Source organism: Rana temporaria, chromosome 1 (genome assembly GCF_905171775.1).
Source record: "Rana temporaria chromosome 1, aRanTem1.1, whole genome shotgun sequence".
Taxonomy (NCBI): domain Eukaryota; kingdom Metazoa; phylum Chordata; class Amphibia; order Anura; family Ranidae; genus Rana; species Rana temporaria.
This window is the reverse complement of record NC_053489.1, coordinates 338,325,359-338,397,447: the sequence shown is the minus strand read 5'-3', so window position 1 is coordinate 338,397,447 and position 72,089 is coordinate 338,325,359. Positions and strand designations below refer to the sequence as shown.

At 44.1% G+C, this 72,089-nt stretch overlaps 1 protein-coding gene across 1 annotated transcript; it reads right to left on the bottom strand.

The window, feature by feature from the left end:
• Positions 1–13,630: 13,630 nt before the first annotated feature.
• On the bottom strand, positions 13,631–68,732 carry LOC120946725 (protein shortage in chiasmata 1 ortholog-like). Its single transcript, XM_040361367.1, has 8 exons — positions 68,660–68,732; positions 59,667–59,796; positions 54,968–55,049; positions 35,939–36,087; positions 34,187–34,346; positions 29,422–29,500; positions 19,046–19,169; positions 13,631–13,940 (listed from the first exon to the last, which is right to left on the bottom strand). Exons 1-8 carry the CDS (start codon positions 68,714–68,716, stop codon positions 13,750–13,752), a joined length of 972 nt encoding a protein of 323 aa, XP_040217301.1. The 5' UTR covers positions 68,717–68,732; the 3' UTR covers positions 13,631–13,749.
• Positions 68,733–72,089: the final 3,357 nt, after the last annotated feature.

The window sequence follows — 72,089 nt, the reverse complement described above, 5'->3', positions numbered from 1 at the left end:
CAGGCGCCTCAGCCAATCAGTGGATAAAGTGACAAGTGCTTTTGCGCTAAAATGGATCCTAAATGAGTGAATCCACCAAAAATATATAGTGCAGCAAAACCTAATTATGTTTACATGACATAAAACAGGAATATAAATAAATGGTGATTCTGCGCAACATATCACACTAATGGAACAGTGATATCACATAAGCAAGATAAATGTAAGAGCTGACAAATAATCAGCATATAGTATTAAATGCAAAGAGAATAGTGAGTCCAAATATAAATATATATATACTCAAATAATGAATAGTGAGTCCAAAATATATAATACTCATAAGGCGAATGTGCAAAAATATATAAAGAATATTGTGCAAAAAAAAAAAAAAAAAAAAAAAAAAAAACGGAATGGAAGTTCAATCCCAATAGTAAACACAAATCAGCTGTCAGGGCAGATATTCTGAATGCACTGGATGAAGGTGAGCACCAGCTCTATGGTGTGAGTGCACGGCCGTGCGATAGAAGATAAACCAGATCCCTGGCTGAGCTCCCGGGACTCTTACCTCTCAGCCCTCCTAAATGGGCATTGATGTACAGGTCACTCGCAGCCTTCTATGGATGGTCCCTGATGTTTCCTCTCTTGATCTGATGGATCCTTCCTTAGTTGGGACAGATGCTCCTCGAAACCAGATGGATGATGTGGGTTATAAGAGAGAGAGAGACCATATTTTTTATTAAATTGCCTATTATCTGTGTGTATGTATATATATTCTGTGGTTGTAATGCGACAAACCGAGTGTACGACCACCATATATATGTATTATTTATATACACCCTCTACTTTTAATTTTAAATTTTTTAACATATTTAAATATCAGTATTATATTTATTCCATATTAATAATTTATATGGGAGCCCCCTGTGGCTATAGATATAGATACTACTAGGTTTTTTACACATGTTAAAAATTCTTTAAAGCATAATAAAACTTAATATATATCATTTTACATATATTAATTTTATCATTGTAAAACCCAGTTATTACCATGTAAAGGTTACAATACAAGCCATAGACTTTAGCTCATGAGCGACACCTAGTGGATTGTCATTGATGATGTCCATGCTCTGGTGCTAGTCTCAATTACATTATGCTGGTCATATGACTTTACGGTTCACTATTATTATTTTATAAACGTCTCCATTAATAGTTTTTACTATGTATAATTTAGCTGGCCTTTATACCAGGAACCGTACGTTTGCCCGTTTTAAATATAGTGCTCGGTATCCTCTACACACGTTTTCTATTGCCGAGCTCTAGAGTGGTTTATGCCCCCTCTAGTATGTCTGATGTCCATTAGATCACGGTCTACAAGAAAATGGCCGCGATGAGACTTCCTGTTTTTCGGTTATATAAACAATAGCCACATTACCAATCAGATTCCCCAGACGAAGACACGTGGTGTCGTAACGCGTAGGAATTGGAGGACGTACACCCGGAGTGACGTAAGCTGGCGATTCAAACGCCGCTTGTTTGTTTCCTCGTTGCACTTTTATTTTTCTTTTAATGTAAGTGCAGGTTTTTCCTCAATAAACATATTTTACCTGCACCAAACGTTACCTCACTATGGGAGTCCCCTCTCTCTCTCTCTTATAACCCACATCATCCATCTGGTTTCGAGGAGCATCTGTCCCAACTAAGGAAGGATCCATCAGATCAAGAGAGGAAACATCAGGGACCATCCATAGAAGGCTGCGAGTGACCTGTACATCAATGCCCATTTAGGAGGGCTGAGAGGTAAGAGTCCCGGGAGCTCAGCCAGGGATCTGGTTTATCTTCTATCGCACGTCCGTGCACTCACACCATAGAGCTGGTGCTCACCTTCATCCAGTGCATTCAGAATATCTGCCCTGACAGCTGATTTGTGTTTACTATTGGGATTGAACTTCCATTCCGTTTTTTTTTTTTTTTTTTTGCACAATATTCTTTATATATTTTTGCACATTCGCCTTATGAGTATTATATATTTTGGACTCACTATTCATTATTTGAGTATATATATATTTATATTTGGACTCACTATTCTCTTTGCATTTAATACTATATGCTGATTATTTGTCAGCTCTTACATTTATCTTGCTTATGTGATATCACTGTTCCATTAGTGTGATATGTTGCGCAGAATCACCATTTATTTATATTCCTGTTTTATGTCATGTAAACATAATTAGGTTTTGCTGCACTATATATTTTTGGTGGATTCACTCATTTAGGATCCATTTTAGCGCAAAAGCACTTGTCACTTTATCCACTGTTTATTTACATATTTACTTTTGCTGCCATTATGGATGTTTTTTCATTTATGGAAAATAGAAATGTGAACCTTGATGATGTCTTTAACCCACTCAATAAAACACGTAATACGGACCTTGAGAGCTTAGTCAGAAAGCTAGGTCACCACATGGAGAAAAAAGTGAGTCTCTGGTGGGATATTAACACCTTTGACAGATACATTAGGGAAAATATTGCCCCCCGTAGATTACGGTGGGAACTTCCCCCTAATGACGGCTTGACCGACAAAGAGTCTATGGATGAATGGTTCGAATTTTTTAACACCAAAAGCGTTGAGGGCCTCAAATTTCTGCTGAAACGGAAACAACGTAAGGCACGCACCATAGAGAAACAGATAGAAGAATTGAAATTGAAACTAGATCCACACAAAGAATCTGAGGACTTTAAGAAACTCACAACACAATTAAACAAAGATCTTAACAGTAAAGATCTGGAAGTGCAACAACGAAAAATGAAAAAGTATCAACGCGATGTTGGCGATTATAAGTCAGACCTAGTCTTTAAATGGCAACAAAAGGTCGAAGCAACACAACCTACTTCGACCTATTCAACATCGGAGAGAGAGGTCAGAATTTTAGACCCCACACCTATGATTAACCGTGTTGAATCGAGACTAGATGAGAGAACATATTATCCTGAAACCAGTAGACCATATCAGGAACCAACACAATATGCTAGACCGTACTATGAACAACCACAGAACACTAATCAGGGACAGCGTACCCCCAAGAAAACGGGGAAAAAACCTTTTAAAAAACCTTTTAAAAAACCCTCCAATAATGGATCAAATGGACAAAACTATCAAGTCCACCAGAGGGAGTATAGAGGGCCGCCACCACAACAATATGAATATCGCGGGGGGGCTGATAGAGCCCCTATATACACACAAAATAGATTTGAGCCCCTACGAAATTATCAGGATCCCTACTATGATCAGCGCCAACCTTTGAGTTATTACGATCATAGTACACAAAGGGCTTTTTTAGACAGGGAGAGGAGAGACCCCTCCCCACGACGGCAATTAGAACACTACCGTTCGCCACTAAGGAAAACTCAGGAAGACAGGCTAAATCCCGAACAAAGAGAGGCCATCGAGCGGGAAAGGGATTCCAAGCGAAAAAGAGAAAGATCGGTGGAAACGTGGTAAATTTGAGTGGGAAATCTGTGACGGCAGAAGAATTGGCGGTCTTAGATAAAGGATTGAAACATGCACCCACCAAGAACCTCAATAAATTCGACACATACATTGGAATACGGAAATATGTGAGGAAACTCACTATTAAAAAGGCCATCTTAAATAACCCTTTCACATCCCGCCCAATTACAGCAAGTAATGGGAATATACCAGTACACAGTACCCTGAGAAATAACTCGGTTTACAACCCCCAAATCTCTAAGAACCAACATATTGACGTTTTTAGCAAAATGGTTTTACAAGACCTGGAGTCTCTGAAACTAAAAAATAGGAGCGACCCCATCCATATAAAGAAAGGTATTTAAACTACTTAAAGAAAGAACTGACATCGTTATCCGCCCTGCAGATAAGGGAGGAGCAGTTGTGATACAATCGAAAGAACAGTACCAAAACGAACTGAGTAGACAATTACAAGATGGCACCACTTATACTAAACTTCTGGGAAATCCGATCAGAAAGTATAAGAAAGAACTGGCATTACTTATCGATTTAGGAAAGAAAAAAGATATCCTGAATAAAAAAGAATCTAAATATTTAATGCCAGAAACCTGTAGAACACCTGTTATATATACTGTCCCCAAGATCCATAAATCCCGAGAAAACCCACCAGGAAGGCCTATTGTAAACGGGATAGATTCCCTGACTGCGAGGATGGGACAGTATATAGATTATTTTATCCAGCCTGCAGTCCAAGCTACACCAGCTCACCTCAAGGACACGAAACATATACTACAGTTATTAGATACAGTACCCGTGAGCGAAGGAAGAACGTTGATCGCCACGGCAGATGTTACATCACTGTACACTATTGTACAACACCATGACGCCTGCTTCGCCGTTAAATGGCTTTTACGTAAATTTAGTAACCTCATATGTCCACAAAGGAAGTTTCTCATTAAATGCCTTGATTTGTGCCTTAAGTGTAATTACTTCTGGTATGACCAGAACTTTTACCATCAGGCAATTGGTATTGCCATGGGAGCGAAATTCGCACCTAGTGTGGCAAATGCCTTCATGGCATTATGGGAAGAGTCAGCTATATACGAGAATACTCCTACTGAGTTATCCCTCTACAAAAGATATATAGATGACATCATTATCTTGTGGATTGGGAATAGAGAGAGCTTGGACAACTTCCTTGAAACACTCAATAGAAATGATAAAAATATTTCCCTGGTGTGGAAAATCAATGATAAATCTGTAGACTTCCTAGACCTGAATATTAGTATTGAGAAAGACAAGATTGTTACTAAAACACATTTTAAAAACGTAGATATGAATAGTTCTCTCAACTGACAGTTGTCATTTTAAACCTTGGCTTTTTAACATCCCTAAGGGGCAACTAGTTAGATTAAGAAGAAATTGTACATATGAGAGTGACTACTCATTACAAGCAGACATGATTGGTTTGAGGTTCAAAGAAAAAGGATATGAAGAGTCATGGATTAAAGGCCAAATAGACACGGTCAAAAAACTGGATAGAAAAGAGATGCTACAGGACAAACCAAAAAAGTGCCAACAACAAACAGCACCAGTACTTATCCTTGATTACAACTCCCAATATAAAGATGTGGCCAAATTAATTGGAAGACACTGGCACATTTTAAAAGGAGATAAAGATTTAGGGAAATTACTTCCTGAAAAACCAAGGATAGTATATAAACGAGCACCTACTCTAAGGAACTTGATTGTAAAATCAGTAGTAGAACCACCATCAAAGCCGGGATACTCATTCTTTTCGGGAAAAGGCTTCTATCCATGCAAAAATTGCAATGCATGTCGAAAATCGCAAAAGTTTCAAAAGAAACGTACCGAGTTTGTGGCAACAAACACAGGAGAAACCCATGTGATTAGAGACTTTATTGGATGTCACACCGAAGCAGTGGTATATGTGCTACAATGTAGCTGTAATTTACAATATGTTGGGAGAACAAAAAGGGCCTTGAAGGTTCGAATTAGTGAGCATGTGGAGAACATAATAAATGGCTTCCCGAAACATAGTGTCTCTAGACACTTTGATCAGATACACAATCGGGATCCCTCACAATTGCAATTCTGGGGCATTGACAAATTTAACCCCTCTTGGAGAGGAAGCCACAAGGTGCGCACGATAAGTCAAAAAGAATCCCAGTGGATTCATAAGATGCGCACCCTGACACCAGGAGGAATGAACGTTGAGTTTGACCTCAACTGCTTCCTCAGCAATTTTTAGTTCTCCACATTTTTAGACTAGTTATATATAGGTCCACCAACACCCATTGACCATATTTTTTATTAAATTGCCTATTATCTGTGTGTATGTATATATATTCTGTGGTTGTAATGCGACAAACCGAGTGTACGACCACCATATATATGTATTATTTATATACACCCTCTACTTTTAATTTTAAATTTTTTAACATATTTAAATATCAGTATTATATTTATTCCATATTAATAATTTATATGGGAGCCCCCTGTGGCTATAGATATAGATACTACTAGGTTTTTTACACATGTTAAGTTTTATTATGCTTTAAAGAATTTTTAATATATATCATTTTACATATATTAATTTTATCATTGTAAAACCCAGTTATTACCATGTAAAGGTTACAATACAAGCCATAGACTTTAGCTCATGAGCGACACCTAGTGGATTGTCATTGATGATGTCCATGCTCTGGTGCTAGTCTCAATTACATTATGCTGGTCATATGACTTTACGGTTCACTATTATTATTTTATAAACGTCTCCATTAATAGTTTTTACTATGTATAATTTAGCTGGCCTTTATACCAGGAACCGTACGTTTGCCCGTTTTAAATATAGTGCTCGGTATCCTCTACACACGTTTTCTATTGCCGAGCTCTAGAGTGGTTTATGCCCCCTCTAGTATGTCTGATGTCCATTAGATCACGGTCTACAAGAAAATGGCCGCGATGAGACTTCCTGTTTTTCGGTTATATAAACAATAGCCACATTACCAATCAGATTCCCCAGACGAAGACACGTGGTGTCGTAACGCGTAGGAATTGGAGGACGTACACCCGGAGTGACGTAAGCTGGCGATTCAAACGCCGCTTGTTTGTTTCCTCGTTGCACTTTTATTTTTCTTTTAATGTAAGTGCAGGTTTTTCCTCAATAAACATATTTTACCTGCACCAAACGTTACCTCACTATGGGAGTCCCCCCTCTCTCTCTCTTATAACCCACATCATCCATCTGGTTTCGAGGAGCATCTGTCCCAACTAAGGAAGGATCCATCAGATCAAGAGAGGAAACATCAGGGACCATCCATAGAAGGCTGCGAGTGACCTGTACATCAATGCCCATTTAGGAGGGCTGAGAGGTAAGAGTCCCGGGAGCTCAGCCAGGGATCTGGTTTATCTTCTATCGCACGGCCGTGCACTCACACCATAGAGCTGGTGCTCACCTTCATCCAGTGCATTCAGAATATCTGCCCTGACAGCTGATTTGTGTTTACTATTGGGATTGAACTTCCATTCCGTTTTTTTTTTTTTTTTTTTTGCACAATATTCTTTATATATTTTTGCACATTCGCCTTATGAGTATTATATATTTTGGACTCACTATTCATTATTTGAGTATATATATATTTATATTTGGACTCACTATTCTCTTTGCATTTAATACTATATGCTGATTATTTGTCAGCTCTTACATTTATCTTGCTTATGTGATATCACTGTTCCATTAGTGTGATATGTTGCGCAGAATCACCATTTATTTATATGCCTCAGCCAATCAGGTTGGCCGGTTCTGGCTACCAGTAACCTGATTGGCTGAGACGCCTGTCAGTCATCGAGGGCGGGAGAAGACATCGTGGGACGTGGATGCCTAAAACCAGTAAAAGGTAAGTGCCGGGCGGAGGGGGAAGAAACCAATTTACAGGGCACAGTGGGGACAATTGGCACAGCGGCGACCATTAAAGGGCACAGTGGTGACAATGTATGGCACAGTGGTGACAATGTATGGCACAGTGGCTGCGTTTAATGGCATGGCACAGTGGTGACAATGTATGGCACAGTGGTGACAAAGGATGGCACAGTGGCTGCGTTTAATGGCATGGCACAGTGGTGACAATGTATGGCACAGTGGCTGCGTTTGATGGCATGGCACAGTGGTGACAATGTATGGCACAGTGGTGACAAAGGATGGCACAGTGGCTGCGTTTAATGGCATGGCACAGTGGTGACAATGGATGGCACAGTGACTGCGTTTAATGGCATGGCACAGTGGTGCAAATTGATGGCACAGTGACTGCATTTGATGGCATGGCACAGTGACTGCGTTTAATGGCATGGCACAGTGGTGCAAATTGATGGCACAGTGACTGCATTTGATGGCATGGCACAGTGACTGCGTTTAATGGCATGGCACAGTGGTGCGAATTGATGGCACAGTGGCTGCATTTGATGGCATGGCACAGTGGTGCAAATTGATGGCACAGTGGCTGCGTTTGATGGCATGTAACAGTGGCTGCGTTTGATGGCATGTAACAGTGGCTGCGTTTGGGCACAGTGAGACTGCAATTTTTTTTCCTTTGCGCCCCCCCAAAAATTTTGAGCACCAGCCGCCACTGCTCCTCTCACATGACCAGTTTACTAGCAGACATACAGTTGTGCTCATAAGTTTACACACCCTGGCAGAATTTATGATTTCTTGCCCATTTTTCTGAGAATATGAAGGATAACACAAAAAAACATTTCTTTCATTCATGGTTAGTGTTTGGCTGAATCCATTTATTATCAACCAACAGTGTTTACTCTTTTTAAATCATAATCATGGCAACAGAAACTACCCAAATGACCCTGATAAAAAGTTTACATACCCCAGTTTGTAATACTGTGTATTGCCCCCTTTAACATCAATGACAGCTTGAAGTATTTTGTGGTATTTGTGGATGATGCTCTTTATCTTCTCAGATGGTAAAGCTGCCCATTCTTCTTGGCAAAAAGCCTCCAGTTTCTGTAAATTCTTGGGCTGTCTTGCATGAACTGCATGTTTGAGATCTCCCCAGAGTGGCTCAATGATATTGAGGTCAGGAGACTGGCCACTCCAGAACCTTCACTTTATTCTGCTCTAGCCAATGACAGGTTGACTTAGCTTTGTGTTTTGGATCATTACCATGTTGGAATGTCTAAGTACGTCCCATGTGCAGCATCCTGGCTGATGAAAGCAAATGTTCGTCCAGTATTTTTTGATAACATACTGCATTCATCTTGCCAACAATTTTGACCAAATTTCCTGTACCTTTGTAGCTCACACATCCCCAAAACATTAGCGATCCACCTCCGTGCCTTTCATCATTGGCCTTGTTGACTCCTCTCCAAATGTAGCGTGTATGGTTGTGGCCAAAAAGCAAAATTTTGGTCTCATCACTCCAAATGACTTTGTGCCAGAAGGTTTGAGGCTTGTCTCTGTGCTGTTTGGCGTATTGTAAGCAGGATACTTTGTGGCATTTGCGTAGTAATGGCTTTCTTCTGGTGAGTTGACCATGCAGCCCATCTTTCTTCAAGTGCCTCCTTATTGTGCATCTTGAAACAGCCACACCACATGTTTTCAGAGAGTCCTGTATTTCACCTGAAGTTATTTGTGGGTTTTTCTTTTCATCCCGAACAATTTTCCTGGCAGTTGTGGCTGACATTTTAGGTTCCAGTCAGAAAAAGCCTTGCCATGGTTGACCAAAGAAGTTCAGCGCACATGCTCAGCGTCATATCCAGGTCATGGATTACTGGAACCATGTCCTGTGGTTTGATGAGACCAAGATAAACTTATTTGGTTCAAATGGTGTAAAGCGTGTTTGGTGGCAACCAAGTGAGGAGTACAAGAACAAGTGTGTCTTGCCTACAGTCAAGCATGGTGGTGGGACTGTCATGGTCTGGGGCTGCATGAGTGCTACCGGCACTGGGGAGCTACAGTTCATTGAGGGAACCATGAATGCCAACATGTACTGTGACATACTGAAGCAAAACATGACCCCCTCCCTTCAGAGACTGGGCAGCAGGGCAGTATTCCAACAAAATAACGACCCCAAACACACCTCCAAGACGACCACTGCCTTGCTAAAAAAGCTGAAGGTAAAGGTAATGGACTGGCCAAGCATGTCTCCAGACCTAAACCCTATTGAGCATCTGTGGGGCATCCTCAAATGGAAGGTGGAGGAGAGCAAAGTCTCTAACATCCACCAGCTCCATGATGTCCTCGTGGAGAAGTGGAAGAAGAGTCCAGCGGCAACCTGTGAAGCTCTGGTGAACTCCATGCCCAAGAGGCTTAAGGCAGTGCTGGAAGATAAGGGTGGCCACACAAAATATTGACACTTTTTGGGCCAATTTGGATATTTTTACTTAGGGGTGTAGCCAGCAGTTTAGACATTAATGGCTGTGTGTTGTTATTTTGAGGGGACAGCAAATTTACACTGTTACACAAGCTGTACACTCACTACGTTACATTGTAGCAAAGTGTAATTTCTTCAGTGTTGTCACAAGAAAAGATATAATAAAATATTTACAAAAATGTGAGGTGTACTAACTTTTGTGAGATACTGTGTATATATATATATATATATATATATATATATATATATATATATATATATATATATATATATATATATATACATACACACACACACATATATACACATACACACACACACACAGCTCTCAAAAAATCCACTCGCATTTTGCGAGTGGATTTTGAGGGCTGGCGAGAAGGGCTGCCTGGGAGCGCAGGCGGGGGGCACCGCCGATCAGAGGGGAAGAGAGTAAAGCCGTTGGCTGGATGATAAGAGCAGGGAACATCACAGCTTTCATTTCAATAGATGTGTGTTCCCTACGCTTTTGCCCTCTCGGCAACGCCGTTCCCATTACTGGGCGGCGTTACTGAAATTACTTAGAGCGCGCGGGGGGGGGCAGTCCGGGCAGACTCTGCCTCCTCCCGTGACGCTGCTTGTGAGTGACTCACCGTCCGACCAGCTGACGCGGCCGCGTTGAAACGTCACTCCGTACACTCCCAGCCGCCCGGACTGCCCGGCGATACTTGACGGTGAGAAGGGAGTGGGACCTGAATGACCTGATATGCCTAAAACGGATGGAACCGGCGGAACAGCGGCGTTGGAGCCCGCCGAGATCATCATGACAGTCAGCGATGGAGAGGCACAGGTACGCCCGCACAGGGCCGACTTAAAAGCATCATGGGCCCCTGGGCAAAGAAATGCTCTGGGGCCCCTACCAGCTTGCCCCAATTTACGCACCTACTTTCAAGAAATAAAGTATTAATAGTTGGTAGAATTAAACCTTTATTCATTAGTACTTTTAATAAAATTGATTTTACCAAATCAAAACATTCCATAAATCAAAGATTAGTTAACACAAAGGGCACAGGTCAGGAGGGCACAATACTGGGCCAGTTTAATGTAATGCATGATTATTGTGGGCCCCCCCATGTACCTGGGGCCCCTGGGCAGTGCCCAGGAGTGCCCTTGCATTAAGATGGCCCAGCGCCCGCACAGTACACGGGACACACAGACCCAGGAGGTGGGGAATGGATATAGAGTCAGAGCCAGATCATATCAGGCAGCTTAGCGGGCTTATCCAGGCTCTCCCCACAAAGGATGACATGCCTGGGCAGTGGGCAGTTGGGCACTGTGGGCAGGTGGAGTTGATAATTAATTATTCACAGTATTGCATTTGCTGGGCCTGCCTGGGCATGTGGAGCGGTCCGGTGGAGTGTCAGTGACACTCCACCGGACCGCTCCACATGCCCAGGCAGGCCCAGCAAATGCAATACTGTGTACAATTATTAATATTATCATCACACTCCACCTGCCCAGCAATACTGTACAATATAGATTCAGTGTGCAGTGTGAGTGACACTGCTGCAGTGCACACTGAATCTAAATTGTACAGTATTGCTGCCTGGGCAGGTGGAGTGTGATGATGATATTAATAATTGTACACAGTATTGCATTTGCTGGGCCTGCCATATACTGTACTGTACTATACTGTATAACTGCACTACAAAATCCTTTACAAATAATGCATATTTTAAAATGTTATTACTAATTTGTAAATGAATTTTGTAGTGCAGTTATACACAGTACGAAATGTTCTAAAATACTGTATATAGTGTTTTTATTCTTCAATCAGTTAATATAAACATCTTTGATATTAAAGATGTTATAGAACGTAATTGCATTGTAGAATATAAAAAAAAAAAGTCAGTTACTTTGCTGAGTAACTAATTACTTTGCCAATGAAGTAATTGAGTCACTAACTCAATTACTTTTTCGGACAAGTAATTTGTAACTGTAACTAATTACTTTTTTAAAGGAAGATGAGCAACACTGCACATAAGTCCCTCCTCTTTTTCCGGGACTTTGATAGACAGATCACCGTCCAATCCTAGGACAGGTGACATCTATCAAAGTTCCCCGGACAAGAGGAGGGGCTTATGTGACGGCGTGCCGCAGGGGAACACACAGCTATTGAAATGAAAGCTGTTATGTTCCTGCTCTGATCATCCAGCCGACGGCTCTCTTCTCTTCCCATCCACAGGTAGGCTGCATGTGACACAGGCTGCATTATAGGACATGGGCTGCATTATAGGAAACGGGCTGCATGGTGGGCACAGGCTGCATGGTGGGCACAGGCTGCATTGGTGGACACGGGCAGGCGGTACTGGTGGGCACGGATAAAGTTGTTTATTTTTATAACTTAATTCTGCATAAAACAGAAGTTATTCAAAACAAAACATAAAAGTAGTGTCATTTCATGAGATAATTTATGAGGGCAGGTTTAGGGATGGGATTAGGAGCGGGGCTTGGTAGGGGTTAGGCAGGGCAACTGGTGGCGAGTAACCGTTGAGGCCTGGCTAGTAGCTCAGGACTTGAAATTTTGAGCCCTGTGTATATATCTATATACAGATTTTTTTTCTGTCTTTTTTTAAATTAGCGCACCATTGTTTTACATTATGATTTTTAGTGTTGAGGTCACCATCAAATAGTTGCAGCAGTTCATCTGACCTATAGGTGGTAGTGATTTAAATTGTTTGGTATCTGTATATTCATCATTTAAAATCCACAACAGCGCACAAATATTTTGTACACGGAAGTGAACATAAGCTTACTTCATCTCCCTTTACACTTCTTTCTAGTGTCTAGACCAGGGGTGTCAAACTCAATTTCATTGTGGGCCGCATCAGCATTATGATTGCCATCAAAAGGGCCGGTTGTATCTGTAAGATTAGATGTCCAGCACATCCCCTCCCCATATATTAGATATCAAGAGCCACCCCACCATCAGAAGTTGAGTCCCCCACTCTCCCTTACATCACAGTACACCCCCCTTTCCTTATGTTGCTGCTGGGAAGAAGCTGTATTGCTTGCAAGTAAGGGTCTGGAGGAGGACCAGAGGAGGGCTGGAGCTCTCCTGCAGCTGCAGGAGAGGTGCAAGGGCCACATGAAATGGCCTGGAGAGCCGGATTCAGCCTGCGGACCTTTTGTTTGACACCTGTGGTCTAGACTATACTCAAAACAACAGCTTTACATTGTAAAAAAAAAGAGCATATTAGCCAAGTGCAGCAAGGCAAATATATTTTTTCCATATTACAAATTTCAAGGAGTAATTACTTTCTTGAGATTATCGTAGCTCCTAACTGTCCCTTATTTGAAGAGACAGTAACTCTTAGTACAAGTTTCTCAAGTTTGTCTTAGTTGCCCAACTTTTGGTCCAATTTCTACTGAATGCGTTATACTACACTAAACATTTTATGCAACCTCAAAATTATTGCATTTGTTATCTTGAAAAGCCAGTTAACATCAGATGCATTGGGGCCATGCTGGCCACTATATCCAGTTTAGCCCCAATGCATAATGGAGTCAATTCAAGCCAGAGCAATGCTGTGGTGTGTGCTAAAAAAGTATTCCATATAGAACTTTTTGTCAGTGTGATGGATGGTGATGCAGTAAATAGAACTGTATTGAAGTTGTCACTCATAATATGAGGTTATGTGAAACAAATTAAACATTGCAATGACTTGTGATCCACGTGTCACCGCACACACCAGTGGATGCACATTTAGCTGCTCACTGCTGTGAATGAACCCCAAAAGGAAAAGTGCTGAAAAAGGCACTTGTAGTTTAAAACAAACATTTTTGAATGGCTTATGATCTACTGTATGTAACTAGGGACATGGCAGGGGGTGTGTCCTTTTTCTACATGCCTTTGTGCTGAAAGGTGCCCAAGTTTCTTATCTTAATTCCATAGTATAGATTATTTGAACATAATTGACAACAATAAACTTTACCTTTGTTGACAATATCTTCACATTTAGTTAGATCAAAGTTTTTGTTAATTGAATTCTGCTCAATAAATTCATGTTTTTCCGATTTCTCTGCTAGCAAACCTGGAAACAAATAAGATATTCCAGAAATCAAATGTAAAAACAAAGGCTTAATCAGGTAAAAAAAAAAAGAACACATTTTAACAGGTTGGCTATTTTAAAAGTAACCTATATAATCCTTGTTTGTTATTCTCCTTTCAAATTCACATTGGTTTGAAAGGACATTTTGGTACAGACATCTCTCTCCATCAAAATCAAGCGTCATGGACATCCTGAATGGTAACACATTCCTTCTGTACAAGTGAGATAACAGATGTGAAGGTCTCACTTAAGCAGTTGCATTGTATTGCACATTGACAAATGCATATGGACACTGTTTAGACAAGAACATTTATGAGACATGATAAACAATGACAGTGAAGACAATGAAACAGCCAGAAAACACACTGCCTAGCGTAACAGTTTTATATATAACTGCAGTTCTTTGCAAGAACAAACATGAAATGCTGCATGCAATAAATAAATGCCTTGGGCCAGATTCACAAAGAGATACACCATCGTATCTCTGACTTACACTGGTCCTATCTATGCGCCCGATTCATAGAATCAGATACGCATAGATAGGACTAAGATCTGACAGTGTTACACTGTGTTACACTGTCGGATCTTTTTTTCAATTTAAAAATGGCGCCGGGGGCGTTCCCGCTGATTTACGATAAATAATATGTAAATCAGCGAGATACGCAAATTCACGAACGTACGCGGACCCGTCGCAGTGTTCTTACGTCGTTTCCGTAGCGGTTTTCCCGTCGTATACTTACCCCTGCTTTCATCAGGCGCAGCCAATGTTAAGTATAGCTGGCGTTCCCGCGTCGAATTTGAATTTTCCAACGTCGTTTGCGTACGCCGATTCACAAACACGCGCGTCGCAAGTCCCGCTCACGTCGAAACCACTGACGTCCTAGTGACGTCAGTGGGAGCAATGCACGCCGGGAAATTCCCCGGACGGCGCATGTGCATTTAAATCGGCGCGGGAACGCGCCTGATTTAAATAGTACACTCCCCTAGCCGCGGAATTTGAATTCCGCCGGGGGATTTAGGATCCGCTGTCGCAAGTTTGGAGGTAAGTGGTTTGTGAATTAGACACTTGCCTCCTAAACTTGCGGGAGCGGATCTTAATTCACGTAGATCGAGCGGATCTATAGATCCGCTGAGCTACGTGAATCTGGCCCCTTGAGTATTTAGTGGCATAACAAACCATACAATAAAAAGGTAAACTTTAGTGAGAAGTAATCCTATTCTATGTTTATTGTAAACGTAGAATACAGAGAGTAAAATAACATTTTCGTTTTCCCCTTCATTTTTAGGCTGATATGGAAATTGTTCAAAAGAATAGGGTGGAATGATAAGTAGCGACGTTGTAGTTAAAAAACAAACATTCAACTTTAAATGGGTTGTAAAGGAAAATATGTTTTTCCCTAAATAGCTTCCTTTACCTCAGTGCAGTCCTCCTTCACTTACCTCAGCCTTCCCCCTCAAGAGGCTTTCTCCACACCAGGAAGAAATTCTTGCATTACTGTGTGTAGTTACTGACAGAAGAACAGATGGTTCCACCATTCCTGTATCTTGACAAATTAAACAGTTTATCCTTCTGGCTTTCACACACTTGCCATCCAGCTGTTTCAGGCCTTTAGCTTAGGCCTAGTTCTGTTCCTCAGAACACACAGTTTCCTAACGTTAAGCTCAAACCTCGTTTTTTTCTGTCAGCGTCCTGCTGCTCAATCTCTGTTCGTCAGAACAAACAGTCTCCTGGAGTTAAGCTCAAACCTTGCGTTCTCCTAATGACATCTGCATCTTGCAGACATCCACACAGCCCCTGACTCCACTCAGAGGGATTTGGAATCCACCTGATTCCTGGGACAGACCTCCTGTCTGTAGGGTGGGGCCCTGAACTATAGTCAGGTCAGAACTAAATAGCTGAACACACAGCTGTGTAATTAGTGTCTTTCTCTCCAACATATGGCGTAACCCAGCAATTTTTCCCATAGCACAGGGTCCTGACCTCACAACACACACACACAGCGAGTAAAATCAGTATTGAACACGTCAGCATTTTTCTAGGTAAATATATCTCTAAAAGGTGCAATTGACATGCAATCCATACATACAAAGAAACCAAAAAAACATAACAAAACAAAATACATACGAAGAAACCAAAACAAATCAGTTCAGAAATTAAGTTATGTGTATAACAAATGGAATGACATAGGGAAAAGCTAACTGAAATGTACTTAATATTTCGTACAAGATCCTTTGATTGTAATGAGAGCTTCAAGAGACCTCCTGTATGGAGAAACTAGTCGCATGCATTGCTGAGGTGTGATTTTGGCCCATTCTTTCACACAGTCTTCAAATTATGAAGGTTCCGTGGGCCTCTTCAAAGAACTCTTTTTTTTATTTTTTATTTAGTTCCTTCCATAGATTTTCTATTGGATTCAAGTCAGGTGATTGGATGGGTCATTTTAGCAGCTTTATTTTCTTCCTTCGAAAACAATTGAGAGTTTCCTTGGCTTTGTGTTTGGGATCATGGCTGAAATGTCCACCCTTGTTTCATATTCATCATCCTGGTAGATGGCAGCAGATTTTTATCAAGAATGTCCTGGTACATTTTCCTATTCATCCTTACTTCAATGACAAAGTTTGTCAGTACCGTATGCTAAAATACAGCCCCATACCATGATGTTCCCACCTCCAAACTTCACTGTTGGTATGATGTGTTTGGGGTGATGTGCAGTGCAATTTGACCTCCAAACATGGAGTGTATTATGGCATCCAAAGGGTTCTGCTGCTGATTACCTCTAACTTCCAGCAATCAGTTCCCTGCACAGAAACCCCCCTGTCACTTATAACTTATTTGCATCTCCCTTCAGTTGATCAGTAGGAGCAACAATTAAGTTATTTGTGACAGAAGACTTCCTTTGCTGGGAGCTGACTACTGTTATTTGCAAAGAACGCTGCAGGTTAGAGGAGATTAGCAGTACTGCCTCTAAACACCAGGTCCACTTGGGGGTAGTTTATAGTCTTTGGGATAACCAAAAATGGCGCTAGCAACCGACACATGCTCAATAGTCATAGGATGGTAAGAATATGGTGTTGCTACACTGCAGGTATGGCAGCATCGTCATGTAACCCTTTACCCGCAGTTGACATACTAATACAGCTATATTAGTAGAAGTTATCATTTCTACATGGGAATGAATGGGGTTCCCCATCTGACCCCTCCCTACCTTGTGTCCCCGGGCTTACCCGTCCCTCCTCAGTGCCAAGGATGGAGAGTGATAGAGATCAGCAAAAAAAAAAGAAAATCAATGATCCCAGCACAAGACATATCCTGTCACTAATACAGAATTAGTGGCTCCTACAGGTCACATGATCTACTAAACAGAGCCACAAATAAAGTTATTTGGGATGGGAAACTCTCTCAGCTGATTGCTGGGTATGTGTGGGGGTCACTGGAAATTAGAGGAGTTTAGCAGCACTGTGATTAAATGCTTGGTCTCGGTCCTGCATTCTATACATGTGCAGTAGAACGACATACATTTCTTTGAGGTCAGGAGACAGATCACTCACCTAAAGAAGTCTATGGGGGTTCTACTGCACATGCAGCGCCTATTTCCTCATCACCTCCTCCCATGCTTGCCTACAGGACATTTCCTTAGCCTCTCCTATCCCATCCCATGGAACTCCCTACACCAATCTGTTCAACTTTCTCCTACTCTGTTTGCTTTTAGATGATCCCTGAAAACTATTCTCTTCAGAAAAGCCTATCTTGCATCCACCTAACAACTGTACTTTTATTTTCTCCATCAGCTTATCCCACACAGCTATCACCTTTTGTAGCACTAGACTTTCCCTCTTAGATTATAAGCTCTAACGAGCAGGGTCCTCCGATTCCTCCTGTATAGAATTGTGTTGTAATTGTACTGTCTGCCCTCATGTTTTAAAGTGCTGTGGAAACTGTTGGCGCTATATACATCCTGTATTATATGTAGCGCTATCCCCTCAGGAGCCGCTGATTGATTTGAGATCGGCGTATTAAGTTACCTCTATGTGATGTCTAGGGGTGAAGTTAGTGAGTAGAGCAGTAATTGAATGTCCAGTCTGCAGGTGAAGTTTTCCGAATGCTTTATTTCTTGGTCCAACAGATCAACTTGAGGTAGACAGGAAAGGTTGATGAAATAAAGGAACTCTGCAGTATCAGGCTTTGGATAGAGAAGAGCAATCCTGCTATTCTGTAGTTGTATCAATGCGTCGCCACTCCAGCCAGAGTGGGTGAAGTGCCTCCGGACAGACCCCTGCCACAGGCCTGACAGCAGGAGTGTCAATTTAGGTTGCTGGGAGGAACAAGTCTCTGCCACAGACTTGGCTCTGATTGGATATTGAGACCTCTACCACAGGCCTAGTGCAAGATTTAAGTTGAACAGCAGAGCGAATCCTCCCAGTAAATTACGTTAGGGTCACCGGTGCAAGTGTACCTGTCAATGTTCCGGTCACCAGATCCCCGATGGTTCGTTCAAGCCCTTTTGGATCACCTGCCTCCGGGTTCTCCTCAAGCCGTTCCCCCACCGAACGGCATACAGCCTGGGATCTCCTCAGTAGAAGTGGGGACCCAGTAAGTCACTGGGACCCCTTGGCAGCATCAGTTGCTCCAGGCCAGGAGGGCCCAGAGTCTGGAACTCCGCGTAGTGCGTGACCCCAGACCAGGTGGGACATAGTGGTGGGGCCCGCGATGTGCGCACACCCTAAAGGTGGGTGCCGCACCAGGAACCCGCAAAGAACCCCGAACAACGGCCTCCACCACAGAAATACCCCTCCCCAGCATGCACAGCGAGGCCCAACTCCTCTCATTGGCTGCTGGGAAGAAGCAGCTCCGCCTGGATCCCTCTGGTGCCATCTGCCGTCCAGAGATGAAACCATATCCCTGGACGCACAGACTGACCCACAAGACAATCCAGAATTTGGCGACAGCCAAATTGATCAAAATCAAGAATGAGAGCAACATAACTCTCTTATTCTCCCACTAAATTTAACATAGCGTCCTTTCTGAAAGTAAAGGGGCGCTACATATAATAAAAATAATAACAAATAAGGGATTAGCTATAAATCACCTTCAGTGTATGCCTCGAACATTTCTACAGGGGCAAGCTGCAGAACTGCAATAAGATCTGACACAGATGACCGCCATTCTGTTGCATGTTGATCCACTTCTAGTGTAGACGGTAGACTTAAATCCTGCAGACAAGAAAACAAATATATTATTTAATAAGGCAAAGATCAAAAAGTATAATAATGAATGAAGGCCACATAAACCATTATTGACGTGACGTAATAAATGAGAACTCTGACCTACTGGGTTGGTAGCCCTGAGGTTTACTCTATGAGACACATCAATTCTCTTTTGACTGCTTTGGAATTTAGGGAGTTCTTAATAATTTCTTCCTCAATTGAATCAGCAGTCATTTTCAGCAAAAAATTCTGGGTGATGTATTGGACTTCTTGTAAAAAAAGGCTGGAGGAATTTAACTTATTATAGTTCATATAAGAAAATTAGGCATTGCAATGGGCCACACTTCCACTGTAGTTCTTACAAACTGGGAATACTGTACATATCCAGTGGTAAACGTGTACTGGGACACAAACTACATTAGTACAACTATAACTGAGCAATATCATCAGGCATTACGCTAGATAATAAGGTGATGGCATTGTAACAAATGGCCTACAAATAGCCACTTTTTACAAAAAATTCCAGAAACAGCTTACTATTTTACAGAGCTAGGATTCCATCAAACACAGAAAAAAAACCACAAAAAACTCCCCTCTCTTCCACGCTCTCTATGGTTTCATTTAAAGAACAGAACAGAACGATTTACTAAAGGAGTAGAGCATTTTCGTTTTTGAATTTCCACACTGCAAAGTGAATTTTCATTTAGCTTAGTGAATGAGGTGTACTGACTTAAATCATCCAAGCATGCGCAAGCAAAAATTCAATTATCCTTAACATGACTGAGTATTCTTTGTGAAGTTATTTTTTACTTTGTGTCATCTCATTTAATAAGCCAAGTGAAAATTCTCTTTGCAAATCAACCCATGTGTTGGAAAGGAAATAAATTTGCTGTGCTGTTACTTTAGAAAAGCCCATAATTCTTCAAAAACCCTGTGTCATTGGCGCACCATGTATTAAATATTTATTTGTAGAACAAATACAGTATATAATAATTATTTTAACCCCCAACAGTCATTAGGAAATAGTAAACCTGGTCCTTAATAAATTACTGAGGGGGCGTGGCCGAGCCGAGCTAGGAGATGGCTGCCCAACTGCTGAGCTCTTGCCACCTCAGAGCGTTTTTCACCATCAGCGGCGATTTCTGACCCCTATTTTTTACTCCTAACTATGGGTACAGCATTGAGGCAATCCTCGACATCTCGCTCCCGCTCCCCGAGGGAGCATACCGACACACTCGGGCAGCATGTCCCGGAGATGTTCCGGACCGGCCGAGGGAACATGGCGGCTTCCCGCCAAGGAGCGCCACTAAGCCGCTCGCAGGCCTCATCCTCTCAGGCGCAGGAGATCATTTTATCCACGACTCCACTCGCTCCCACCCAGGCGACTCTTGGGGAACAGGAGATGATACCGGCCCCTGCTTCGGCGGCATCACACACTACCATCCTAGACCTGAGGTCCGTGGCGAATGATATTAAGGCCACGCTCACGGCGGCCATAGCGGAACTTCGTCTGGACTTTAAAGCGCTGGACGGGAGGGTCTCTGCAACAGAGAGTACACTGGAGGAACACGACCTTGTCCTCCAGCGTTCCACCAGAAAAATAGACGACCACACCCTGCAAATGAGGGAAATCAACCGCCATTTAGAGGACCTGGAGAACCGGGGACGACGCCATAATCTGCGCGTGAGGGGCCTATCGGAGGCCATTGAAGGGGACCGGATCGCGCAGGAGGTGACAGGAATCTTCAACTTGGTCCTCAAGAGACCCCCGACACGACTATAACCATGGAGAGGATTCACAGGGCACTGCGCCCTAGAGGTAGAGACACGGACCCTCCTAGAGACATTGTTTGCTGCCTGACGGACTTTGGGCTGAAGGAGGACATCCTGAGGCAAGCCAGAGGCCAACGCCTTCAACATGAAGGGTCCCCGATCCAACTATTCCAGGACCTCTCTGGAATCACACTGAAGCATCGACGTGTCCTCGTAGGACGTCCAGCAGGGGGCTGGAAGTCCTACGACCCGAAAACATACGCTACAAATGGAAGTTCCCCTTCTGCCTCTCTGCCTCCCATCAAGGCTGCACAGCACTGCTCAAGGTTCCGGAAGATCTACCGCACTTTTTTGAGACCCTAGGCATACCACCTGTAGCGGTTCCAGATTGGTATGCAATCTACCGCCGATCCGTGGGCAGATGGAATGGGCCCCAGGTAGAAAGAATGGAGACGCAACCAACGAGATCCCGCAGGAGACGGTCCCCCTCGGGTTCTCGCACCTCGGCCAACGCCGCGGGGCCCAGACGGGACGGCGATCCTCTATCTTCCCCCGGGGCATGGAGGGCCCGTAGAGATTTCTGACTTTCTGAGCACATGTCTGATGGAAATACTGCTCACTAAGCTGTTGGGGAGTTTGTATGCCTGTTGCCACGTTATGGGTTAAAAACTTTTTATTTTTTTTACGGATAAGTTCTGGTTTCTCGTTTTAGCCTATATTCCTGCGTGAGTTCCTGTGCTAAACGTCTTTACGCCTCATGCACTGGAATTACGACCGCAGCCCATTCCCGGTGCAGGAAAACAGCATCTGACTCCTCCTTGAGGACTTCCGGGAATCACGCGACCTACTCGGTCTTGGAATTACATTGCCCAGGATACACCGCGCGCAACCTCACTCCCGGAAACGGAACCCAGCAAACGCCCCTCTTCCGGCGCACAGTGCCTGCGTCACTTCAGAGAAGACGCCAATATGGCCAGGAACTGGGGACTCATCACCGGAGATACAATCTCTGTCAGTCGCACCGCTGTGTCCGCAGGGATCGGACCTGGCATTTCACCTCGCCGAACAGACACGGGTGGGGGATCACATCTCTCGAGGGGACGCCTAATTGACTCAGTGCCTAGCCCCCCCCCCCCCACGTGTGGATTACCGATTCGGATTTCCATCCAGCCCTCCTCTATTTGCTTGACCGGGACTACCCACCCGCCTGACACCCGGAGCCCCTGTATGCCGGAGCGGAGACACCAGCCTCTGGGACCATGGCACCCTCACCCCACAAGACTATCTCCCTGGAGTGGACTGTCCCACGGCTACAGGATATTAGACTCGGGGCCACAGCGGACCCAAACGCAATGTTCCTCGGATTGCTCCCCACGGATGGGACTCCGCTTCGGACTGCTTGGCACTTATCCCTATGCACTGCACCGTCACCACTGCACCGTACGCAGAGCCGGGTGCTACCTGACAAGACCCCAGATTCACGGATAAGTATTTGCCCACATGACTTTCTTTGTGCAGACCTGTTCAATTGTTTGTAGTTGTCCTGTTGTTAGATTAATTTGTCCGTTAACTGACCTGCCTCCGCCCACCTAGACAAGCTATTTAGGTTTGGGGCAGTATGGTAGTATTGGCCTGGGACCAAGAGTGTTCTCCCCCCCCCCCCCCCACAACGTCGCCTCTACACCCCGTCTGGGGTCGATCGCGACGCCCCGTCATTTGTGGTGACCTCTCAACCGATGGGGGGGGGGGGGAACAGACGTCGCCACACACAGGTTTTAGATTTTCTACTAGACCTTAGGGACACTGTATTGCATCGGGCCACAGTGGGTGGGTTCCCTTCTGGAGTGAGAATAGTGACACTGTGATAGCTAATCCGCCTTGCCCACTGTAAAACACAAGCCAGTAGGGTCTCATCCCTTATTAACACGATTAGTTGAACGCTCTGGGGTGGCAAACCACTCTGAGATACTCTTATTCCTACCCAGTCGTCTGCTGGCAAGGTTTCGGCCGATCCTCGAGCGGCACCGTGTGACGGTGTTCATGCCTAGTTCAGGACGCAGACGCCCCACACGGCCGCGCCATACCGATTGTCCACCACCCAAAACAGGTGGTGGGACTGTGTCCCGCCTCCTAATCGGTCTCAGTCACTCTCCCCTCTCGTTGAGGACGAGTAGTGGTAACCCTTGGTTGGGGTTCCCCACACACCTGCGAGGCTCACCTCCCTGGAATCAGGCGCCAGGAGAGCCGAGTCTCTGAACGGAATATATCTCATTGTCCTTTGTCCCTGGTGACACTCCCGAGAGTCCCCCCACCCCTGACGCTCATGATGACTGCCCGGTCAACAGACGCTGGTAACCCTACATTGAAGATAATCTCCCTAAACGCGCGCGGACTGAATCTCCCTGAAAAACGAGCCCAACTCCTCCTAGCCATGCACCGAGCTAGGGCCGACATAGTGTTTGTGCAAGAAATACACTTCAAATCAGCTGCTATACTCAAATTGCACAACTTCCACTTCCCAACAGTCCACCACGCAACGAACGTCCAAGCCAAAACAAAGGGCGTCTCCACGCTAATAGCTAGACACTGCCCCTTCCAATTGACAGAAACGCTAGCTGACCCTGAAGGTAGGCATCTATTTCTAAAAGGCACGTATTTGAACCATACTGTCACACTCGCTAACGTTTACGCGCCAAACACGCGCCAAGTCTCCTTCTTTAAATCTGTCTCGGATCTGTTGACTCCTTTTAAGGTCGGAACACTGGTGTTGGGGGCGACTTTAACGTCCCCCTCAACCCCACGCAAGACACGTCCACGGGCACCTCATCCCTCCTGTACGTAGCCCTGAAGAGAATTAAAACGCTTCTCCAGGACCTCCTTCTGCATGAAACATGGCACGCCTTGCACCCTATGAGTAAGGACTATACGTTCTACTCTACACCACACGACCGATACTCCCGACTCGATTACCTATTCGTTATTAAGTTCTGCTTCTATCGAACCCATGTTTTTGTTGGACCACAAACCGATCTCGGCAACACTGTCACTGCCCCCCTGTCACCCACGGTCCCGGGTATGGAGACTGGACCCCTCCCTGCCTACAGACCCAATACAAGCTAAAGACCTAGAAACAAATCTCGAAGCGTTCTTTCGGGAAAATAGGCCGGAAGATACAGCGCCCATTATTAACTGGGAGGCCCATACAGTAAATGCGTGGTTCGAGGCCTACTGATCGCAGCGGCGGCCAAACGCAACAAAGAACAATGTAAACACTACGACGATCTCTTAGGAAAGATTAAACGATTGGAATCCGCGCACAAACACTCACATGCTCTCGCCACACTACAGGACTTAAGCCAGACGAGAGCCGAGCTTCTGGAGATCATTGGTAAAAAGATTAGACGTAACTACGCCCTGGCCAAGAAAGCTTTCTACGAACGCGGCGATAAAGTGAGTAAATTCCTGGCGAAAGCCCTGCACTCCAAAAAAGCCAAGACGACGGTCCACTCCTTGACGGACACCAGGGGCCTTAAAGTGCAATCCACTCCTGACATTGCCAAACTCTTTGTTAACTACTACAACAACTTGTACAATTTACCGTCCCTGACTTCACCAACTGCACAAATCAGGAGGCAAGGCCTAATTGACGACTTTTTACGCCAATACGGCCCCACTAGGCGGTCAGAGGCTGCCAGGACGGAGCTAGACAAGCCTCTTAACGGCGCAGAGGTGGGACTGGCCCTGAAACAATTGAAATCGGGCAAAAGCCCTGGTCCTGACGGGCTGACAGCTGGGTATTACAAGACTTACGCTAAAGTCCTTACACCTTCCTTTATTTCAGCCTTCAACTCCTTTGCCAACGCCTCCACTCCTCCCCGAGACCTACTAGCCGCACACATTGTAGTGATTCCCAAACCTGACAAAGACCCGACTGTAAATATTAGTGAAAGCTCCTGCGCTGTGTAGGATAAGGGGAAAGGGAAGTGAGAAAAAAGAGGGGGGAGGAGGGAGGTGGGCTAAGGGATGAGTGCAATATGGTAAACACTGCAGCAAACAAATGGGGAGTCTGTCCTTTATAGACAAAAAAAGTGTATGTAACAAGTGGTGATTGTCTGCGCTGTGGTATGGCTTGGCCGGATGAGTGAAATGAGGGAATGGTGAGTGAACGGGCTAATAGGGCCTGGGGAGTGACAGGTAGTGCAGACACAAATTAACCTTGACGGTTTTAAATAGGTACAGTCCTAACTGGGCTGTAAAATAATACAGTGGAGTTTTACAAAGAAAGGTTTATGTGAAAATCGATGCAAAAACTTAAAACGTGAACATAAAATCTTAGGTGGGTGCAAACCAAAAGAAAAGGACCGCAGTTCAACACTGGAACTGGTGCAGCAGTGAGGAAATGGTTAAAATGGAAATTCTGCAAGGGATGTGATTAGCCACCTGCTAATCACATCCCTTTCCCTACAGCTGTATGAGTGTTAGGAGGACAAGGCTACAACTTTTGTATTATTCTTGTTTTTTTATGTGTGACCAACTATTGAGAACTGGCAGCAAGATATCCACCCAATAGAAAACTGGTAACGTTTTGATCCTATGTGTTTGACCCTTTATGTCAGCTGGAAGGTAAGCTGCACTAGTCACCAAGGTGTGGGCTGCATGTGTTTGCTTGGATTTGTCTGGACTGAATATCCCTTGCAGAATTTCCATTTTAACCATTTCCTCACTGCTGCACCAGTTCCAGTGTTGAACTGCGGTCCTTTTCTTTTGGTTTGCACCCACCTAAGATTTTATGTTCACGTTTTAAGTTTTTGCTTCGATTTTCACATACACCTTTCTTTGTAAAACTCCACTGTATTATTTTACAGCCCAGTTAGGACTGTACCTATTTAAAACCGTCAAGGTTAATTTGTGTCTGCACTACCTGTCACTCCCCAGGCCCCATTAGCCCGTTCACTCACCATTCCCTCATTTCACTCATCCGGCCAAGCCATACCACAGCGCAGACAATCACCACTTGTTACAAAGACCCGACTGTAGTGCCCAATTATAGGTCCATCTCGCTACTACACGTGGACCTCAAATGGTTTGCCAAGACAATCGCGAACAGGATTTTACCATACCTGCCCAACATAATAGACCCAGATCAGGCCGGCTTCGTCCCTGGTAGGGAGGCGCGGGATAATATCCTCACAGCCTTAAACATCCACCACTGGCTCACTTCCAATAAATCCCCGGGTTTTTTCCTATCCCTCAACGCGGAGAAGGCGTTTGACAGGGAGGCGTGGGATTTCATGCAAGCGACCCTCAAAGCCGCGAACGATCATGCTAAACTATATCTCTACGCGTGCCCCACGGCGAGGGTTCGAGTGAACAACCACCTGTCAGACGCCTTCTACATAGTGAACGGGACCCGTCAAGGGTGCCCCCTTTCCCCCCTACTATTCGTTCTCACCCTAGAGCCCTTTCTGCGACGGCTCAGATCTAACCCAACGATCAAGGGCATTGACCTTAAAAATCGTACATACAAAATTGCCGCATTTGCGGACGACATTCTCCTCTTTCTTAGAGACCCCCTCACAACTATCCCCAACTTAATGAAAGACTTCGAGGACTTCAAGGCCCTATCCAACTTTCAAATCAACTTCTCCAAATCCTCTGCCCTGAACGTCTCCCTACCCAAAGCAATGTGTAACCTGTGCCAGGCGAACTTTCCTTTCAAATGGAACGCTCGAGCCATCACGTATCTGGGGATCCAACTCCCGACCTCCCTGTCGAACCTGTACTCCCTTAACTATGCCCCACTGCTTCAAAATATACTAAAAGATTTGCAGGGATGGTCCCCGAAACCCCTGTCGTGGTTCGGAAGGATCGCAGTGATCAAGATGAACGTTCTCCCCCGAGTACTGTACACCATGCAGGCGATCCCCATCAGGCTCCCCCCGGCTTTCTTCTCATCCTACAAGTCGGCATGTACGAAGTTTGTGTGGCACGATACCCGCCCGCGCCTAAGTTATACTAGGCTCACGGTCCCTAAACTATGGGGCGGCTTGGGTCTTCCAGACCTACACAACTACAACTTGGCTTGTGGTTTGACTAGAATCGTTGACTGGGCTGCTAACGGGCAGAGGAAGAATTGGGTGGGGCTAGAACAATCATTTTCTCCCCTTCCGCTATCCCACCTACAATGGATTACACAATCCGACACCCCACGAGAATGCAAAGATCGCCCCTTAATACGCCCCTCACTGCTAGCCTTTCAAGCGGCGTGTACCAACACAAACTGTCGGACCGATATGGCCCCATGACGCCCCTTAGACTGAACCCTAATTTCCCTCCGGGTATGAGCTCTGCTTTCCTGTCTGATGGTTGGCCCCACACATCCTTGCGGGCTGGTCAACTTTTTGTCTCAGGTCGCCTCTTGTCACAATCGGAGCTTGCTGCCAAAACTGACAAAAACGAGTTCCCATTCTGGACCTACTTACAGACTTAGACAAGACGGCTCCCAGCTCTCACTGGTCTAGGCCCTACTACCCCTTCGAAAGCCTCTGCACCAGGAGGGGACCACAGAGACACCTTATCTCGAATATATACAGTTTGCTGTTCTCTACACACTCATCCAAACTTCACTGGGCCAACCAGCAGTGGGAACGTGACCTTACACTCGATCTTACGGAGACGGAATGGGAAACCCTTTACAGGCTTGCCCACAAGGGATCGATTAATGTCAAGACACAGGAGAACGCATACAAGCTCCTCTCCAGATGGTATAAGACCCCGCTCAAACTACACAGAATTAACCCCGCACTTCCTAAGGTTTGCTGGAGATGCCATCTGGAGACGGGCTCCTTTCTCCACATCTGGTGGACTTGTCCCAAACTCCAACCCTACTGGACAGAGGTCCACAAATACATCACACGCATAACTACCGACACTTTGGAATACACGCCTGCCCAATTCCTCCTTCACCATGCCAAGTCGCTCCCGAGAGGATACTGTCGGTCTTTAGCTATGCATATGGTGAATGCCGCACGAATGTGCATTCCGCTTAAATGGCTCTCCCCGCATCCTCCATCTCTAGCTGATTGGTTTCAACGCCTTCAGAAGACAATGGAGATGGAGGATCTAATCCACCAGTCAAACAATACTCCTGCGAAGTTCACGGAGACTTGGGCCTGTTGGATTCACTTCACTTCGACTGACGAATACAAAAGTATCAGACCCTGACACCACTGACCATGGATCCCCCACCCCCCCCTTCTTACCGAGTTGTGGCGGACTCCCCCCCCCCCCCCCCCCCCACCCTTCCCTATAACCAGAATTGCAAGACTACACGTCCGCTTGTAGCCAGACTTTGCCACACTGAGAGATAGGTAGGTGCTTGAGACCATCCAAGGGAATGAATGAGAAGGTAGTTGGTCACTTGTTCCTGGTTCACCAATGCCACCTCCATATAACCCTGGAGACCAGAGTGAGTATCAAACACTCTGGCAATACCCGTACCATACTTTGTCGTATTGGGGGTAGGCACCACCACAAATTCTCACTGTACTTTGACCAGGGATTTCGCTCACTACGTTTATTGTCTACAACTGTTTAAAGCGATGGTTAGCACACGTTGCTAAGGTAACACAGTTCTCGGTTATCTCTTTTTTGTTATTTTTTTTCTCTGTTCACTGCATACTGTGGCGGCTGCGTCCGCATATTTTCACACTGTCGGATTATACACACTGTTATTATAATTGTTGATGCTGACGAAAAATAAATAACATTTTTTGGAAAAAAAATAATTTCTGAGTTTAGAAGAAAATTTTCAATTGAAACCTACTGTGATAAAGACCATATTTCTGAATTAATTCTGAATTAGATTTCTCTTCATGTAAAGCACAAATATAACAGAGCCTCAGAGTGCATGAAGTATAAAGCTCAGAGCATGCAGCTTTTTGTATTCCATAATTATTGGCCACTTCTATCTCCATATATTATACTTTAGATATACACATTTGAGTGCTGATTTTTTTTAAACATGGTATTTCAGGGAACAGTTAGATGGTGTATTGGTAAAAAGACATTCAACTGTATAAAAAAGAAAATAGATTTTGTGATATCCAGGCATTATAAAATATTCAACAGTTCATGGAGGTGCGACAGGGAAAACAATTTTTTGGTTATATGTACAGTAGGTTACCTGCCAGTTTGTTCTGATGTGGCTTCTAAAATAATGAGCTATTACAGATGTGTAACTTAAAAGATGCCAGAATTCTCATTCTACAATCTTTATTGTATTACGATACAGATTTATGGAACAATGTTAGATTTCTTTAATGTCTATCGGTCTTGAAAAACTCAATAAAAAAACTATTTACAAGAAATGTACATATGTTTACCTAACCTAGGGCAGTTTGTCTAACTGTCTGTCATATCAAAAATGATACAGCATAAACATAGTTCCAGTAATGTTTACTAGCAAAATTTCACAGCAGCGTACCTCTTCTCTGTTCTGAAGACAGTGAAATTCTTCCAACAAGAAATCGGTCTCCAAGTCTTTCTCTAAGGCTCTGTCCATTCTACAAATTTACATGAAATAGCAGGGTAATATGTAACGACCACTCTTTTTGTAAGTTACATAAGGCCTATGTTGCAGAATCTAACAATTAATATTCATGTGACTATAATCTATGTCAACTAATGGCTAAGAGCAACAATCTGTTGCTAAAAGTTTGGAACAAATAACGTCACTGTGGTAAAGGCTACACAATTAGTATGTAGTAGTGTTGAATTATACACAGGGTCAAATTTCTGCACTTTTGACTGATCTCTACTTACTGCAGGCTTATGTAGTTTACACCATAGGAATCTTCTACAATATACTAAAAGAAAAAAAAAAATGGCATCCCTGCAAAGTAAAACATCTAATACTTACTAGTCCCACTGCACTGAAAATCCAAGCTTGCTGAAATATGTTAGGGGTTTATCACTTCAAAAGTGTTGAATGCCAGCTTCTCCCGTTCGCTGTGTTTTTTTCTGATGGCCCTATGTCACAACAATATTCAGTGATGACGAAGAGGCTTGAAGAAAAAAACAGCACAGAAGGGGACTAGGAATTCATCACATCTGGAAGTGTTGGGGATGCTAAACACTCTTTAGCAAGGTGTGGGTAGTGGTAAGAAAGTAATAAACACTTGCTTTGCAGTAGGGCTACAACTAACGATTATTTTAATAATCAATTAGTTGGCCGATTATTGTTTCGATTAATCGATTAATAACCTTAACCACTTCCCGACCGCCTTACGACTATATACGGCGGCACTTTAAAGATGGATATCTCGGTAACGGCAGCAGCTGCTGCCACAACCAAGATATCCATCTTTAGTGTGAGCGGTCCTGTAAAAGATAACGGTGGTCTCCGCGGCGGATTCGCCGCAAGATCACCGTTATCAGCGGCGGGAGAGGGCCCCCCCCCTCCTGCGGCTCTCCCGCACCCTCCGCCGCTTACCGGAGCCGTCGGTAGCGGCGGAGGCGATCGGGTCCTTCAGCCTGCTGTGTGGGGATGCGAGTGAGGGCAAGATGGCCCCCACCCATCCCCATAGCATTGCTGGGCGGAAGTGACGTCAAAACGTCAGTCCCGCCCATGCGTCTTAAAGGCACATTTTTTTGTTGTCATTTTTTCAAATGACAAAATTTCAATTTTTTTTTTCTTTGCATTTAAAGCGGGGGTTCACCCTATATAAAAAAAAAAAAAAAAATTCCTCTAGCATTAAATTTGGCATAGTAGCGCGAGCTACAGTATGCCTATCTGTATTTTTTTATCCCCGTACTCACTGTGCTATTGTACATTGAAGATTCCGGGGAATGGGCGTTCCTATGGAGAGAGAAGGTGATTGACGGCCGGCCCTGGCACGTCACGCTTCTCCGGAAATAGCCGAAATAGGCTTGGCTCTTCACGGCGCCTGCGCATAGTCTGTGCGCAGGCGCCGTGAAGAGCCGAGACCTACTCCGGCTGTCTTCGGGGAGCGTGACGTGCCAGAGCCGGCCGTCAATCATCCTCCCTCTCCATAGGAACGCCCATTCCCCGCGGCAGACGGAATCTTCAATGTACAATAGCACTGTGAGTACGGGGATATAAAAATACAGACAGGCATACTGTAGCTCGCGCTACTATGCCGAATTTAATGCTATACTGTTGTTAAGGAGGGTGAACCACCGCTTTAAGTCTAAATATGAGATATGAGGTCTTTTTGACCCCAGATCTCATATTTAAGAGGACCTGTCATGCTTTTTTCTATTACAAGGGATCTTTACATTCCTTGTAATAGGAATAAAAGTGATACATTTTTTTTTTCCAGTGTAAAAAATAATAAAATAAATAAAAATAAATAATAATAAAAAAAAAATGTTTTAAAGCGCCCCGTCCCGACGAGCTTGTGCGCAGAAGCGAATGCATACGTGAGTAGCGTCCGCATATGAAAACGGTGTTCAAACCACACAAGTGAGGTATCGCCGCGATCGTTAGAGCGAGAGCAATAATTCTAGCTCTGGACCTCCTCTGTAGCTAAAAAAATGCAACCTATAGAATTTTTTAAACGTCGCCTATCGAGATTTTTAAGGGTAAAAGTTTGACGCCATGCCACGAGTGGGCGCAATTTTTAAGCGTGACATGTTGGGTATCATTTTACTTGGCGTAACATTATCTTTCACAATATATAAAAAAATTGGGCCAAATTTATTACTGTCTTATTTTTTAATTAAAAAAAGTGATTTTTTCCCAAAAAAAGTGTGCTTGTAAGACCGCTGCGCAAATATGGTGTGACAAAAAGTATTGCAATGATCGCCATTTTATTCTCTAGGGTGTTAGAAAAAAAATATATATAATGTTTGGGGGTTTTAAGTAATTTTCTAGCAAAAAAAAATGTTTTAGTCTTGTAAACACCAAATCTGAAAAACACCTAAGGTACTGAAGTGGTTAAAGTGGAGGTTCACCCAAAAACTCAATTTTTAACATTAGATTGAGGCTCATTTTGGGAAGCAGAATCGGGTGTTTTTTTTTTAAATCGAAGCAGTACTTACCGTTTTAGAGAGCGATGTTCTCTGCCGCTTCCGGGTATGGGCTGCGGGACTGGGCGTTCCTATTCGATTGACAGGCTAGAGACAGGCTTCCGACGGTCGCATACAGCGCGTCACGATTTTCCGAAAGTAGCCGAACGTCGGTGCGCAGGCGCCGTATAGAGCCGCACCGGCGTTCGGCTTCTTTCGGCTACTCGTGACGCGCTGTATGCGACCGTCGGAAGCCTGTCGGAAGCCTGTCGGAAGCCTGTCATTCAAATAGGAACGCCCAGTCCCGAAGACCATACCGGGAAGCGGCGGAGAAGATCTATCTCTAAAACGGTTAGTACTGCTTCGATTTTAAAAAAAACACCCGATTCTGCTTCCCAAAATGAGCCTGAATCTAATGTTAAAAAAAAAAATTCGGGTGAACTCCTGCTTTAAAAAAAATGAATTTTGCTGCGATTTGCATTTTTTTTGGGCCAATTTGTTGTTGGGTAGATTAGAAAAACACAAATTGCCGTGAAAACGTACAGTATTACATGCTTTTGTGCAGCTTCTCCATTGAAGTATATTGAACCAAAAAAAACTAAATAGCACAGGTGTGCATTAAAAAAAGTCCTTGCATTTTACAAATATGCAGCAGCTGAAAAAAGCATGGATGTTAACATGATCCATAGGAAACCATGTAAATGTACTGTAGTGTGTTTCTGCAAAAAGCACCAAAAAACACAGAGGTGTGACCCAGGCCTGAGATGTTTAGTAACATAATGGGGTTAAAAAAAAAAAAAAAAAAGAGTAAAAAAAAGAAGAGCAAATAATCGCTACTGTAAGGGGTTATTTTTTTCTGTGGTACAGTGAAAGTAATATCTACAGTAACAATTTTCTCTTTTTGTTCTATAAAGGGATATATTTTTTTTATCCCCATTATGTTACTGGCCGATTAATCGATTATGAAAATGGTAATCGATTATGAAATTAATCGATAAACCGATTAGTCGTTTCGGCCCTAATTTGCAGTGCAAAAGTAATTTTATAGTCCAATAGGCTTGAGTGACATTGTCTGTATTGGCAATTTCCCTGAATCTCTTGCCTAACCAGACAAAAGTAAAAAAACTACTTTGCTATGAATTATCTATGACACAGGGCAATGTAAGCAATTCCAGGTAAAAAAATCTTCATACTCTGCCCAAAACTATATTTTCCAATTTTGCATGAATAACTGAAGTAACAAACTGTTATGAATTACTGAAACCCTGTTGGAATTTCCGACAAGAAAAATTTGAGAGCCGGTTCAATTTTTTCCGACAGCAAAAGTTCTTGTCGGCAATTCCGATCATATGTATGCAATTCCGTTGCACAAAAATCCTACGCATGCTCGGAATCATTGAACTTTTTCTCGGCTCTTCGTAGTGTTGTACGTCACTGTGTTATTGACGTTCGGAATTTCCGACAACATTTGTGTGACCGTGTGTATGCAAGACAAGTTTGAGCCAAAATTCTGTCTGGAAAAAAAGCCACAGTTTTGTTGTCGGAATTTCCAATCGTGTATACGCGGCATAAAAGTCCATTAATGACTTTGGACCCCCCCTCCCATGTTGAGGGCATGTGGCCTGGTATGATTACCTCCTTCCTGACCTTCCAGGCCACATGCTCGGTTATGGGTCTGGTGTGAATTTTGGGGGGACCCCATGCTGTTTTTTCATTTATTTTTAATTGCCACCATTCTTTTGTTTACATTCAGCTATCAGTGAGGAAGTCGGCTGACAGCTGATAAGTCATCAGTTGTTAAGGACATGGCGGACCGCTACTTAACAACCAGCTATTCTTCACACAGAATTCCAATCATTCAATCAATTTTTGGTTGATTCGAATACAAATTGTTCTAAAAATGTGGAATTCGTTAGAAAAAAAGAAACCGAATGAAAAGAAACACATTTTTTCACTCTGTACGTCTAATGGCTTTGTAGAGCACAAGCAAAATAATCACATTGGTCGAAGCCAAAGTCGTAACAAAGTCATACTCATTCAAAGTCGTGTCGAAGTCGCATCTAGTTGCAGGGTAAAGTCGCAATGGAAATTGCACAATTTTTAAGCCGTGTGAATGGACTGTTTTCATACTTGCACATTAAAGATTAATTGCTTTTGTGACAGGTGCTTTCTGGAAGATAGTATACTCTCAGAAATGTTTTGATCAATGGAAAACCTACCTGAAATGCAATTCCTTAGTAGGAAGGGTCTCTTTCCAGTCTGGGAGAGGGTCCCGCACAGGAATTGTTTTGAGCCTGTTAAGCAAAGTAGACAGGATAGGAAGATGTTGCCTAAATTGCGAAAGACAGGGTACAAACATAGCTTCTTCTGGCAACAAATCTGAAAAAGAGTTAGTAAAATGGCATGGATGGACATTTTAAAAACAACTTTCAGCTTAAACTGATAAACACAGACTGTTCACTTTACTTTGTCCCTTTTCTTTCTATATGTGGATAATGGCACTGTAATTATTTTAATTAAAAAAGCCTGTCTGTAGAGAAACAATGCAGGAGGAGCTTCTAGTCCTCTGTTGCTGGTCACATGTTCAAAAAAAAAACACACACAAAAAAAAAAAAAAGTCTTTGGGATACAGAATAGAAATAAATAATTATCAATAAACCGTTTTAAATTGTCAGAGAAAATAGGATTTTTATACTCACCGTAAAATCCTTCGTTAATGGACGGACACAGCCTTAATCTTGACAAAGTGGGTATTTGCCTTCCTTTAGGAGTGACTAGACAGAAACTTATAGAAAGTGTTAAACACATCACACACCATACAGTCCCACCCAGGGGGTGGTCCCTCTGGGTATAACCCCTCTCTCTGCATCTCGCAGATCAGTTTGTCAAAAAGCAGTACAAACATAAAAAGGAGGGGTGGGTGCTGTGCCTGTCCATGAACTCAGAGAAAACGGTTTTACGGCGAGTATAAAAATCCGATTTCTCTTTCGTTCATGGACGGACACAGCCTTAATCTAGACAAAGTGGGACGTCCCAAAGCAGTGTCAAAAAATGAGGGGTGGGAACAGCATAAAGTTAAAACTTCATCCCAAAACAAAACAGAGCTCCTCAACCGAGGAGTTGCAACTCTAAACAGTCGCCTGCAAAACTGAGTGAGAAAGCAAAACAGCCCAGCCATATGTGGCCCCTGGAGCAAAAAGCCCACCGGCCACCCCTGGAGCGACGGGGTATGTCGTGGCCGACCCAGCGCGTAGCTAAGGCCTGTTCACGCTCGATGGCTGGACTGGGGAGACAACAAGGATCTATTTATCCAGCCTGCCATCCAACCGGCAGTTGATAGAAGAATCTCAAAAATAAAATAAAATAAAAAATTTCTTTAGGGCACTGGTCCCCGTCCTTCTCCTCTGCTAGGCAGAAAAAACTGAGGCTGCATGCTGCAGGGCGGAGGATTATGTCCGGAGGGACCGCCCCCTGGGCAGAGCTGTTCAACTCTGGTAAAGTAACATGTATTTAAATATCTAACATGTTCTGCCTAGTCCTCTCCTATGAACAGAGACATAACCCATATGTCAAGACTTGTGAAGGCTGTGTCTGTCCATGGATGAAAAGAGAAACAAATGGTTTTTTTTTTTCTATAAAATGTGGGAAATATCCAAAATAGATTACATATATGACTAATCAATTAGGAGATGGTGTCTGAACACAAATGCACATCAGAGTCTACACTAGCTACTTTTTCTGTCACGGCCTTAAAAAATACACACAAAATACAAGAGCAAAGCTGCGGGCATAGATGATGATATTATTAGACTGCTACGAGATGTACAGAGCACAAGAACGTCACCAAGAAACCTACATTTATAATAGGTCAAAATTTTCATTTTTGTATTTTTCTCTAGAAGACCAAATTTTGACAAAAAAAAAAACAGAAAATATAAGTATGCTGGCTGAGATGCAGTGGACAAACTTACATTCAGTAGAGGTGAACGGGATGGTTTTCCAGCATTCATCAGGACATGATGCTTCAGTGGCACAACTTTCACTGACATTGCACACATCCTCTAGGTCTATCTGAGAGCAAGGGTTTGAACTGGGAACTATAGCCAACGCCTCTTCTTTCCTGTAAAAGTGGACATTTATTTACAACCCTCTATTTGTACCCTGCTTTTTTTTAGCTTTTTATTAATGGTCACTTATGTTGTGACTATAACAGAGACCGACAAGAGAATGACAGGAACAGTCGGTTCTTCTAGAAGGCTGTAGTCAAGTTTTAAAAGATGCCCAATGTTGCAGAATTCTATTACTGCAACTTTCCAATCTTTCTTAAAGCCTTTATAGTGCCAATAAAGACTAAAATAGAACTGCACTTATCCGCTGCTGTTCAGTTTTTACAGTACAAATCCGGACGTTGGAATACAGCAGTCACAGCTTGGAAAGGGAGCTGGGTAAGCTGAGCGGCTGAGTGAATAACTTGAACAACTTCAGTGCTTGAATTTTGAGAATTCATTGCTCCAGTGTCTGCAGCTACATGGGTTAGGGAAAGTGTGATTTAGGCTTTGAAATCAATTGAAATCTATCAAAATAAAACTTTGAGAAGAACATATGGATGAAGGGTCTACATGATTAAAGGGGTTGTAAAGGTTTGTTTTTTATTTTCTAAATTCCTTTAAGCTAGTGCATTGTTGGTTCACTTACTTTTTCCTTCAATTTCCCTTCTAAATGTTTTTTTTTCTTTGTCTGAATTTCTCACTTCCTGTTTCTCCTCAGTAAGCTTGCCCCCATCATCAGCTGGGGGTTGGTCAGCCAGAACAGCTTACTGAGGAGGAACAGGAAGTGAGAAATTCAGACAAAGCATACAAAGAAAAAATAAACATTTAGACGGGAAATCGAAGAAAAAGGTTAGTGAACCATCAATGCACTAGACTAGCTTAAAGGAACCTATTTAGAAAATAAAAAACAAACCTTTACAGCCCCTTTAAGGAGATTATTAGGCACAAGAGAAGGTTAAAGTGGTTGTAAAGGCAGAAGTTTTTTTTATCTTAAAGGGGTTGTAAAGGAATTTTTTTTTTTCATAATAGGCATCCTTTACCAGCAGACATTCCTCTTTTCACTTCCTCATTGTTCGTTTTTGCTCAGAAGTTGCTCTATTTCTTCTGTTCTGTTCACTTCCTGCTTGTCTGATTTTACTGACCACCGTGAAGGGAGGCTTTACTGCGGTGGTCAGTGACGTGCTCACCCCCTCCTGGGAACTACATCTGTGCGGCAGGACGCTCTCTACGTGTTAGAGACTTCAAGGAGGTGTGAATTACTGGGCGTGCCGCAATGCATACTGGGAAATGTAGTTCTTACATGAACGAGCGCGGCAAACCAGGAAGTGGAGAACAGAAACTAGAACACCAGAGGTGATATAGATGAAGGAATTTAATAGGTATTTACTAGTTTTTTAACAGAATCATTACACTATTCTGTCTGTCTACCTTGCAGACATTAATTTTAGGCAAAAAAAAGTTTTCCTTTACAACTCCTTTATTGCGTTCCATGCATTAAGAAAAAAAGCCTTCTGTGTGCAGCAGCCCCCCTCAGTCCCCCCCTGATACTTACCTGAGGTCCCTCCCTGTCCATGAGTGTCTCAGTCATCCGAGATTCTCCTTTTTGATTGGCTGAGACACAGCCATTGGAAAAATCAGGGGATGGGGGGGGCAGGGCTCTGTGTCAGAAAGGACACAGGGAGCCGTGACTCATCTCGGGTGCCCCCATAGCAAGCTGCTTGCTGTGGGGGCACTCAACAGGAGGAAGGGGTCAGGATCACAGAAGAGGGACCTGAGAAGTGGAGGATCTAGGCTGTCCTGTGCAAATCCACTGCAACAGAGCAGGCAAGTATAACAGGTTAGTTATTTTTATAGGAAAAAAAAACACAAGACTTTACAATCACTTTAAAGCTAAACTCCAGAATAAGGATATATTTTCTAAATACAAAAATCATGTATCTTCTTCGTTGAATTTTGGTTTGCTTTGTGTATTTCTTGCAGATCTGAACGGTTATACAGTGTGAAACGTTACCTCTGTGCAGGAGCTTCCTGTAAAAAAGACCAGTCACTGCTGCTCTCCCTCCTTGTGCAGAGGGACTCATCTTGTCTCCATCCCCTCCTTTTCTGCAGGCAGTCTGTGGTGGGTGAAGCCTGCTAAGTAGGGTGCCCACGTGTCATTGATTCCCAGAACTGTTCCGTAATTGACATGTTTGTCCTGGGTCCCGGGCACCTTCATTCCGGGACAATACAATGTCCCGGAATGAAATAGAGGACACAGCCACCCCCTACTAACTAATAACTACATTTCCGGAACTGGTTGCTAGAGCCAGCGCTGCCTCTTGCAACCAGTGACAATTTACTCTCAGACAGTGAGACCGGGAGCGAGGCCTGCCCCTAGTGCAGCACTGCTGTCCCCACCCACCTCTGCACCTCCTCCTTCTCTGGCATCCAGTGGCAAGCAGCAGGGACTGGTATGATCTTCACTCTCCAGATAGTGACGCCACTCCTTTGCTTCTATGCAAGTGGCTCATACAGAGGGAGTGACAGCAGCACTGCATCTGGTGGCAGGCTATGGGTGGCAAGCGGCACTGCATCTGGTGGCAAGTGGCACATTCACCTGACATATAACCCGCTGCCAAATTCCCCATCAACCCCGAGACTACATTACCCCCGGCCCCCCTCATCTTTTTTTGGGGAAGGTGAGAGAGGGGGTGTGTCCCTGAATGGCAGTTCGGAAATGTGGTCACCCTACAGCTAGGTCCTTCCTACATCTCTATAGAGGCAATTATCCTAGCAGCTTGGAAAACTAAGGCCCTGTACACACGATCAGTCCAAACTGATGAAAACGGACTGAAGTTCAGTTTCATCAGTCCAAACCTACGGTTTGTATGGCCCATCATACCTTTGTCCTTCAGACCAAAGTTTTAAAACTTGCTTTAAAATCGGACTGATGGACTGATGACCGATCGATCAAAACCGATGGTTAGTACGCAAAAGCATCGGTTTAAAACCCGCGCATGCTCAGATTCAAGTCGACGCATGCTTGGAAGCATTGAACTTCATTTTTTTTTAGCACGTTGTTGTGTTCTACGTCACTGTGTTGGACTCGATCGGATTTTGAACTGATGGTGTGTAGGCACATCAGACCATCAGTCCATCAGACTTCAGCCTTCAGTCCGTTTTCATCAGTTTGGACTGATCGTGTGTACAAGGCCTAGGTGGTTTGAGGGTAAGTAGAATAGTCAAATTGTTACAAAATTGCAGGCCCATCTGGTGGTATGATGCTTCCACTTGCTTGGTTGTGGGTGCTTCTAGTAGTTAGGGACCTTGGTAAAAAAAAATAAGGGCTCATGTCCATGGGCGTTGTTTTCCTGTGTTTCACATGCATTTCGAAAGCATATTAAAACGCAGGTCAGTAAAATCCTATTGACTTTAACCACTTCCGGACCGCGGCATGTACATTTACGTCGGCAGAATGGCACGGACAGGCACATCAACGTACCTGTACGTGCCTGCCTAGACGTGGGTTGGGGGTCCGATCGGGACCCCCCCCCCCGGTACTTGCGGCGGTCCCCGTGGCTTCAGGAGCGATCCGGGATGAGGGGGCGGCGGTTCGTTTTTGTCCGCCCCCTCCGGATCGCTCTCAGCCAATGCGCGTCCTCCTCTGCCTGCACTGTAAACACAGGCAGAGGAGGAAGTGATGTCACCGCTCCTCCCGCCGGTATTTTCGTCCGGCGGAGGAGCGGAGACATCACAACAGTGAGTACACAAGCACTACACTGACACCAGTACACATAGGCACACAAATCCCCCCCGGTCACCCCCTAATCACCTCCCCAGCCCCCCCCTGTCACACTGTCACTAAATAGCAGTGATCATTTACTGATCACTGCATTGAGGCTGCTTTCACATTGCAGCGTGGAGCCGCGGTGACGGTATAGCCGCGCTATTTGTAGCGCGGCTATACCGTCGTATTTACCGCGATATTCGGGCGCTAGCGGTGAGGTTTTAACCCCCGCTAGCGGCCGAAAAAGGGTTAATACCGTCCGCGTTGCGGGCGGTATTACCGCGCTTTCCCATTGATTTCAATGGGAAGGCGTGGTATAGGAGCGGTGAACACACCGCTCCTATACCGCGGTAAAGATGCGACTAGCAGGACTTTTGGTGCGCTCCTGCTAGCGCACCGCTTCAATGTGAAAGCCTTCGGGCTTTCACATTGAACACTGCAGGGCATGATTTTTCATGCGGTATAGCAGCGCTATTTTTAGCGCTGTACCGCATGAAAAACGCCCCAGTGTGCAAGGGGCCTAATGCCTAGTACACACGAGAGGATTTATCCGCGGATACGGTCCTCCGGACCGTTTCCGCAGATAAATCCTCTGAGGATTTTGATCCGATGGAGTGTACATACCATCGGATCGAAATCCGCGCCAAATTCCCATCGCGATGACGTGTCGCTCCGTCGCCGCGATGATGACGCGGCGACGCTGTCATATAAGGAATTCCACGCATGCGTCGAATCATTACGACGCATGCGAGGGATGGGTTCGGACGGATCGATCCGGTGAGTCTGTACAGACCACCGGATCGATCCGCTGGAGCCGATTCCAGCGGATAGATTTCTTAGCATGCTAAGAAATTTTTATCCGCTGGAAATCGGTCGGCCCGAAATATATCCGCGGATAAATATCCGCTGGATCGTACACACCAGCGGATCTATCAGCTGAAACCGATCCGCGGATCAATTTCAGTGGATCGATCCTCTCGTGTGTACGGGGCCTTAGTGTCAGTGTGACAGGCAGTTAGTGTCAGGCAGTTAGTGTTAGGTCCAGTGTAGCCCCCTACCCCCCCCCCAATAAAGGTTTTAACCCCTTGATCACCCCCTAGTTAACCCTTTCACCCCCCTTTTGCCAGCGTCACTAAGCGATCGTTTTTCTGATCGCTGTATTAGTGTCGCTCGTGCCGCTAGGTAGCTAGTTCTTTTTTGAGGTTCGCCGCCATGTTTTTATAGCGTTAGGTACCCCCATACATTTTCTAATAAAGGTTTTAACCCCTGATTGCCCCTAGAGTTAACCCTTTCACCCCCTATTGCCAGCGTCACTAAGCGATCGTTTTTCTGATCGCTGTATTAGTGTCGCTGGTGCCGCTAGGTAGCTAGTTAGTGCCAGTAACGCTTACACCCACGCGCAAAGCATTCTCCCCCCATATGTGGAATTACACCCCAAAATACATTCTGCTGCTTCTCCTGAGTACGGGATACCACATGTGTGAGACTTTTTGGGAGCCTAGCCGCGTACAGGACCCCAAAAACCAATCACCGCCTTCAGGCTTTCTAAGGGTGTAAATTTTTTATTTCACTCCTCACTACCTATCACAGTTTCGAAGGCCATAAAATGCCAAAATAGCACAAAAACCCCCCAAATGACCCCATTTTGGAAAGTAGACACCCCAAGCTATTTGCTGAGAGGGATGTCGAATCCATGGAATATTTTATATTTTGACACAAGTTGCGGGAATATGATTAACTGTTTTTTTTTTGCACAAAGTTGTCACTAAATGATATGTTTCTCACACATGCCATGGTTATATGTGAAATTGCACCCTAAAATACATTCTGCTGCATCTTCTGAGTACGAAGATACCACATGTGTGGGACTTTTTGGGAGCCTAGCCGCGTACGGGACCCCAAAAACCAATCACCACCTTCAAGATTTGTGTGAGTGAAATCAAAAATTTATGTCCTTAGAAATCTTGAAGGTGGCTTTTTTTTTTGGTCAATATTCAATCACTTGGGGCAAAAAAATTAAATATTCCATGGACTCAATATGCCTCTCGGCAAATAGCTTGGGGTGTCTTCTTTCGAAAACGGGGTCATTTGGGGGGGTTGCGTGCCATCTTGGCATTTTATGGCCTTCAAAACTATGATAGGTAGTGAGGAGTAAAATCCAAAATGTATGCCCTTAGAAATCTTGAAGGCGGTGCTTGGTTTTCGGGGCCCCGTACGCGGCTAGGCTCCCAAAAAGTCCCACACATGTGGTATCCCCGTACTCAGGAGAAGCAGCAGAATGTATTTTGGGGTGCAATTCTACATATAACCATGGCATGTGTGAGCAATATATCATTTAGTGACAACTTTTTGTAAAAAAAAAAATTTTTTGTCATTATTCAATCACTTGGGACAAAAAAAAAATATTCAATGGACTCAACATGCCTCTCAGCAGTTTCCTTGGGGTGTCTACTTTTCAAAATGGGGTCATTTGGGGGGGGTTTGTACTGCCCTGCCATTTTAGCACCTCAAGAAATTAGATAGGCAGTCATAAAGTAAAAGCTGTGTAAATTCCAGAAAATGTACCCTAGTTTGTAGACGCTATAATTTTTGCGAAAACCAATAAATATACGCTTATTGTGATTTTTTTTACTAAAGACATGTGGCTGAATACATTTTGGCCTAAATGTTTGACTAAAATTTAGTTTATTCGATATTTTTTACTTTTTGTTATAAGAAAAATCATTTTTTTTCAAAATTTTCGGTCTTTTTCCATTTATATTGCAAAAAATAAAAAATCGCAGAGGCAATCAAATACCATCAAAAGAAAGCTCTATTTGTGGGAAGAAAAGGACGCAAATTTCGTTTCGGTACAACATTGCATGACCGCGCAATTACCAGTTAAAGCAGCGCAGTGCCAAATTGTAAAAACACCTTGGGTCTTTAGGCAGAATATTGGTCCGATCCTTAAGTGGTTAAAACAGTATTATACCCAAAAACAAAAACTGTAGTAAACTGTAGCTTACATTCGTTTTCTTTTCCTGTTACCCTGCCTACCTCCCGGTGTCTTTGCCCTCTATCTGCACAGTTTTTTTTATTTTAACTCGGTGATCCAGACAGTAAGGCCTCGTACACACGACGGGACATGTCCGATGAAAACGGTCCACGGATCGTTTTCATTTGACATGTCCGCTGGCGGATTTTGGTCTGATGACTGTACACACCATCAGACCAAATTTCCCACGGACAGCGAACGCGGTGACGTGGCCACGCCGTCGCCGCGACGATGACGCGGCGACCTGCGCGACCCTAGAAGGTCAATGCTTCCACGCATGCGTCGAATCACTTCGGCTTTCGGCCGAGCGGACATGTCCGGTGAGTCGTACAGACGACCGAACATGTCCGACGGACAGGCTTCCAGCGGACATGTTTCTTAGCATGCTTAGAAACATTTGTCCGCTGGAAACCTGTCCGATCCGCCAGAAAATTGTCCGGTCGGCCGTACAGACGACCGAACATGTCCGCGGAAACTAGTCCGCGGACCAGTTTCAGCAGACATGTTCGGTCGTGTGTACGAGGCCTTAGGCCCCGTACACACGAGAGGATCTATCCGCTGGAATTGATCTGCGGATCAGTTCCAGCGGATAGATCCGCTGGTGTGTACAACCCAGCGGATCTTTTTCCGCTGATTTTTTTCGGGCCGACCGATTTCCAGCGGATAAAAATTTCTTAGCATGCTAAGAAATCTATCCGCTGGAATCGGCTCCAGCGGATCCATCCGGTGGTCTGTACAGACTCACCGGATCGATCCGTCTGAACACATCCCTTGCATGCGTCGTAATGATTTGACGCATGCGTGGATATCCTTATATGACAGCGTCGCGCACGTCGCCGCGTCATCATCGCGGCGACGGCGCGACACGTCACCGCGGACGGAATTCCGCTGGGATTTTGATCTCCTGGTTAGTACAACCAGGAGATCAAAATCGGACAGAGGATTTATCCGCGGATACGGTCCGGAGGACCGTTTCCGCGGATAAATCCTCTCGTGTGTACCCGGCATTAGTGTTATTTTTCAAATTACTTTAAACAGACTAAACTGTCGAGACAAAGTAGCAGTTAGATGTTTGAAATAAACCATTTAATAATGAAAGGGATACTTACAATGGTCAACTTTTATTCAAGCAAAACCTTTATCCCAAAAAGGAAAGAAAAAACAGTTTGCTCTAACTACAGTACTTTTAATTATAATTTTTTTAGCTGATGTTTAGCTTCAATTTGTTAGTCAATTCCATCCAAATCTGCTAGTCATAGGCCGCGTACACACGATCGGTTAAACCGATGAGAACGGTCTGATGGACCGTTTTCATCGGTCCAAACAGATCGTGTGTGGGCGCCATCGGTTATTTATCCATCGGTTAAAAAAAAAGCCAACTTGTTTTAAATTTAACTGATGGATTCCTAACCGATAGAAAAAAAAACGATTGTTAGTAGGCACAACCATCAGTTAAAAATTAACGCATGCTCAGAATCAAGTCGACGCATGCTTGGAAGCATTGAACTTCGTTTTTTTTTCAGCACATCGCGTGTTTTACGTCACCGCGTTCTGACACGATCGGTTTTTTAACCAATGGCGTGTAGGCACGACTGACCATCAGTCAGCTTCATGGGTTAACCGATGAAAACGGTCCATCAGACCGTTCTCATCGGATGGACCGATCGTGTGTACAGAGCTTAACATTACCCTCTCTCCAGACAGACAACACTGCTCTCTCTACTGGCAGGATCATCAGGAAAAATAAAGGGGAAAAAGCAGCTTTAAAAAAATAAATAAAAAATAAGGATTGGTGATATGCAATATATTTCATAGGTTTAATACTGCTTTATTTGTGTAGTGTGCATGGCAGTTCAGATGCTATATTTGACCTGCTTTGTGTTTGTGGATGCAGCAGGTCCCTTTGAAGTGGTTTTGAACTGCAAGCTTAGCAGGTCAAACGCAGCCATTTCTCATCAATTGCAGAGATTGACATTAAAAAGCATGCATTTGAATAACAGATACAGTGCTTGAAAAGAATCCTCATCTATAAAAGCCCTAAAGGAATATGAGTCTAGTAACATCTTCTAGCCACTGGGGCAGTGGCTAAATATAAGGGCAAAAGAAGAGAAGTTGTACTACACTGGGTAGCGACATGGCGGACTTTAGAGGGCAATCACAGGGACTTTTATCGTTATAAAAATAGAGTTTAATTACAAAATTATACATATACAAATAAATTTCATATTAATAAAAATGTTATCAAAAGAGAACATAGATACATATTTGAGCAATAGAACGTCTCGCCGACGCGTTTCGCCTTACGGCTTCTTCTGGACGAGTTGTATGGTTTTATAACACGGAAGTATTGCTACTTGTATGTGTCTGAAAGAAAATTGTACACTTATAACATACAGATAACATAAAGACATAATCCAATAAAATATTGAGGGTCAGCATGCAATAAAACCAAATATAGTACCAATTGAGTTGGTGGTCATCCGCATCCATCACAAATCATTGGGGTAGTACCAAAAATAAGTACGTGAGCTGTTAAGACAAAGAGAAATAACCAGAAACAGAAAAGCAATATATACCTCAATGTATATATAGCTCTATATATGTGTGGACACTGTGCGCACATGTGCGTGCATATTATTACGCTTGAGCAAACAAAGGGGGGGGCAATGAAAAACCTACCCGGGTAAAAGGAGGAAGAAAAGATCTCCTGATGGTATGGGGAGCCACAATAGTAGTAGGTTCTGAGAGAAAAAAGAGCAAGTAAATATATCTGTGCATATACTGGGACAAAATGAAAATATATAAATGGCAGCCAAAAGGTTGTAAAGTATCAAATGTCAAAAATGGCTAAATTACCTCAAAATTGGTGTAAAAAAGGCAACAACCGGGACCAGCAAGGCAGAAAGCAGGTGGGAAAGACCTGGAGGGAAAATAGATTCCGTCGCTAGGTAACCACACTGCACTGTCCACAGTAAAGGGCAGATCAAAGGGTTTAGAAACCTGTGTATAGAATGACCAGAATAACCCATATGCACAGCAGATAAAAATAAAAGCAAATAAACGGAGATAAGGGTAGAGTTTTACCTTGCCGTCTAAGAAGTAATGTGTGTCCCGGGGAGGTAGCAGCCTGTGCTCCACGCCGAGAGGACGGCTGGAGCTGGCTTTAAATAGGCCTACATCCGTGGGCGTGTCGCGTCAAAAAGACGCGATGACGTCATCGTCATCGCGCCAGGAACTGCGGCGCATAAACATAGGAGAATCAGCTGAGGCTGGGTGAGCTCTGACCAATAAGCGCCTCTGTATCAGCGCTGACGCATGCGGCCGTGCCTACCTATCCCATCATTGCTCATAGATTGGGCGTGGCTGTAGGCGGGGCGGTATCGATCATAGTCATAGATCATGCCAACCCCCAAGCTGAGATAGAAGTAAACAAAGCCGCATCAACAGGCCAGCATGAACAAAAAAATATATATAGATCGGGGCAGAGATATAGGAAACTGGTATTAGTTCAATGGCCCAATAGTGAAAGTAAATCACAACAAAGGAACCTCGGCAGAAGCGCCCCATTTGTAATAGCTCAAGCAAACAATATAAGTGCAGTGTAGTTAATTGGCCACAAGGTGGCAGATAGAAAACAGGACAAAAAGGCCTGTAACAACCAACAATGGTAACAATTGAGGAATCAGTTGCATGCTTACAGTCAATAGGACTAAAAACAGAAATTATTCAAATATTACAACGAATAGATATTTTCACATTGTATCCAATTCCCTGATCGAAGATATTTGGAATTAAATTATTTTATCTCACATCCATATTTATATATATATATATATACATACATATTGGTTTTTAGAAAAAAGTTTATACAAAAGAAAGAACAGATTTGAAAAATATAAAATAAAAAAACAATAATATTAAATAATCTCTCCCATATCATTTTAATTCCCTGGTATATAGGTTTATATATCCATATAAAGGTATCCATATATTCTGAAGGGTCAAGTGTGGATACAAGACCCTATTCCTTATTCTCCTATATACATAGGTACATTTCTAGAATGAAATGGAGATGACGTATTTCAGCAGAGGATATATCAACGGGGCATTTATGGGGAGGGTATGTTAGGGGGCTCAAAAAATTGGCCACCTACGAAAGGTTGGCAAGGTGGTTATTGGTGGTACAGAGTGTGGTTATCTTCATGACCAAACTCGGCCAAAATGATTATAACTTGAAGTTCACGATGAACTCAAGCATAACCGAACTGGCCTTCTTAGATGTAACCATCTACATCTCAGAAGATGGCAATGTAAGCACATCTCTATACCGGAAGCCCACGGCTGGTAACACCATCCTCCACGCCAGCAGTGCTCACCCCAAGTCTCTAGTCCAGAGCATTCCGTTTGGACAATATTTACGACTCAGACGGAATTGCTCAGATAATCAAAAATTTAAATTTGAGGCAGATCTCCTATATATAAGACTGAGAGCAAGGGGATACAGCAAAAAATGCTTGAAAAGAGCGTTTGCTAAAGCTAACGGCAAATCAAGAGGTGATCTTCTATCACGCAGACAAAAACCAACCGACCATAATACTACCAGAGTAATTACAACATACTCTAACCAACATGTAGAAACACGTCAAATAATACAGAAACACTGGCATCTACTAACATCTGACCAAGTACTGACAAAATACATTGGGCCAAACCCTGAAATCACTTTCAGACGGGCTAGATCGATTCGTGACCATCTGGTCACGAGTAATTATATCAGATCCAGCGATAAAAAGCGTGAGATGCCCGGCCTTTATAGGTGTGGGGAATGCAACTTTTGTATGTATCTTATAGTGGGCACTGATGCCCAACTCCCAAATGGACAAAAACACACAATCAGGCAACACATTACGTGCCAAACAAAAGGAGTGGTCTACTTAATCCTATGTAAATGTGGCTGTTTTTACGTTGGTAAAACGACAAGACCCTTTTGGAAACGGATTAAAGACCACACCTACTATGCGACTAATGGCCTATTGAACACCACTATGGGCCATCACATAGCATTTAGGCATAAGTATGAACCAAATGTGTTTAAATTTACAGCTTTGGAGAGTATATATGAGGATCCGCGAGGGGGTAATTTTGATCAACGTGTTTTACAATGTGAAACTCGTTGGATTCATAAGTTACACGCCAACCAATTTCCAGGCCTCAACGACGCCCTAAGTTTCAAATCCTTTCTGAGTATCTAACCACACTCTGTACCACCAATAACCACCTTGCCAACCTTTCGTAGGTGGCCAATTTTTTGAGCCCCCTAACATACCCTCCCCATAAATGCCCCGTTGATATATCCTCTGCTGAAATACGTCATCTCCATTTCATTCTAGAAATGTACCTATGTATATAGGAGAATAAGGAATAGGGTCTTGTATCCACACTTGACCCTTCAGAATATATGGATACCTTTATATGGATATATAAACCTATATACCAGGGAATTAAAATGATATGGGAGAGATTATTTAATATTATTGTTTTTTTATTTTATATTTTTCAAATCTGTTCTTTCTTTTGTATAAACTTTTTTCTAAAAACCAATATGTATGTATATATATATATAAATATGGATGTGAGATAAAATAATTTAATTCCAAATATCTTCGATCAGGGAATTGGATACAATGTGAAAATATCTATTCGTTGTAATATTTGAATAATTTCTGTTTTTAGTCCTATTGACTGTCAGCATGCAACTGATTCCTCAATTGTTACCATTGTTGGTTGTTACAGGCCTTTTTGTCCTGTTTTCTATCTGCCACCTTGTGGCCAATTAACTACACTGCACTTATATTGTTTGCTTGAGCTATTACAAATGGGGCGCTTCTGCCGAGGTTCCTTTGTTGTGATTTACTTTCACTATTGGGCCATTGAACTAATACCAGTTTCCTATATCTCTGCCCCGATCTATATATATTTTTTTGTTCATGCTGGCCTGTTGATGCGGCTTTGTTTACTTCTATCTCAGCTTGGGGGTTGGCATGATCTATGACTATGATCGATACCGCCCCGCCTACAGCCACGCCCAATCTATGAGCAATGATGGGATAGGTAGGCACGGCCGCATGCGTCAGCGCTGATACAGAGGCGCTTATTGGTCAGAGCTCACCCAGCCTCAGCTGATTCTCCTATGTTTATGCGCCGCAGTTCCTGGCGCGATGACGATGACGTCATCGCGTCTTTTTGACGCGACACGCCCACGGATGTAGGCCTATTTAAAGCCAGCTCCAGCCGTCCTCTCGGCGTGGAGCACAGGCTGCTACCTCCCCGGGACACACATTACTTCTTAGACGGCAAGGTAAAACTCTACCCTTATCTCCGTTTATTTGCTTTTATTTTTATCTGCTGTGCATATGGGTTATTCTGGTCATTCTATACACAGGTTTCTAAACCCTTTGATCTGCCCTTTACTGTGGACAGTGCAGTGTGGTTACCTAGCGACGGAATCTATTTTCCCTCCAGGTCTTTCCCACCTGCTTTCTGCCTTGCTGGTCCCGGTTGTTGCCTTTTTTACACCAATTTTGAGGTAATTTAGCCATTTTTGACATTTGATACTTTACAACCTTTTGGCTGCCATTTATATATTTTCATTTTGTCCCAGTATATGCACAGATATATTTACTTGCTCTTTTTTCTCTCAGAACCTACTACTATTGTGGCTCCCCATACCATCAGGAGATCTTTTCTTCCTCCTTTTACCCGGGTAGGTTTTTCATTGCCCCCCCCTTTGTTTGCTCAAGCGTAATAATATGCACGCACATGTGCGCACAGTGTCCACACATATATAGAGCTATATATACATTGAGGTATATATTGCTTTTCTGTTTCTGGTTATTTCTCTTTGTCTTAACAGCTCACGTACTTATTTTTGGTACTACCCCAATGATTTGTGATGGATGCGGATGACCACCAACTCAATTGGTACTATATTTGGTTTTATTGCATGCTGACCCTCAATATTTTATTGGATTATGTCTTTATGTTATCTGTATGTTATAAGTGTACAATTTTCTTTCAGACACATACAAGTAGCAATACATCCGTGTTATAAAACCATACAACTCGTCCAGAAGAAGCCGTAAGGCGAAACGCGTCGGCGAGACGTTCTATTGCTCAAATATGTATCTATGTTCTCTTTTGATAACATTTTTATTAATATGAAATTTATTTGTATATGTATAATTTTGTAATTAAACTCTATTTTTATAACGATAAAAGTCCCTGTGATTGCCCTCTAAAGTCCGCCATGTCGCTACCCAGTGTAGTACAACTTCTCTTCTTTTGAATCAATATTTCGGATGTGGGCCAATGTGAGTGCCTTAATGTTATTTCCCTTCCCTATCCTTTTTTAAATATAAGGGCAGTCCAAGTTCAAATAGTGTGTTTATCAGTTTTATGTGTACCTTAATGGTTTAATCTTTGAGTTTTTTATCACTTGATGTAATAGTGGTATTGACTCTCGGAACCATGATTCATAACATTTATCTAAAACCCCATGAAATTATTCATGTTTCAGCAAGGGCATATTTGGGCAATCATATTCCCAGCAGTATCAATTGTGTAAAGAGTCCCATAGTGCTAAGGTAGATCTAGTCAGTGGAGTTATTGTGGGCACTAACCTTCTCAGTGATCGTGGTATACATGGAACTACTTACAGGTCGGTGTATCCCAATGGCATTCCAAGTTCAACCCAAATTCTAGTCTTTCTAGCATATTTCCAATCTACCATACGTGTCAATACAATCGCTTGATAATACAATTAAAAAATTGTTAGGGACAGTCTATGTACTATGGGCCAGATTCACAAAAGAGATACGACGGCGTATCTCCTGAATAGAATCAGGTTACCCATAGATAGCCCTAACATCCGACAGGTGTAAGTGACTTACACCGTCGGATCTTAGGCTGCAATTCTAGGCTGGCAGCTAGGTGGCGATTCAATTGCGGTCGGCGTAGAATATGCAAATGACTAGTTACGCCGATTCACGAACGTCCGCTTTGCCCGTCGCTGTAAATTTACGTTGTTTCCGTAGAGATACGTCGCGTAAAACTAAAGCTGCCCTCTAGGTGGTCTAGCCAATGTTAAGTATGGCCGTTGTTCCCGCGTCGAAATTTGAAATTTCACGTCGTTTGCATAAGTCGTCCGTCAAAACCAATGACGTCCTTGCGACGTCATTTAGCGCAATGCACGTCAGGAAATTTTAGGGACGGAGCATGCGCAGTACGTTCGGCGCGGGAATGCGCCTAATTGAAATGGTCCCCGCCCCATTTGAATTAGGCGGGCTTGCGCCGGGCGGATTTACGCTACGCCGCCGCAAGTTTACAGGCAAGTGCTTTGTGAATCAAGCACTTACGCTGAAAACTTGCGGCGGTGTAATGTAAATGTAATACGTTACGCCGCCGCAGCGTAGAGCGATTCTACGTGAATCTGGCCCAAGGTGTCTCGAGATATTCTAGTACAATGTCCCTTTCCAATAGTAGATTGTAGCATCGAAAAAAATCCTATAGGGAACTGGATTGCCAAATCCTGTCACGCCACTCATACCTCCTATTCCAGAGGAGTTTCTATACTGCTAGCTAAACCCCTCCCTTCTGATGTTATACAGGTCAAAACTGATCCTAAAAGGGAGGTATGTAGCTTTGCAAAAAGCCCATACTATTTTGACCGTAGTTAATATTTACATCCCACCTCCCTTCTCCCCTGATCTACTACATAGGCTCTCCCTCCTATCCCTAGAACTACCGAACGGCCCTAGTGAAGCAAATTGGATGAATGGCAGCACTCCCACATGATGCAAAAAGGCTTTATTGTATCCAAAAACATGCAAAATCAATCCACACGGGCAGGGGAACAAAGGCAGATGCGTTTCACACAAAACGTAGATGTAGAAAGGGCCCATTCAACAGATGTCATAGCGTCGCTATGTCCTATGATAGTGTAGAGCGAACTGACATCTGCGGTTACTAGTATACTGTTAGAAGAACAACCTAGGGACTCCATGATTTGGATAATGTGCTTGGTATCCTTTAGAAATGCTTGTGTTTTGACAACTAAAGGTTGTAGGAAAGAGTCAATGTATTCACCCAATCTGGCCGATACTGAGTCGATCCCATTAACAATGGGCCTCCCAGGGGGATGGGTACTATTTTTATAAATCTTTGGCAGGAAATAAATGATATTATCCCTCTTGGAGGGATAAGAGGTGGTGGATGTCTCTAGGTAAGGCCCTTTCTACATCTACGTTATCAGGGAGACATCAAGAATATCTTCTCAGTTGTTTGGATTTCTGTTTATCCAGAAATTACTTCTGGTACAATGGAGATTTTCTCCTACAGACAAGGGGAGTTGCCATGGGGGCTCCTTTTGCCCCCAGTGTGGCCAACATTTTTATGGCCCACTGAGAGGAAGAGGCAATTTTCCATCAACGTCCCCCTGAGCTGGTCTGCTGCCGTCGTTATATTGACGATCTTATTAGTATTTGGAACGGTGAGAGGTCTACATTAGATACCTTTATCAGTGGCCTCAATAACAATAACAAAAATATAAGATTGACATGGACCATTGATTATGAAAAAATTGTCTTCTTAGATTTGACTATTGTTAAAGATGTGGACCACTTCAAGTTAACCAATTATTTTAAACCTACGGATCGTAATGCTTATATTCCATTGGGGAGCTGCCATCACAGATCTTGGTTATGTAACATTCCTAAAGGTCAATTTATCAGATTACGTCGCAACTGCACAACTGAGACTGATTTTGTTAACTAATCACGTGTTTTGGGTGACAGATTCGTGCAAAAAGGTTATAATGAGGACAATCTTGAGGTGGAAATTGGACATGTTCAAAAATTAGACAGAACCACCCTTGTCTCTGACCGTGTAGTCAATCCCAGTCAGTCCAATAATGATAAACACAATTTTAGAATGATCTTGGACTACAATATCCAACACAAAAAATTTGAAAGGATCATTGCTAAAAATTGGCCAATCTTGAAACAAGATAAGGTATTAGGACCAGCGCTACCAGTGAAACCTCAATTCATATATAAAAAAGCTCCCTCCCTTAGAGACCGTTTGGCACCTAGCGTGCTCAATCCCCCTGTTATTTCCGACAATAGAATGTTCAAATTTTTGGGTGGTTTCTATGCATGTGGACGATGTGCCCCATGTAAGCATTTTAAGGTGAATATGAAGAAGAGGAAAAAGTTTTTGGCATCAGCAACAAACAAAGAATATGACATCAAACAGCTTATCACCTGCGACACTGTTGGTGTTGTTTACATGTTGGAATGTGACTGTGGTCTTCAATATATACCGTATTTATCGGCGTATAACACGCACCCTAACTTTAAGAGGGAAGTTTCAGGAAAAAAACATTCCACAGCCCCCTGCGTATAACACGCGGGCACAGTTTACCCTCTATTTTCAGGGTAAAAAAGTGAGTGTTATACGTCAATAAATACAGTAGGTAGAACATCTAGTCCCCTACATGTACGTTTAGCCGAACATGTTAATAATATCAAACAAGGTAAAACCACACACAATGTATCTCGTCACTTTAAAGATTTCCATCAGAAAAATCCCAAGGGTTTGCGTTTTTGGGGAATAGAAAAGGTAAACCGACATTGGAGGGGGGGGGTAATTTTATCCGCCAGCTGAGCAAGAAAGAATCCTATTGGATCCATGAAACCCATTTTCTTTGCCCCGATGGCCTTAATGTGGACTTTGATATCAATTGTTTTATCTCAGATCGTTGATTTTATGAGTATTTTCTATTTTTATCTTGTTTTTTTCTGTTTTTTATTAATATTTTTATTAATATTAATATACTTTTTCATGTTATGTATTTTATTGTTCGTGGCTGGCTGCGGTTGATTTCACGTGTATTTTTCTGGTCTGCATATCTATATGCAGACTGGACATATTCTATCTGTCTGTTTAAACATTTTTTTTAGACATTCATCTCATATAAATTTGCCAGTGTTGCTAATTAGTTAAAAGATTGTTTTTTTTTTAAAGTGTTTTTTGCATTTCCACTGTTCTTTAACTTTTGTTTCCATTCGCCGGTCTTTATGGTTACGATCGATCCGATCATATGGTATAGTGATTTGTTTTTCCCTTACCATTTCATCTTGCGATCCCCGCGTCAGTGGTTTGTCCCCACTATGCTCGCCGTATCGTAGCTGATGCGGCGTTCCCATCTCAATGGCAACTGGCTTGCTTATTACAGGGTGCACGTCTGTCCTCCCTACATCCGCTGAAGAAGTCCCGCCCCTGGGACGCAACGTTCGGTAGGGAAGCACATGACGTCACCCGCGGCCATCCATCGGACTATGCACTGTCTGCTACACACTCCTGGCACTGGATTAAGTGCCCTGTCTTGTGAGTTTAACATATGCTATTAAATTTTATATTTTGTACCGTCGGAGAAACACTATGTTTTGTCCTCTTTTTATTATGACCGGATCCCATCCCTGCAATCCATGCTGACCATTTCTGAGAGTATTGCATTCCCCTGTCTGGTTTCTGTTGGAGATGTGCCTTGTATACACCCATATGGGAAAGCGTATTTTGACCTTATCTAATAGAGGGTCATATCCATGAGGTGAGCGGCCATTACTATCAATGGTGGAGGTGTCCTGCTATCCCACGCTATATCACCTGCATGGTTTTGTCTACTATCAGTCACGTTTAAAAGATCACCTGGATGACTTTTATTTGGACTCTATTTTTAGCGCTGCACTATCTTTTACATGTACTTTTAGGAATTTTTTGAATTGAATCCCAGTGTACAGCTGCTTTCTGTGTTATATTTGTTTTTATTGCGCTGATTATTTTTCTATTTACAAGAATGTGGAAAATGCTTATCAAAAAGATATAGGAAACAATGGTCACAATTGTGCTAAGCAGTGGCATAAAAACAATACATCCCAGTTTAATATTCGTTTCAGAGAATATATATTAAGCTACACTTATAATATACATGTTGGCTTACAAACTTGTTCCTTGCATGTACATGGAATGGGCTATTTAATAGCATGCTAATAAATAAAAGAATAATACATACACAGAGGATTTCATTGCATACCTTTCTAGAAAGTCAAATGAGGTGTATGTTTTGCATGTATATATTATTGCGTCCTCTTCATGTACCTTGCAGGTTGGAATAGCTGAAGACGGGAGATTAAAATTACAGATCAAAAAAAGCAAAGGGTTTTTAATGCCGCATTAAAAGTTACAGTACATAACAGTAATATTTCATAGTCTTTTCCTTTTTATGCTTGCTGTTCATTGTAACGTGGCAACCTTGGGCCAAATTCTCAAAAAAGCTGCCTAACTTAACTTTCAGCAGTTAAGTTACACTGACTTAAGGGGCCAAATTCTCAAAAGAGATACGCAGACTTAACTGCTGTTCAGTCTGTGCCTAACTTTGGAAACGATTCTCAAAAGGCTTTTTCCAAAGTTAGGCAGAAAATCTGACATGTGTAAGACACTTACACGGTCAGATCTTAGGATGCAGTACCGCATCCGCCGCTGGGGGCATTTCTCATGGAAATGCAGCTTTGAGTATGCAAATGAGGAGCAGATTCTCAAAGCATTTCAGCATTGTGATTTCTGCGTAAGTTCCAATTTTGCTTGCGCAAAACTAGGGCTGGTTTTACAATGTGTAAAGTTAGTCACACCTTGTAAAGGCCCATTCAAGCGCCGGCATTTGGTATGCATTCCTGAGGGAGAACTCCACGGCAATTTTTAAATTCAAAACCGGCATGGGTTCCCCCCCCAGGAGCATACCAGGCCCTTAGGTCTGGTATGGGTTGTAGGAGACCCCCCCTACGCCGAAAAAACCGACGTAGGGGGTCCCCCTACAATCCATACCAGACCCGTATCCAAAGCACGCTACCCGGCCGGTCAGGAAGGGAGTGGGGACGAGCGAGCGCCCCCTCCCCTCCTGAGCCGTGCCAGGCCGCATGCCCTCAACATGGGGGGGTTGGGTGCTCTGGGGCAGGGGGGCGCACTGCGGGCCCCCCCACCCCAGAGCACCCTGTCCCCATGTTGATGAGGACAGGACCTCTTCCCGACAACCCTTGCCGTTGGTTGTCGGGGTCTGCGGGCGGGGGCTTATCGGAATCTGGGAGTCCCCTCAAATAAGGGGGCCCCCAGATACCGGCCCCCCACCCTAAGTGAATGGATATGGGGTACATCGTACCCCTACCCATTCACCTGGAGGCAAAAAGTAAAAGTTAGTAAACACACAACACAAGGGTTTTTAAAATAATTTATTATTCTGCTCCAGAGGCCCCCCCTGTCTTCTTTATTAGCTCTATTACCAGGGGGGGCTTCTTCTTCCACTCTCCGGGGGTCTTCTTCCACTCTCCGGGGGTCTTCTTCCACTCTCCGGGGGGGTTTCTTCTTCCGCTCTCCGGGGGGGGGCTTCTCCGCTCTCCGGGGGTCTTCTTCTCTCTTTGCCGCTCTCCGCTGTTGACTCGGCGAACCCCGGTTCTTCTCCAGATGTCCGGTGCCTTCTTCTTCAGCGCTGGCTGCCTGCTATCTTTGTGTGTTAGCTCAATTAGTAACAGGCAGCCAGTGCGGTCTTCTGTGACGTCACCTTCTTCTCTTCTGTTCTTCTCCCCTCTTCCGATGTTGCCTCGTCGCCTCTTGTCGCTGTAATGATGGAAGCGCGCCTTGCATCCCATTTATATAGGCATCACTGTCCCATCATGCTCCGGCAGGTACCCACGTGGTGGGTGCCTACCCACGTGCACCCACCACGTGGGTACCTACCGGAGCATGATGGGACGGTGATGCCTATATAAATGGGATGCAAGGCGCGCTTCCATCATTGCGGTGACAAGATGCGACGAGTCAACATCGGAAGAGGGGAGAAGAACAGAAGAGAAGAACCTGACGTCACAGAAGACCGCGCTGGCTGCCTGTTACTAATTGAGCTAACACACAAAGATAGCAGGCAGCCAGCGCTGAAGAAGAAGGCACCGGACAGCTGCAGAAGAACCGGGGTTCGCCGAGTCAACAGCGGAGAGCGGCGAGGATAGAAGAAGACCCCCGGAGAGCGAAGAAGCCCCCCCGGAGAGCGGAAGAAACCCCCCCCGGAGAGTGGAAGAAGACCCCCGGAGAGCGGAAGAAGACCCCCGGAGAGTGGAAGAAGACACCCCCCCTGGTAATAGAGCTAATAAAGAAGACAGGGGGGGCCTCCGGAGCAGAATAATAAATTATTTTAAAAACCCTTGTGTTGTGTGTTTACTAACTTTTACTTTTTGCCTCCAGGTGAATGGGTAGGGGTACGATGTACCCCATATCCATTCACTTAGGGTGGGGGGCCGGTATCTGGGGGCACCCTTATTTAAGGGGACTCCCAGATTCCGATAAGCCCCCGCCCGCAGACCCCGACAACCAACGGCAAGGGTTGTCGGGAAGAGGTCCTGTCCTCATCAACATGGGGACAGGGTGCTCTGGGGTGGGGGGGCCCGCAGTGCGCCCCCCTGCCCCAGAGCACCCAACCCCCCCATGTTGAGGGCATGCGGCCTGGCACGGCTCAGGAGGGGGGGGCGCTCGCTCGTCCCCACTCCCTTCCTGACCGGCCGGGTAGCGTGCTTTGGATACGGGTCTGGTATGGATTGTAGGGGGACCCCCTACGTCGATTTTTCGGCGTAGGGGGGTCTCCTTACAACCCATACCAGACCTAAGGGCCTGGTATGCTCCTGGGGGGGGAACCCATGCCGGTTTTGAATTTAAAAATTGCCGTGGAGTTCTCCCTCAGGAATGCATACCAAATGCCGGCGCTTGAATGGGCCTTTACAAGGTGTGACTAACTTTACACATTGTAAAACCAGCCCTAGTTTTGCGCAAGCAAAATCGGAACTTACGCAGAAATCACAATGCTGAAATGCTTTGAGAATCTGCTTAAGTCCTCATTTGCATACTCAAAGCTGCATTTCCATGAGAAATGCCCCCAGCGGCGGATGCGGTACTGCATCCTAAGATCTGACCGTGTAAGTGTCTTACACATGTCAGATTTTCTGCCTAACTTTGGAAAAAGCCTTTTGAGAATCGTTTCCAAAGTTAGGCACAGAGGGCCATATTCTGAAAGAATCTCCGCCTGCTTCGCTTAGGGCACTTACACTCCGCTGTCCCAACTTACTGGAGCAGGTGTTGTATTCCCCAACCACTTGCTCCATAACTTTGGACAGCGGAGTGTAAGTGTCCCGGCGTAGCCTGGCGGATCTCCAAGGGGGCGGCTTCTATTCAAATGAAGCGCGCCCCCGATGCAAAAGAACTGGGCATGCGCCGGGCTGCAAAAAGCCCAGTGCGCATGCTCCAGTTCTCGGCGGAAAACGTCAATGATGCCGACGTGTGCGTCATTGACGTAAAGTCGTATTCAAGAACGACTTACGTAAACGACGTATCCGACGAAAAAACACGACGGGGACCCGACGCCATACGTAACATGGCCTACGCGAGACTTGCGGAAACTTACCCCTCATATAGCAGGGGTAAGTTTCCGCTTACGCAAACGACGTTAGCGACGGTTACGCGACGCGAACTCGTTCGGGAATCGGCGTAGAAGGATCATTTGCATATGCAAATGACTCCTTCACGTAAATGCCATCTAGCGGCGGCCGGCGTCATTGCATTTAAGATCCGCCAGTGTAAGATGGCGGATCTTAAGGCCCAGATTCTCAAAGGCGTTACGACGGCACAACACCATTAGCGCCGTCGTAACACCTCATCTGGCCCCGGGTATCTATGCGACTGATTCTCAGAATCAGTTGCGCATAGGTACCCATTAGATCTGACATGCGTAAGGCTGTTACGCTGTCAGATCTTAAAAGTACGTTTTTTTCCCGCCGCTAGGTGTCGCATCGTCGCTTTTCCCCGTCGTCTATGCAAATGAGGTAAGTACGGCGATTCCCGAACATACGCGAGGTCGACGCAGCGAATTAACGTCGTTTGCGTAGCGTACCCGACGCGTAAGGTTGCCCCTGCTAATTAGCAGGCGCAACCAATGTTAACGATGGCCGTCGTTCCCGCGTCAAATTCAATAAAAATTACGTCGTTTGCGTAAGACGTCCGTGAATGGCGCTGGACGCCATTTACGTATACATCTAGGCAAATGACGTCGGGGCGACGTCATTTAGCGCAATGCACGTCGGGTAATTTACCCGACGGAGCATGCGCAGTACGCTCGGCGCGGGAGCGCGCCTAATTTAAATGGTGCCCGCCCCATTTAAATTGGGCGGGCTTGCGACGAGCAATCTAACGCTACACCGCCGCAAGTTTACAGGTAAGTGTTCTGAGAATCAGGATGTAAACCTGTAGACCTGCGGCGGTGTAACGTAGATCTCATATATTACGCTGCCCAGGAGCAGCGCGAATGTATGAGAATCTGCCCCTGTGTGTATCTATGCAAAAATGATTCTGAGAATCAGGAGCATAGATACACTGGCCTAAAAAGGGAGTTACGATGGAGTATCTGACTTACTCCATCGTAACTTCTCTGAGAATATGGCCCTCACTGAACAGCAGTTAAGTCTGCGTATCTCTTTTGAGAATTTGGCCCAAGATTCCAATCTTTACCTAGCTATGGTCCTGTATGCCTGAGGGAAGTGTATAGGAAATGCAATTCCGCCATTTGTAATGTGTATTAGACACACAACAATATGAATATAGACCTACATTGTTCCTTGTATGCCACCCCTTTTGCTGCTGTCTGTCTAATTCATTTTGAAATAGTATACAAATATAAAACTGGGGAAAAAAACACAACATACATCTTTTCCATGGCCTTCTGTATGTGTCGTTTACAAAGATTTTGTTATGGCAATAATCTTCATCTTGTATAATCTCATTGGGAAATGGAATAAGCATCCAAGCGATGGCGAGTTTTTGTTTCATGACATTCTAAATAACAGAAAGTTTACATATATAGAGATATTATATTATATATATATATATACACACACACACACACACACACACACACAATACTCTGTATGTATTAATATCTGGACAAAATAAAATAAATATATGTAGTGCATCTCTGTATGTCTCCATGTGTTATCCCTTTAAAAATGATGCAAGTACAAAAACATATCTGTTGATCTGTCAAAAATCCAGTGTGCTCCCAACTCCCTGTTTTAACCACTTGATATCCGTGCTATGGTCGAAAGACGTCCACACGCGGCTCTCAAGTGCCGGGTGGACGTCCATGGACGTCCTGCTGTTGTTGTTCCCTGTGCGCGCAGCGGGGAAACAACGTGCCCGGTGCATCGCTCGGGAGCCGATGCGAGTGCCTGGCGGCCGCGATGTCCGCCAGACACTCGCGATCGTCGGTAACACAGCAGGACGTGGAGCTCTGTGTGTAAACACAGAGCTCCACGTGCTGTGAGGGAGAGAGGAGACCGATCTGTGTCCCTTTACATAGGGACACAGCATCGGTCACCTCCCCCAGTCAGTCCCCTCCCCCCACACAGTAAGAACACAATGAGGGAATACATTTAACCCCTTCCTCACCCCCTAGTGTTAACCCCTTGACTGCCAGTCACATTTATACAGTAATTAGTGCATTTTTATAGCACTGATCGCTGTATAAATGTGAATGGTCCCAAAATTATGTCAAAAGTGTCCGATAAGTCCGTCGCAATATCGCAGCCCTGACAAAAAAAAAAAAAATCGCAAATCGCCGCCATTACAAGTAAAAAAAAAAAAAAAAAAACATAAATCTATCCCCCATTTTGTAGGCACTATAACTTTTGCGCAAATCAGTCGCTTATTGCGTTTTTTTTTTTTACAAAAATACGTAGAAAAATACGTATCGGCCTTAACTGAAAAAAAAAATAGTTTTTTAAAAAAAAAATTGGGATATTTATTATAGCAACAAGTAAAAAATATATATATATTTTTTTAAATTGTCGCTCTTTTTTTGTTTATAGCACAAAAAATAAAAACCGCAGAGGTGATCAAATACCACCAAAAGAAAGCTCTATTTGTGGGGGAAAAAAGACGCCAATTTTGTTTGGGAGCCACGTCGCACGACCGCGCAATTGTCAGTTAAAGCGACGCAGTGCCGGAAGCTGAAATTTCACCTGGGCACGAAGGGGGTTTATGTGCCCAGTAAGCAAGTGGTTAACTTGCAACACAGCTAGCAATATGATGGCAGCAATAGCAGGTCCAACACTACAGTCCGTGGCGGTACACCAATCTGTAATAGCTTAAGCCAGCCGTACTGGATCAAAATTCAGCAGGTTTAACAGGGAGTGACCCATCTATGGCCAGCTTTAGCAGGAAGAAGACTTATGGGGATATAATCAGTCCAGAGAATTTGTGGTTAGCATTCTTACCTTGCAGGGCTGGGGTCCTCCACCAACAAAATTATCTGCACGGAGCTTGTATTATCTCCCTGTGTTTGTATGCATTTCTTGTATGAAGAAAGTCTATGATAATAAAACAGATTTGCTAGCTTCCTTTTTGACCCTAGCATATGTGTGTGTCTATGACACTGAAGTACAATCAGTGTCATCTTAAGAGCATTATAGGCCCCCGGGCAATACAGTGCACTGGGGCCCTGTCTACACAATCATGCACGACAATTACTGACAAAAATCATAAAATTTACTGGCAGAACCACATTTACTGCCACTGCAAAAAAAGTACCTAAAATTACAGTTTTCAGTGCCCGACAATGCAAATGTCAGTATTTAAACTATAAACATATAGCTAGTGCTATTAGAAATGTGTTTAAGTTAAACAAAAGTAAAAAAAAAAAAAATGTCTTCATTGACATGAAGGTCAGGTTACTATAACCCAGCCAGCACAGAGTTTCCTCTTACATAAGAGTCTGCAGGATTCCCCCTTACAGTAAAAGGGAACTCTTATGTAAAGGGGAACGCTGCAGATCATGATCTAAGGGGGGAACTCCGATGTGGAGGGGGGCTATGGTGACCAGAGACAACCTTATATCAGAGTCCACTGCTTTCTCTTTCCCACTTACATCAGGGTCCGCAGACTGAGTTCCCCCTTGCATTGTAAAGGGGAATCCTGCAGACTCTGATGTGGGGGGTACTCTGGTGACCAGAGACCACCTTCCTTAGATTAAATACACTAAGGTAAGGGGGGTCACTAATATAGGAGGGGGAACCTTTATATCAATGCCCCCTTACATTTTTGCATTCACTCCCCCCTTACATCAGCAACCCCCCGCACTCGTGGAGGACCGGATCTTCTCTGTGATTTCCGCGAACTGGGCATGGGCAGTTCTAACCCGTCACTCTCCATAATTTTTTACTGGGGTTGCTGGGCAGCCGGTGGGGCCCCCCAGGCAAGCGGGGCCCCCGGGCAACTGCCCAGCGTGCCCAATGGAAAAGATGGCCCTGAGTACAATCCAAAGGGGATATAATGATTTTTGATTTGCCTGAAATCCCTTTCTTGAAGTATAGTAGAGTTTTGCTTTCTTATGTCAGAGCATTTGGCAAGAACAGCATTTAGCAGCACAGTAGTGACATCACCAACTCTCCTGTAACAAGCAGTCAGAGGCAGCAGTGCATGGATCTCACCCTACAGATAGGCACAGGACCGTTTTCATCAGACGGATCGTGTGTGGGCCCCATCGGTTTTTTATCCATCGGTGAAAAAACTAGGAAATTGTTTTAAAATTATCTGATGGTTAAAAAAACGATAGAAAAAAAAACGATCGTCTGTGGGCACGTCCATCGGTTAAAAATCCACGCAGGCTCAGAATCAAGTCGACGCATGCTTGGAAGCATTGAACTTCATTTTTCTCAGCACGTCGTTGTGTTTTACGTCACCGCGTTCTGACACGATCGTTTTTTAACTGATGGTGTGTAGGCAAGACTGATGAATGTCAGCTTCATCGGATATCTGATGAAAAAATCCATCAGACCGTTTTCATCGGATGAACCGATCGTGTGTACAGGGCATTAGGCTTTCTTTCATAAATTTTCAGCTGGTGATCTAGCCAGTAAGGCCTCATTTACATGGGGTGTTTTAATCTGTGCTCGATGCAGAGCTGTATTTTACCAGCACAGGCATTGAATGCATTCCCATGTCTCCCAATGTGACATCTGTGGGTGCATGCGAGCCCCAAACACACCCCAAGGTATAAAATGAATTGCTTGCTGACTGCCCCATGCCAGATCACATATGATCTGACACCTTTGGGTCTGGGGCATGCGTGATTGGACACAGGGGGAGCCAATAAGCAGGTTCGGCGGACCCAATCTCCATCCGTACTTGCCGATTGCTTGGGAGACAGGCAGAACGGCAGTCTGTCTATGTAAACAAGGCAGACTGCCATTCTGTGAGAATGGAATGTACTGATCCTGTGTTTTTGCTAAGCAGGAATGCAGATCTTTACCTTCCCCCCAGTTAAAGCACCTACCTCACAATTAGCAAGCCTTCCATAGGAACACATTTAACCCTTTGATTGCCCCTGTTAACCCCTACCTGTCAATTGTCCACTTCAGGAATGAGAACAGTGGACAAGGTCAGGGATGTGTCTATTGGCCCAAGCCAGAATTAAGTTTGCTTCTCAAAGGGTCATGTGCTTCTGGTGCTGCCCTGTTGGTTGATGGAAGCCACTTAAACTCATCGGTGATCCCTGAAGCCGATTGATCCACTGCCAAAAGGGACAAGCAAACAAGTCTTAGTTCTAGAATGCCGATTAGAAGTTGACAACCAAATCTCTTGGACCAGCTACTGTACGTTCCTAGGACTCCTCCCCAGCCCAACAGGCTGGCATCTATTGTGAGAAATGTCCAGGTTAACAGGAGAAAGAACTTCCCCAATTCCAGTTTAGGGCTGGTAAGCCACCAGTCATATCATGGCCTTGGGAAACACGCAGTCAGCAAATTAAGCTGCAAAGACCTATAGGTAAACTGGAAAAATATCCCCATTAGACCCTGTGCCCTCATGCAAAAATAGACAGATGGAAGCTTCTTAGAGTGAAGGGTCTGAAAATAAGCACGAAGGGTCAATATCCTTTCCCAAAGAAGAAACATCCAGACCTGGGTCATATCCATGACTAGACCAAGGTACCCCAAGTGATGGGGCAGATCCAATTCTGACTTCTAGAGGCTGGGGATCCCCCCAAAGTTCTGAACAGTCTGTATCATTCGTTGGACATTGGCATAGAAAGCAGGGTCGGCGCTAGCAATAGGCCTAGGGCGCTGCTGTGCTGTTAACAAGGCTTATCGCCGAAACATCTGCTGGCTCTACTCACTGTGAATGCTTTACAATAAATACGCTTGATGTTATGGAGTTGCCGGCTGCTTCTTTTTCTTGATAACCGTTTCTCCCAGAGGGGTGTTCCCTGTACTGGCAGAAAACTGGGCTCATCAATCTGTGTGCTCTGTGCTGTCTCGGTCTCGTCCTGTCCTTAGGTAAGGGGGGGTGGGCGTATGTGTGTGGGACTGTAGAGGGGAAATTTTTTTATTTTTCGGGCACCTGCTGACTTACACTATCCTGTGCCGGCCGTTTTTGATAAGATAGAAGTCCCGGCGCTCTCAGTCCTTGCTGCCGGCCTGGTCAAGTGATTCCGCTTTCCCTGCACACTGCCGGATTCCTGCAGCAAGTGCATGCTAAGGAAATCAGGCAGAAGAAGAGGACTGGCAGGCTGGGGATTGCTGGCTGAAACTGGAAGCTATCCATGGAGTCAATGTGATGTCCATCCAACTAGCAGCTCAGCAGCCAGCCAAGCAGTGCACACAGAGGGATCACCGACAGCAGCAGAGAGATCACAGGAAAGGTACAGTCCTGACAGCACATACACACACACAGCTTTCCTCATGCCCTGACCATTGCCTATGTTGTAATATACAGCAGCAGGGAGCAGCCAGATGTGATCATCATTATCATCATGATGATAATCATACAGCACAGATGCTTTGAGCTACAGAACCTGTGTGAGAAGTACTGTGTGATTAGCATGATGATAATGATGATGATCATTGAAGAAGGGACAGTAAAATACACCCTTAAGTCGGCCATAGATAGTTCAAATCCTGAATGGTTCAGCAGGGACCGACCTGAGATTCAAAACATCTATGGGCAGGCCGATTGTACTCTAGCCTGTCCGTATAGTACCCTAGCCTGTCCGTATACTACCCTAGCCCAGGGTTAAACAAACCAAGTCGCATTTGCAACTAGAATTAGCGACCTGGGGCGGCACAGCTGGGGTATACTATCTCCCTGCGCACCCCGCGTTGGGCCGCGGCGTTGTGGCCTCCTGCAGTCCTATGCTTCCTTCTGAAATCTGGCGCCCTCTTGTGGTGGCCGTTGGTATGACAAGACAACCAGCAATGCTAATGGAGCTTCCCCTGCCTGTTTTCACTGCCCGCCCATCTCCTTCCCTTTACTTAGAACCCCCAAACATTATATATTATTTTTTATTCTAACACCCTAGAGAATAAAATGGCGGTCGTTGCAATACTTTCTGTCACACCGTATTCGCGCAGCGGTCTTACAAGCGCATTTTTTTGGGAAAAAAATAAAAAATAAGACAACAGTAAAGTTAGCCCAATTTTTTTTATATTGTGAAAAATAATGTTACGCCGAGTAAATTAATACCCAACATGTGACACTTCAAAATTGCATCCGCTCGTGGAATGGCGACAAACTTTTACCCTTTAAAATCTCCATAAGCGACGTTTAAAAAATTCTACAGGTTGCATGTTTTGCGTTACAGAGGAGGTCTAGGGCTAGAATTATTGCTCTCGCTCTACCAATCGCGGCGATAACTCACATGTGTGGTTTGAACACCGTTTTCATATGCGGGTGCTGCTCCTGTATGCGTTTGCTTCTGCACGCGAGCTCGGCGGGACGGGGCGCGTTCCTGGCTCCTAACTTTTTTAGCTGGCTCCTAGATTCCAAGCAAACTTTGTCAAGCCATGCCCTAGTCTCTCTATATACTACCCTAGCCTGTCTATATACTACCCTAGCCTGTCCTAACCCCGCCACCTCCACCCTATACATAGGCAGGGCAAAGAGGGAAGAGTCAGGGGGCAAGCAAAGGTGGCGGCAAAATTAGGTTTCGCCTAGGGTGTCAAAAATCCTTGCACCAGCCCTGATAGAGAGCATAGGTGGAGTGCTCCTTCAAGAGGAGATTGTTCAGATATCCTACAATGTAGATCCCCTGAAACCGCAGGCGTTCAAGAACTGGGGACAGATTCTGGCCAAAGGGGAAATCCACAAATTGGAAATTCTGCTCACACACCACAAAGCGCAGAAACCTCTGATGCAGAGAAGAAAATACACATCACTTACATTTATTGATGCCAAAAACTCTCCTTGCTGCAGTGATGCAATGACAAACCAGCAAAAAATGTTGTACTTGCAGAAAGATGTTGAGAACTTTCAAATTCAGGATGGGGGGGAATGTCCCAATTGGGTGTTAGAAACGTAAATAGTTTGGCATAAATCCCTTGAAAATTGAAGCTTCTGCAAGGCAATGTGAAGATCTCTCAATCCCAGCAGAGAAGCTGTCTGACTGGAGGGCATGAGACTAGGATGATACTAGGATCTGTACCCTTTGGGACACTACGTCCCAGATCCAAAGATCAGAAATGTCCTCAATGCAGGCATCTGAGAAGAGTAACGAACACCCCTCCCCCCACTGGTAAAAGTGGAGGCACCTCCTCATTGTTAGGCAGGTTTGGCAACAGACATGAGTCATGACTGATTTAAATGTTCAAGCACTGCAATGGAAATGATAGGAGCACTTGGCCTTGGAAGCAAAGGTCTGAAAGTGACAAAATTAACTCTTTCAAAATCCTGGAATAGAGGACTTTTACCGAACGGGACCTTGGCTTTCTAGTAGGTAAGGACTTTCTGAAACAGTCATTCCCTATGACATGGAATCTATTCCAAACAATTAGTATAGACTGCCTCAACAGATGAGTCCCCGAACCACAAGATTCTGCATAACTTGACCAATATAAGAGCCAGGTGAGAATTCTGAAGTAGAAAGCCTGCCAAACTGTCTACAGATTAGTGCAATGCTGCCAGAATAAGTTACAGTTTCTGGAGCACCTAATGATCCCTCTGGATTGATTCAGAATTAAGTGCCATGCCCTTGGTTTACACTGCCAAGGCGTGGCAAACCGCCATAAATACCACGGTCAGTTGCAACCTCTCTTGTCCACAACGTCTTTAATGGCCAGGTATTTAAACGTATTCAACTGCAACAGTCAAAGAGAGGCCTAAAATAGCCGCATCCACCACCAGAACTTTCTTGTGGTAATCATCCTCAACCATGTACTGCTGACAAACCATTTGGAGGATCAATCCATTTTGGCAGGCTTGGAAATCCTACAAAGACGTTCCCGGCCCACTTGCTAGTACAAGATGTTCTGTATTAGGACTTTTGCATACTGCCATCTCTAGCAGTGCATAGCTTTGACACAGAAGCTGAAAAATTCCTTTTAATGCCGCGTACACACGATTGGTCCATCCGATGAGAACGGTCTGATGGACTAACCGATGAAGCTGACTGATGGTCAGTCGTGCCTACACACCATCGGTTAAAAAAACGACCGTGTCAGAACACGGTGGCGTAAAACACAGCGACGTGCTGAAAAATACGAAGTTCAATGCTTCCAAGCATGCGTCGACTTGATTTTGAGCATGCCTGGATTTTTAACCGATGGACGTGCCTACAAACGATCGGTTTTGTTCTAAAGGTTAGGTATCCATCGGTTAAATTTAAAACAAGATTGCTTTTTTTTAACCTATGGATAAATAACCGAGTGTTGCAGGGCAGCCCCGCATCTTCCTAATGGTGGGGTCTGGGTACAGTCCCCAAAGCTGCTGCTGTGGGGGAACCAATCCTGAAGCTGCAGAAGGTGGCTACAGTGGCTGTAGGTGTAGTTAGGATGAGAAAGAAACTTCTCTTCATAAATTTCTGCGAATTTCTGCGAAAAAGCATCTCAATTCTCCTAGTAAAAATAAGAATAACAAGCCAGAAACCTGCTCTCAGAGGGAGGTTGTCCTTCACCTAAAGCGGTTGGAAACCTCAGGCATGAAATATAAACAAATCATATCCCTCTATCCTGTGTCCTGTACTGTATGAATAAGAAGGTTTAATTAAATATAATTTGGTTACCATGAGGAACTTGAAAAGTAAGAAAAGCTGGTAGGCCAAGACAAAGGTATTTTAAAAATTATGATTTAATTTGTATTTATTTTTTTATTACCCACATACTGCACATCCCCCCTTTTAAATTTAGGTTCATACTGAAAGCAATTACAGGAGTACAGTATTTGAAAAATTCTATATTAAGTATAAAGCCATTATAAATATGGTTCATAAAGAATAATGAAAATTAATTATTTCCTGTAATTTACCCGACAGTGACTAAACTGTTATACAGCATCATCAGTTGATATACAGCAATGTATTACACAGGGATGGCCAAACAAGTTGATCATTGAAGTCTTAGGCTAGATTCACACTGGTGTGCTGAGTTTTACATGTTTTTATTTTTTTTGCTGTGGTCCCATTAACATCTATTAGGTCACACATTTTTGCAGCGTTTTCAGAAAACCTAGCAAAAACGCGTAACCCTAATAGAAGTCAATTGGATTGTGGCTAAAACGTGTAAAACAAACCTAAACTGTGCATACGCCCACGCTGTGGCCAGACCGTAGCACACCAATGTGAACCCGGCCTTATTAAGGAGCTCAGTCACATTTTGTTACAATTTCATACATAAGCTCCAATGTAAAAACTAGCAAAGTAACCATTCCATACCTCAAAAGCGTAGTCCAGAGAAAGAAAATTAAATGCTGGGAAAATTGCTTTGTTCATTTTTGAAGACTCAGTTGCCTAGGAGTTACAAAGAGGTTTATTAGCTAAACATTTTTTCATGTGCATTTTTTGTCTAATACAGTTGCAATAAGAAGTATGTGAACCCTTTTGGAATGATATGAATTTCTGCCATACCTTAACATTGGCTGCGCCTCATATAGCAGGGGTAACGTTATGCCGGACGTAAGCCTTACGTAAACGGCGTAGCGGGCGCAAGTACATTCGTGAATCGGCGTATCTAGCTCATTTACATATTCTACGCGTAAATCTATGGAAGCGCCCCCAGCGGCCAGCGTAAATATGCACCCTAGATACGACGGCGTATCAACTCATCTATAGATACGCCGACGTAAAGGGTACCTGAATCTAGCTCATAGTGTTGTGTGTTTCTTCCAAACAACTCAACTTTGGTTTCATCTGTCCACAGAATATTTTGCCAGTACTGCTGTGGAACATCCAGGTGCTCTTGTGCAAACTGTAAACGTGCAGCAATGTTTTTTTTTTTTGGACAGCAGTGGCTTGCTCTGTGGTATCCTCCCATGAAATCCATTATTGTTTAGTGTTTTACGTATCGTAGCTTCGCTTACAAAGATGGAAGCATATGCCAGAGACTTTTGTAATGCCGCGTACACACGGTCGTTTTTTGTGATGAAAAAAAAACGACATTTTTAAAAACGTCATTTAAAATGACCGTGTGTGGGGAAAACGTTGTTTTATGTGCTTCAATTTTTTATGTCGTTTTTCAAAACGTCATTTTTTGTGTCATTTAAAATGATAGTTTGTGGGTAAAACGACGTTTAAAATGACTTTTTTAAACCTGTGCATGCTCAGAAGCAAGTTATGACGCGAGCTTGAATGGAACAGAGTGCCGTCGTACGTGCTGAACGTAACCGCGCTTTGCTAGAGCATTTTAAAAAACCGATGGTGTGTAGGCAACGTCGTTTTTTAAAATGAAGTTTGAAAAACGTTGTTTTGTTTCATGATAAAAAACGTTGTTTTATTTCATCACAAAAAACGACCGTGTGTACGCGGCATAAGTCTTTGCCTAGGTTCACACTGCTGCGAATTCAAAATCGCGGTAAAATGCGCGATTTTACCGCGATTTCGGCCGCAATTTAATGTAAATCGCGGCCCGAAATCGCAAAAAGTAGTACAGGAACTACTTTTTGAAATCGCAGATGCGGCGTCGCACTGATTAGGACAGTGCGATTGCCGACAATTGCCGCCGATTTGATCGTACCCAGTGTGAACCAGGGCTTTAGCTGACACTCTAGGATTCTTCTTCACCTCATTGAGCAGTCTGCACTGTGCTCTTGCAGTCATCTTTACAGGACGGCCACTTCTAGGGAGAGTAGCAGCAGTGCTGAACTTTCTCCATTTATAGACAATTTGTCTTACCGTGGACTGATGAACAGCAAGGCTTTTGGAGATACTTTTATAACCCTTTCCAGCTTTATGCAAGTCAACAATTCTTAATCGTAGGTCTTCTAAGAGCTCTTTTGTGCGAGGCATCATTCACATCAGGCAATGCTTCTTGTGAAAAACAAACCCAGAACTGGTGTGTGGTTTTTATAGGGCAGGGCAGCTGTAACCAACACCTCCAATCTCATCTCATTGATTGGACTCCAGTTGGCTGACACCTCACTCCAATTAGCTCTTGGAGATGTCATTAGTCTAGGGGTTCACATACTTTTTCCACCTGCACTGTGAATGTTTACATGGTGTGTTCAATAAAAACATGGTAACATTTCATTATTTGTGTGTTATTAGTTTAAGCAGACTGTGATTGTCTATTGTTGTGACTTAGATGAAGATCAGATCACATTTTATGACCAATTTGTGCAGAAATCCATATCATTCCAAAGGGGTTCACATACTTTTTATTGCCACTGTAACTGTATTGTAAAATCAGTAATTAATAATGAAAATACGGTAACTTTTTCAAGCATTGTCAGAATAAACAAGGTAAGCAAGGAGCATCAGTTTCAAAACAGCAACAGATTCATACTCACTAGCTGGCAACAAGCATATGAAGTAACACAAAACATTGTTTAAAAACAAAAAAAAACAAAAATCTATTAAAGCGGATTTTTTTTTCTTTTTAAAGCCAGCAGCTACAAATACTGCAGGTGCTGACTTTTAAAAAATGGACACTTACCTGTCCAGGTCGCCCGCGACGTCAGCAGCCGAAGCCGAGCTACCACTCGGCTTCACTGCCCAGTTCCCTACTGCACATGCGCGAGTCGCGCTGCACCATCCCCACTGGTTCCCGCTGTGTCCTGGGAGCCATGTGTTTCCCAGAACACAACGGGGGGTGATGCGGAGGGGCGGGACTCCAGCTGGAGTCTATACCCGGAAGTGGTGCAAATACCTGTTTTATACAGGTATCTGCACCCCCTCCCCCTGAAAGGTGCCAAATATGACACTGGAGGTTCAATTTTGGATGAACCTCCGCTTTAAAGTTTGTATTCTTCACTCAAAAGTACCTTCTCGAGCACGAATCTGGCCCTCCAGGGCATTTCATGTGGCCCTCACAACTCTCCTGCAGCTGCAGGAGAGCTCCAGCCCTCCTCTGGTCCTACTCCCCTGTTCTAGAGCTTTCAGTCTCCTCAAAATTTCCAAATCCCTGCTATGATCAAACTTCCTGTTAAAGGGTGGCTACATTCATTCCCTATGGTGGCTGGTGAAGTTTTAGGATGGGGGGACCAGACCTGCCCTTCATTGACCCCACCCACTTCTTATAAGCATCACCCCTTATAGAAGCCACCCACTCCATCCCCTGTATTCCACTTGCTTTCACCCATAGTGTCAAGAGTATACAGCTCAGCATCACAAGACAGAGTATATAGGTCAGCATCACAGATCAGGGTATACAGGTCAGCATCACAGATCAGGGTATACAGGTCAGCATCACAGATCAGGGTATACAGGTCAGCATCACAGATCAGGGTATATAGGTCAGCATCACAGATCAGGGTATATAGGACTGACAACACTGCCCATCCCCCCCTGGGCACGGGGCTCACGGCACGACAGCATCCCCCCCACCCCCATGGGTCTTGTGGCACTGACAGCACCCCCCTAACCCCCTCATTGGGTGGTTCCAGCAAAGCTTAGCAGCTAGCGTCTCCTTAGCTATTCCCCCTTCCTCTCCTCTTCTTGCACCTGTTTAAAATCTCTTAAGCCACCCATAGATTTTCTTTCCTGCAACCAATGGAAAACTGCTCAATCTCCTCATGAACACAGTCAGTGCAGATGGGGGAATCCCTCCTGGAGCTACTGTGTCCTCCCAGTGGGGGGTGGGAGAAGCCATCCTCACTGGGAGAACACAGTTACTACCGCTAGCAGCTATAATAGCAGCTAGCAATAATTG

Excerpts from the sequence above, each read along its gene's own strand:
- LOC120946725 (XM_040361367.1), bottom strand. The coding sequence starts at position 68,716 with ATGAACAAAGCAATTTTCCCAGCATTTAATTTTCTTTCTCTGGACTAC. Across the intron at positions 36,088-54,967 it reads TCATTTGACTTTCTAGAAAG|GAAAGAAGAGGCGTTGGCTA; the intron begins GTATGCAATGAA and ends CCACTTTTACAG. Across the intron at positions 29,501-34,186 it reads ACTAAGGAATTGCATTTCAG|AATGGACAGAGCCTTAGAGA; the intron begins GTAGGTTTTCCA and ends GTAAATTTGTAG.